A 72089-nucleotide genomic window follows, 5' to 3' on the forward strand; every position below is an offset into this window, starting at 1 on the left:
TGTTCAGAAGATCTGTTACAGTGTAGAGTTTTAACAGAAAGTGATAAGCCAGTAAGATTCTGTGATTCCGTACAGTTATCTTTTTTCATTCATTTTTGTTACCGTATATTCTCAAATAGTTGCCCCCTCGAATGAATGACCCCCCCCACCATTTTTTTTTTTTTTCAACCAAAATGTTAAAAAAATGCTGAAATGTCCATGCTATTTTGTGTTGTAAGTAAGCATACCATGGTATTCAAACGGTGGGTAATTGCTGAAAATGACATGCAAACCTGGAAGTGCAACTGAAGTCAAGTTCATTGTTCCTCACTTTGACATGATTTTGAAACTTACCTAATGATTTTTTTTGGGAATTATGGCTGTAACAAAGGCCTAATAATAATAATAAGTGCCCTCCCGTTACAAAAATTTCAAGAGAATATACGGTATCTATTTTATTTTCAAATTATTTTGTTTGTAAAACAGGTGTACCTGAGCAAAAACTTCAGATTTCTCTGAAGAAGTTTACAGTAGCAGTGTTCAACCTACAACTATTTTGTGCATGGATATTTGATTCTCAATGTAAGCTCTTCCCTGGCTCTGTAGATGACACCTGCTGGACAGCCTTCCTTGTCTTAACATTAAAGCCATAATGATTTCCATCAAATTCTAATTTTGTTATTCTTTACCAAATATATCCATTTTAAGCTGAAATAATGAGGTAAAATGAAATAAACCCCACTGGCTATTTTGGCTGTTAAACTTTGAGATTTAATGTCATTATTACAACATTAAATCAGAATTGTCCTGTTGACCTATTTAAGGGTAATTCGATTGGGACATGTGTAAACATTACTTATATGCCAGAAAATCACTACCCGGGGCAGTGTAACCTGTGTGTCTACCAGTCGGTGATCATGTTCTTGGCATGCGGGGGGTCTAAGGTTCGAATCCCGGGGGTGCCAAGTGACTTTCTCCTTTTTCGTTTGTTCTTTAACTTCCGATAGCAAAAAGCAGGGGGCAGTGTTAGGGTTGAATAACATGTATTTTCCTGCATTGAAGACTATGTTAACCCTAATACCCATAAATACCACAATGAAAACCACTGGCATGCATGAATCCCAGGGTTGCAGACAGAATTTGGAACAAGCTTGTTGCCTGCTTTGTCATATGTTTGCCATTTTATGTATGATTAATGTGTGCTTCATGTACAACAATGGGGTTATTATGGACTGTGTAATGAGGGATTGGATTTAGATGGTTAATTTTATCTAAGGCGACAAAAAAACTCTGTTCTATGGCCGGACAGACTTGCTATGTAGGATTGCTTAATCGGGATTTATTATTGGGGTTTGTTTTAGGAAGAGGCAAATTACCAACAGCAACAGAAAATACTCAACAGCTTGGAAAATTCTGAAAAATTTTTGTGAACATATTTGGAAAATTTTCTGTATTTTTTTCCAAAAATGTTTAGTCAAATTCAATCCCCTTTGGCCAAAACCCAGTTTTTAATTTCATGAAGTAAAAAAATGAGTTAAAAAAACTTAATGCAGAGTCTGGGTCAGTCGGGCCCGCATAGAACAGGATGTTTTTTATGTCGCCTAATGTAGAATATTTTGTTGTTATATTGCCAAAAGATGTATCCATCAAATTTAAGAGTGGAAAGAAGTTGGTTTATTTCTTCTTGTTTTTTGTGCCTTTCTGTCTACATATAAGTATATAGCCTATTAACTTCAGTTCATTATCATCATAATGTGCTGTTCCTGTAGAAATCCATACACCCCTTATGGAAGACATGACCTTAATCTCACTCACAGGGGGTGTGAATTTCAAATGGAGTCACCCATTCAGGTAACCCTATATGAAATCTGTGTGAGAGATTAAGGTGATTTCTTCCATAGGGGGTGTATGGATTTCAACTGGAATAGCACAATGTATACATACCTTTATGTATTTTGTTTTCTAACATTCAAGGATGGTATTTGGCTATTCCAGTTGAAATGCATACACCCCTATGGAAGGCATGACCTCAATCTTTCACACAGGGGGAGTGGATTTCAAATGGAGTTGCCCATTCAGGTAACCATTTTGAAATGTGGAAGATTAAGGTCATATATGGATTTGAACTGGAATAGCTCATTGGGGGCACCAAATCTTATTTAGTGGGTGCTGGTCGTATTGGACAATATCCAAATGAATCTTGTTAAATGGTGGCTCCATTCATAGACCTGAAATAAGAGATCAGGATCAAGTATCCAAACACGTAAAACAAAAGCAATGTCTTAAAGACAGTAAAACTAAATTGCAAAATAAAGTAGTCGATAGATGGAGAGTTTTGTTCTGCGTACTTTGATACCTTATCCGGCTCGATGTGATTTTATTCTACTAAGCTATACGCATTTGAATGACAAAAGGTCGAATTTCACAAGCGACACATTTGAGATGTTTCCACCTTCAAGGCGAGTTTGGTACCTTTTGTTACAAGTTCAATGAAGCTTGACGGATAAACGCTCACTCCACTGTGTTCAATATCTGCGTGCCTTAAGGGAAAAGTCATTGCAAATTTTTGTCACTTTAAAGCTCTTTTTCATTAAAATTGCTATAAGTGCCGTACCGAATGAGGTACCAAAATGTGCAGAAGAACATTCTCCATCTATTGCCTATTTCATTTTATAATTTAGTTTTAGTGTCATTTAGAAATAGCTGTTATTTTAAGTGTTTGGATACTTTTTGTACGCAGTATATGTCATAATCCACACTTATGGTATGGTACAGGCTATAATAAATCTGGATCAAGTCCAGAATGTGGATATAATTCTAGTCCCCTGTACTTGATACTGGTCTTGGCAATGGACTTTGTCAAATATTGGATATATGTCATAATCCACATTAAGTATGGTACAGGCTATAGATGTGGATCAAGTCTACAATGTGGACATAGTTCTAGTACTGTGTACTGCTCTCATCAATAGGACTAAGAATTGAAACACTACACTGAATGCTATGATGGTGTCCCAAGCTATGTTGCTGCTAAACCAAGAAAAAGCGAAAAAGCTTTTAAAAAGTGAAAGATACATGTAGTGGTTTTCAAGAGGACATCTGGTAACCAAATTCTTCTTTCTCTGTTAATTTAACAAAGTTTTGTAATACAGGGTGTTCCAGTCAAAGCAGGCCTTCGTCATTATGTTGGGCATGCTCTGTTGTGGGTATGTTGATTATACAAATCAATAATGTGTTATTCCAGTTGAAATCCGTACACCCCGTATGCAAGACACAACCTTAATCTTCCACACAGGGGGTGTAGATCACAAATGGGGTTACTTGAATGGGCGACTCCATTTGAAATCTTCACCCCCTGTTTGGGAAATTAAGATATCTTCGATATGGAGTGTATGGATTTTAACTGTAATACCCACCCCAATATACCAAGTGCTATGGGACCTTACATGTAACTTTTCCTAAATACTAGTATGAAATCTTAATCTACCATTGACCAATTTTATATACAAACAATTGTCATGAATTCTCCATAAAGGTATGACCAATAGAAAATACTGTTATAGATGTAAATGTTAAACAAACATTGTATGTATGTGAATTAATACATGAATAAATGTACAGTACTGTGATATCGCAAAAATGACCATGTGTGAGTTTATTTGAAATACAGGGTAAGTTGAAATGGTCTTGGTTTTTTTGTTGCTCTTTTTAAAAACTTTTTTTCATCTTTTATGACTACCTAGATTTTAGTCTGTTACTCAGTTGTCAAAAGTTTTACAAACTGCATTTTGTTTGAATATTCATGCTTAAAATTGGCAAATTTAGCATACAATGTTCTTGAGATTTGACAATTTAGACAAATTATCGAAAATCAAGCTGCATTTAACTAAAAAATGCAGTGTGTTTCTTAATATTAATACATCGATATTATAGGAAATAAGTCAAGGAAGCCAATAATCGCATTTATATTTCCATAGGTCTGTCGGTTCTTGAGTTACGGTCAATAACATGTAAAAACAAAAGCTTTGGCATTTTCCCATTCCCAAGAAATATGTACATGGGGCGGAAATGACGCCCCTTATAAAGCCTTGGTATCTCCTTTTAAAGCAAGATGACCTGATATATTTGGAAAATCAAATTCTTTAAAACTTACGTATAAGATAAACTGTTGCCCCTTTCAAGCATTCATGCAAAAAGATCATGTAAATGTTCATTATAAATGCGACTAATTGTTCATGGAATTATTGACATTTAATACAGCGTAAAACTGGTAGTCTACAGTGTTTTTATTAATGATAATCATCATGATCATGTAATAAATTGATATCAAATGAAAGCTCATATTTTTCTCATTAACATATTGAAACTAGGAGTTCCAAATCGGTATATTTCCGAAGATATCGTCAAAAAACTGCTGAATTAGTCAAAAATTTGAGACTAATTCAGCAGTTTTTTAACGATTTCTTCAGAAATATATCGATTTGGAACTAATTTCAATATGTTAATGAGAAAAATATGAGCTTTCACCTGATACCAACATCTGCATGTTGATAGGGTAAAGTTGGGGATGAGGCTGTCAATCAGGTCGCCCACCTCTAAGAAACCATACCATTCCTCTTGTGTATTTGCTACATTTGTTATATGATTTCACACCACCAAATAGAATATGGTTGAGTGTCCTTAATTGATCAGAAAAACATTTTATACCAAAAAAATACTATTCTATTTCTTATAGAAACGTTATAATATGGCTTTAATAAAAATTAGGTAAGTGCGTAAAAGGAGAAATTCTCACATAGTTTTTCTTGACCAGTTTTTCTGTTGCACATCACTCCTCCCTTACTACTTAGGTAGGTGTCACACAAAAAAGAAGAAACTAGACATAGTTGTGGTCTAAGACCACGAACACAGCCGTGTTGTGACCCCTTAATGACCTTTGACCCCAAAATCTATGAAAACCCCATAGGCATTGGCTTATGGCAATGCATGTGTGTACATAGTATCATTCTGCTATGTTATTTGTGACAGAAGGGACATTTTGAATGTTTTTCGTCTTGGACTGGAAGTGACACCTTAATGACCTTTGACCCAAAATAAAAAATATACCACGTTTACACTGGGTAACATCAATTCATGTGTGAATATACCGTCACTGTGCTATGTTGTTCTTAGCTGATAAATTTTTTTGAAGGTATTTGGCTTTATACCGGAAATAACCCCTTAATGACCTTTGACCTCAAATCTGTTTATGATTCATAGACATTGGGTAATAGCAATGCATGTGTGCAAGTTGCGTCACCATCCTACGTAATTTGTGGGAGAAGTAGCATTTTGAAGGAATTTCGTTTTATACCGGAAGTGCCCCCTTAATGACCTTTGACCCCAAATAAAAAAATACCACATACACATTAGATAAACATAATTCATGTGTGCACATACCGTCATTCTCCTATGTTTTTCTTAACTAATAATTTTTTGAAGGAATTTGGTTTTATACCGGAAGTGACCCCTTTATGACCTTTGACCTCAAATCTGTGTATGATTCATAGACACTGGGTACTAGCAATGCATGCGTGCAAGTTGCGTCACCGTCCTTCGTAATTTGTGGGAGAAGTAGCATTTTGAAGGTATTTCGTTTCATACCGGAAGTGACCCCTTAATGACCTTTGTCCCCCAAATAAAAAATACCACTTATACGTTAGGCACATACCGTCACTCTCCTATGTTTTTCTTATTTTATAAAAAATTTTGAAGGAATTTGGTTGGGGCACATCCCCCCTGTCCCCCTGTAATTGACGCCCATGATAGGAAGGTACCAGGAGATCACAGTTGGGGGCGCTTTTCAAAATGGCCACCAAAATCCAAAGAAAACCTTATAATATAGTACACCGTCAAACATTTAAGGCGTGGGGTATGGGCGAACTTGAAGTACAGGTATCTGGAGAGGGGAAGAATTCAAGCAACGAGTAACCCCAAATCACAGCTGCAGGTAGTCACTGGGCCGCCGAGTGCGAATATCTATTTGTTTTGGAAGGTTCGTGTTTGTTTTAAATTTTTGGGCGTTTTTCCAATATTTGATATTTTTGGTGATATTTCAAAAAAGCGACATGCCAAAGACAACTAACTCTTTTGTTATAGTTATTGCAGTTCTTTTCCACATACCTATGTTACCATTTGCTTTGGTGATTTACTCATATTGTATATTTTGTGACTGCAATTTGGCGTTTTCAATGCGTTTTAAGCTTATAATGAAATTAATACGAATATATAGTCACTCTGCTTTTAGAATTCTTACCTGATCGTCGGCTTTTGCAGGCAACAGAATAGAGAGTTCCCGTGTTTTCAAGCGGAACGGACTACAATAGTGTTTATAACGTGATTCGCACCGCCGTATTCCTCATTCCTTTGATTTGGTCAATGACCCTATTGGTGCTACATTCTACAAAATAACATTTGCTAATTATTGCGCGAGTGTTGGTATTCTGAAAATTGTAAACGGAGTTTAGGTTTCCCTCCAAGATGGCGGGTAACCCAAAACACGGGAACTCTCTATTGGCTCACGATAGATGTCGTATTCCTCTATGTGGGTCGCTTATTGATAAAATGAGTTTGCATTCCTTGTAACAACATACAAATTTGCATCTGGAAACCGGGTCTGGAACTGAGTTTGGGACAGCCATAGACTTCAGCGCCGTATCAAATCTCATAAAAAGGCCACGACTGGCGAGTATGTTTTTATGTTTCCCGCACGAAAGCTTGCGTCAACATCTATACTATACTTCTTTGGAAACAATGGCCTTTGACCATTCTTTGTAAATGCCCTGCTATGACCTTGATATGTAGACTTGATTGGGTACAGTAAAAGCATCCACTTCACTAAATGTTTAGCAGCTGGTCAGTAGATATTACTACAGGGATACAGTCAGCATGGTCAGTAGTTTAACATGGTGTGTCACCATGGTGAAAGACCCATTATTGATTAGGCGCGGATATTAAAGGCACAAGTCCTTTGCGTGCATAGCATTAGAATAGTTTTCTAACTAAAATACTAACTGCATTCTGCATTATGTATTTATTTATTTAGGCCTATGCCTATTTATTTATTTATTGACTTATTTATTTATTTATTTATTTATTTATTTATTTATTTATTTGGTAGATTAGTAAGAAATTAGTAATATTCCATGGCCCATCGGTTTATTGTTGATTGTTGATAACTTAAAACTTGATTGATTGGTCGATTGATAATCATTTCACATTATATTCCTAGTTTATAGGCCCTATGGATCGTACATTAGATAAATAAGCCTATCAGTATTGATTTATTCTATTCAGCAATATCAAGGATTACTATCAAACTTCTCACACCTTTTCAGTTGGCTTAGTGGTAACGCAATGGGTTTTATAAAAGTGAGGTCCCGGGTTCGATTCCCACCTCTGCCTATTTTTTTCAAGACTGAGAAAAAAATGCAATTTCTGAACTGCAAACTTATTTGGCGCGCGATCTGAGCTGGTCCTTTTTTGGTGGCTGTGTCTGTTACAGGCACACTCCCTCTGGAATCAAAACAGGGCTCACGCTCATTACACTTCCCTTAAGAAGTACAGGGTGTCCCAAAAAAAGAGGCCCCTCATTGCGCCCTCTTTTTCGCCTATTTCCGAAAAGTTGATCAAGTATATTTTGGTATGCAAAGAAACATGTTATTGTTAGCTTTAATAAACCAAAACAATTATTTTAATCGGCTCACAACTTTTGAAGATATGCCCTTTTAAAGACAAATACCCGTTTTTCACTCTGTCCACGGATAGTGGTTGGGATGGGTCATGCTGTGGAGTGGCCTGCAAGATCACTAGACCTTACACCACTTGATTTCTTCATTTGTGGCAAAATCCAAGATATTTGCAAACGTATTACTGCTATATTCGCAAGTATCTGGCGCACAAGGTTGGTACGCAACGCAATTGATGCAATGAGGACCCTGATGCAGTTGCAGTCATGTCTACAATAGAATTCACCGCGACCTTTGCAGGACTTAAACCCCATTAAAAGCTATTAAACCAAGATATCACTCATTGAAAACAGCTCAACTGATTAAATCAGATCTTATCTGGTTGTGCACATGTGTCTGTTTTATATGTACGGTATCGCAATGAGCTGGTATTATAGCTTCAGTTGGGTAACCGATTATAAAGGAAACGCAAGGAAACAATGGTATGTGGACCTTTGTTCACGAAATGAGACAATGGTCTGCTTTTTGTTAACCAGCATTCTTGAAAATGAGCAACATAATGATTGTTGACTTAACACGGTTTGGAAATAAGTTCTTCATATTTTTTGGTGTTATTTGTCGTTTACATATCCTTCCTAAAACACCAAAGTACGAATATTTCCAAACATCTAAATTAGCTAAAAATTTAGGACATGTTACAAAACTATATTTTCTAGAATTTTAGAAGAGTACTTTTAATATTGGCCGGTTATTTTTCACACAGCGACGTTAACTAGGCAAATACCCATACTTCTAACGTACGCTATTTGGGGAGGTCACGCGTCAATGGTAAGAGCACTGTGTATTGTGTATAGGAAAACAGTAACTGCAGTATGCTAGGGCTGAAACCTGTATTCGTCAAGGAGGCAACCAGGTAGAGGGCAGAGCAGCACAGTAAAGTCACTTCAAAAGAACCAAAGACAAACTAAACAGCCCTTTTCAGGGCTACCTTTTATTCTAAAAAGAGGAATGACTGATGTGGTCAATAAAAAGAAAGCAAGAAACAATAAAGTAAGAAAGTAAGAAACATAATAAAACAAAAAGGCATAAAATAACCGAGAAAAACATAAATAATTGCAAGTATAGCAAAAGAAATCCCATCCCACATCAATCGCGCCCAAATTAATGACACTTAACAAAATTCATAACCCATAACCCCACCGGTAAAGCCCATTCCCTAAAATAAAGTTGTTATTTTATAAACTTATCATCGAGGAATGTTTTATATTCATGCATGGTATATGCACTTTTCAATCTTTGAAGTAGCCAAACCTCCTCCGTGGACAGAGTGAAAAAAGGATACATCTCTTTTAAAGGGCATATTTTTAAAAGTTATGAGCCGATTGAAACAATTGTTTCGGTTTATTAAAGCTAACGGGTGAAGGCTTCATTACATACCAACATATACTTGATCAACTTTTCTGAAATAGGAGAAAAAGAGGGTGCAATGAGGGGCCTCTATTTTTTGGGACACCCTGTATAATTGATCAGACTTTGGATTAGTATTTATCAAAGCACAGTATAACTGTTAAGTCAATGTATTAATAGGAAGGTACCGGGAGGTCACAGTTAAAGCCATATTATAACATTTCTGTAAAAATAGATTAGTATTTATTTTCCATAAAATGTTAGCTTTTACTGTCAGATATGTCCCCTTTAATTTTGAGCCGAACAAGTGAGGTAAAGCATAGAAAATTGGAATTTACTACTAGCGCCCATGCATGTTGCTCCGCGGTTGTAATACGGTATGATCCTCGGGGTGTGTGGGGGTGCGTATGTGTATCCCGCACGCCGTGTACGTACTGTGCATACGTGTTCGACTAATATTTCCATCGTAATAATAAAACGCCGGTTCCAGCGTTTTATTAAAAATCTCGGATCTAAAGTCTTGATTTTTGCAGAGTATCTTTATTGACTAAAGTACATTACAATCGTGTAAAAATCAGAATTTAAAATATTTTGAGGGCGTTCTCCTCAGCAAATGTTATAATATGGCTTTAAGGGATCTAAAGTGAGCGTTTATTACGTTTCGACAGTATTTTTTGTGGGACATGAGAGCACCTCAGACCTATCGAATTGCATTCGGAATACGAAGCATGTCTTTTGATATCAAATAATTTTCATTTTTGAAAATCACAATATAATACAAATTTTATGACAAATTATAAAAATTTGATATTTTTCAAATTTTGATATATAACAGTCCTCGAAGTAAATTATATAAATCTAATGATATATTTTAAAAAGTGTATGTAGCAGGGAGGAAAAAGCCGACGGTCAATTGAAAATTTTGACCTTTCATATTGAAGATATAGATTTTTTCCCCAAAAGACCTAATTTTTTTTGGTGTTTTGGGGAAAAAATCCATATCTTCAATACGAAAGGTCAAAATTTTCAATTGATCGTCGGCATTTCATCCCACCTACATACACGTTAAGTATAAATCATCAGATTTATAAAGTTTACTTCGAGTGCTGTTAAATATCAAAAATATCAATTTTAATGATTTGCCATAAAATGTGTATTAAATTGCGAATTTCAAAAACCAAAATTATTTGATATCAGAATGACATTCTTCGTATTCAGAATGCAATTCGATATGTCTGATGTGCTCTAATGTCCTAAAATAAATACTGTCCAAACAAAATCAATGGACAGTGCTCATCCTGGGTCCCAATACAATCAGGGATCTTTACTTGGTCCTACACTCTTCTGAATATATATATATCAATGATATTGTAAATGCGATAAAGTACAACATCAGATTATTTGCCAATGATGACAGATGGTATCCTATTATAAGGGGACCAGAAAAGCTCGGGAAATCATCAGACATTACAGCAAGATCTACAAGCCTCTTCTCATGTGCTGACAAATGGGGAATGGCCTTCAATGCATCGAAGTGTCAACATATCACCGTCACCATCTGTCTTCAATTACTCTGTAGCTAAAGAAGTCGGCCAAAAAATTGCTAGTCCCAATATCCCGGATAGTAGGATTATTTTCATGGATTCCGTGACCATTTTGTTCCTACCTTTTGTTCTTGATGGACTATTTCCAGTGATAACACTTTCAAAGCGCACATCGCCAGTGAGTACCAGTGAGTACCCTTGGTATCATCCGAAGAAATCTTAGACCGTCCTCACAGAAGGTGAAATTAAAGGCTTACCAAAGTTTAGTAAGACCATGATGCAGTCATGTCTACAGTAGAATTCATCTCGACCTTTGCAGGACTTAACCCCATTAAAAGCTATTAAACCAAGATAACACTCATTGAAACAGCTCAACTGATTAAATCGGATCTTCTCTGGTTGTGCACAAGTGTCTGTTTTCATGTGCGATATCGCAATAAAGCTGGTATTCATAGCTTCAGTTGGGTAACCGATTATAAAGGAAACGAAAGGAAACAATGGTATGTGTGGCTTTGTTCACGAAATCAGACAATGGCGTGCTTTTTGTAAACCAGCATTCTTGAAAATGAGCAACATAATGATTGTTGACTTAACACGGTTTGGAAATAATTTCTTCATATTTTTGGTGTTATCTGTCGTTTACATGTCCTTCCTAAAACACAAAAGTACGACCCTCTCCAAACACCTAAATTAGCTAAAAATTTAGGACATGTTACAAAACTATATTGTCTAGAATTTTAGAAGAGTACTTTTAATATTGGCCGGTTATTTTTCACACAGCGACGTTAACTAGGCAATGTACTATTACCTATAACATTAACTAAAACACCAAAGTACGAATATTTCCAAACATCTAAATTAGCTAAAAATTTAGGACATGTTAAAAACTATATTTTCTAGAACTTTAGAAGAGTACTTTTAATATTGGCCGGTTATTTTTCACACAGCGACGTTAACTAGTCATATCCCCATACTCAGGGCCGTTCCTAGGGGTTTTGCCGCCCTAGGCAAAGCCTCTCCCTGCCGCCCCACCAAAGCATACCAAAAAAGTGTTAAAGGTGGTTACCCCTTGAAAACTTGTCAGTTTTGACCTATTTGATTTGTATACTGCCCACCAGTGGCGTAGTTAGGGCTTGTGACGCCCAGGGCTAGGGATACATAATGATGCCCCCTCACCCCGATTCTCAAAACTATTGCGCGCGAAAATTTCCACAAATAGGGTCCACCACTAATAAATGTTGGCTATAATGAATTATAAATTGATTTGAAATAGGGTCTACCACAAATAAATTGTGGCTATAATGGATTATAAAATGATCTTTAAAATGATTTAGTAGTGAAATGCGCGCGAAGCGCGCGAAAATTTTGACTTTCATCGCTTGGAGGGGCGCAGAATCGATGGTGAATTGGTCAATTCGGCGCCCCCTAATGATGGAGCCCAGGGCACGTGCCCCCACCTGCCCCCTCCCCGTCGCTATACGCCACTGCTGCCCACGACCGTTTTCCTTCTTTTCTGTAATTTTTATCCGTCCTCATTTTTCTTCCCTTTTCTTTCTCCATTCCCGTTTTTTTCTTTTTTCGCCCTCTGTTTTTGCGCCCTTCTGCGTTTGCCGCCCTAGGCGACCGCCTTACCTGGCCTAATGGTCGGAACGGCCCTGCCCATACTTTTAACGTAGGGCTATTTGTAGAGGTCACGCGTCAATGGGAAAGAGCACTGTGTATTGTGTATAGGAAAACGGACAGTAACTGCAGTATGCCTCAGTTTGAATACGCTGCATCGGCATGAAGTTCGTGCACGGGACATCAAGTCATTGGAAACAGGTCAGCGCCAAGCAGTCCGATTTATCGGGAAACTTTGATAGACGGGCTAGCGTCACACCACTACTTCACCAGTTAGATCCTGTTCGCACAGTGTTCAATGTTCCACAAAATACATCATGCCGTCATAAATATCAATTTTCCACCCATTATCAAACCTCATCCAACTAATGGGAGTTCAACCCAACATCTCCGCTATCAGCCCATTTGAGCATCTCGGGACAATATAAAAGTACTCTTTCTTCATTAGCACGACACCAATTTGTTTTCAAATGTATAAATTTACTAAGTTTTTAAATTTCATATATATTTCAGTTTTGGTATTGTGTGAGCCATCTCCCTTTTTAAAAATTTGGATCTGCCCCTGACCACCCATATTTTTCGCCAGCCCATAGGGCTGGTATCTAATTCTGAGATGGGATTTGTGTGCACTAAAGATTAGCTAAGATTATAGCCTTCTTCTATTGGTATGAATTATTTTTTTTACTTCTTGTGGTGGAAATTTTTTTTTGATGTCTGCTAATTCGATTTGCAAGGAAAAGAAAGTATGTGTTGCCGTTTCAACGAACGAAAACGATTGAGTATTGCCAAAGTTATGTTTGAATTAATTATGACTTAAAAAGTTATCATAGGTTAGGCCTACACATATAAACATAAACTTGTTCAGCTATCAGCATATCTATCTGCCACTTTCTATCATTTTTATTTGATTCATAAAATTACATTCAACAAAATGATTGAAGACTGAGAAAACACACAATGCAGACTATAGACTATGCCATAGTTGAATTTTATTAAAAATGTGTTATTATTAGTCATGATGAACCCATTTCGTTGAACTCAAAATTATACTGATGTTTATTAAAATTAAAGTATTCAATAGTAAAATGGTCATAAAGAGTTTAAAATATCAGACGATTGGTGACAATAAAAGTAATTGAATGCAACATTATCTTGCATAATTATAACGGCTCACTTTAATACTGAACAATTCTGATTTTGGAATCTACCAGTTTATTGATAGCGAACCCCGAATATTCGACTATGAACTTTGAATTGTAAGCAGAACTTTACCCCCTGAACTTTGCTCTCTAAAAACACACAGTCAAGCATACTTGTTTATCAGTCCATTAACCACAAGTACTAAGCATGGACGCGCTAGATGTTTGATGAGAGATTAACTTTCGCGTCAACACAAAAGCGCCGCAAATACCACAGACAGTTGTTTACGGTGTAGTTAATGGTAATGGCGCGGGCCCAGACGATTTAAACCATAGCGAGGTAAGGGCGACCAATCACAAGGCAGATCCATTTAAAGATGCATTACATCATGGCCAATTTTAGTTAGGCCAGAAATTGGCCTAACTCTCCATAGAGCCCCGTGTTAAAAATCTTAACCGCAAGGCAATGTCAGTAGTCCACTTGGGAAGCTAACAAACAGAGGGAGTAGGGTGACTGATCAGATGTGAAAATCTATCAATTGTGCACACATTAATTAAATCAGAGTTTTAAGCTTAAATACAATATCCAGAGTATGCACAATGGGCAAGTGGACTACAGGGTAGTCTATGCAGACTATTACAGAATGGAGTGGGTAAGATGCCATGTCCTTAGCTTTGCAGGAGTTTCGGACTAACAATCAACACATTCAAAAAATACAGTTTAAAAGTGAAGATTGTAGTGAATGATCAGTCCTTTATCATGTGCTTGCCACTATCTACTTTATAGTAAACTATACATTGCGAAATAATATAAAATCATTTTAAAATAAAATGTGCATGTAAGTTGAGTTTACATAGCGAATTAACTAACAACTGCAGTGTATTTCTTGATTTTAATAATAAGCATGGGTAAAAAGCAGTAAAGACAAAAATACAGAACAATTTGGAGTAATGAATTAAAGAGTTGACAGGAGTTATAGGAGTTAATGCTTTTTGCTGTTTCAGTGTGCATGTTCTCACCATTGATGGTTTGGTGAACTGTCATGTAACGTGGATGTAAGCGTGATCCTATAAAATGCCTTTCACGGTGAGCCAAACTGGTATTTGTAATTTCTTACAACTAGTCCAAATATTTCCACTTGCAGACGTTTCGAAAACTGACAGTTTTCTTTATCGATGCTATTGTTGCAATGACGATCTGTGTACAGCTGATGATTTCTGCTGCTTGGCAACGGAGTTGCCAGTTGATTTTTCACTTATCAGATCGTCAAAGACGTGACTCAAGTTGTATTGCCCCTCGTCTCTGTTCATGGTATTGCCCCGCTTTCTGATGGTGATCGCCTCCTTAATCCATCTCTTATATCTATTACTCTCTTTGCCGACGATCCTAGCCTCCAATCGATGACATGATTGTTTTCTACTACATGATCGGTGATAGCCGATTTGTGAACAACTGATTGGGATGCTTTTCTGGTGGCTCTGGTTTTTATATTATCACCAATTTTCTCAGCCTCAGTTTTGTGCTCCTCCAAACGTTTGCCGAATTTCCTTCCTGTCTCCCCGATGTATGCCAAATCACAGTTCTTACATGGTATTGAATAGACGACGTCCGTAGAATGATGGGGATCCCGTTTGTCCTTGGGGTGGACAAGGAGGTTGCGCAACGTACAATGGGGCTTCATCGCGGTGGAGATGTTATAAGATTTGAATACTCTCGAGACACGCTCTGAGACTCCCTCCACATAGGGAATGACAACAAGGCCTTTCGACTTAGCGGAATCGTCTTTCTTAGATCTGTCTTTCTTGAGCTTGGGCGTAGCCATCTGGTGTTTCACTTTTTCAATGGTCCAATCTGGGTATCCGCATTTTGGAGAGCCCCTTAATGTGAGTTTCCTCCTCTACCTTGTCTTGCTCTTCAGTGACAATTTTGTTCTTTCTATCGAGAAGGGTACGAACAACGCCTAGTTTCTGGTAGACTGGCCCCCAGTCTCGGTTCGGTTCCATCTCTGGATAATGTAACAATAAATAATTACGTAATGCCCTATGAAAAAAAAAATGCCACCTCCCCCCCCCCCCTTATTTTCTTCAATGCCAAAAACCCATTCCTCTTCATCCACAAATCGACGCCACTAATTACACCCACCACAGTCAACCATGCAGCAATATAGAAATATACTCGTATTATAAGTGAACGCGAAAGTCCATTGAGCGCTGATTCGAGACTGGTCCAATCTGTTAGAGATCTCACTTCCAAATATTCGTTCAACGAAGCACGGTGATTCCGATGTCAATTACGAAAGCCCCGCCCCAGTTTCAATTCAAATATGGTAGCACAAAGCTATGCCGCGGGATGTGACGCAAGATCGGATGGGACACTTGTCAACAACTGAGAGGTATTGAGCTCAAGTGGCACGCGTCTGATAGACCCATGGTACGCGCAATAATAAAAGGCAACCACTCGACTCGGACTTAGGCCTATTGTCCATATTGCGTATATTATCGCGTGCGGTTTGCAAATGTTTGCACATTATTTAGCTAGGGAAGCCTTTTCAAATATCCCCGCGCTGCCAAGCTGCGTTGATTGGTCGGATACAATATCGTTGTTTAGTCGCTTACACAAACGTTAATGTAGTGAAAACATGGACGTGGTATATAGAAAGATTGCGTGACTCCAAATCCGTAAAAGTGAACTCCCAGCATTTTGTGGGAACTGGAAGTCAAATTGCTTACAGACTGGGAGGGTCCATGTATTGGGTTGATTTTTAATGCTATGTAATCTACATTACCAGTCGTTCTCCATGGACCCGAGGGAGGGTCTAAGTTTCTGGTGAAGAGGGTGGTGTGACCTAAAGTTCAAATATTGGTCAGTATGAGTAGCCTTACGGTAAACCAACAACTTAAAGTCATAATGTACGATCTTTTTTCAGAATTTACCTTTATTTTTTTCAAAACCGATTTTTTGGCATATTTGTAATATTTACACATGTTCTAACTTAAATCTATGAGCAAACTGTCAAATTCGTCCTATTTGTAGTAAAACAGGACGATTTTCTGTTGGTCCGACATAAAGTCATAATTTTTTAGATTATGACTTTATGTCGGCCACGATCGCAAACCGTAGTCTCCTACGCGGCCAGTTTGGTTACGCTCCCTCCACATGTGGAGGGAGCGTAACCAAGCTGGCCGCGTAGGAGACTAACTCTGAGGCCGCACTCGCTGTCCTAATCCAAACAGTGCGAGATGTTTCGAGTGATAGAGGTGTAGTTTATGATGTTGTTTCTTTGCAAATTCCCAATGTTTTTCGCGTCCAAATGTATTGTGAACTTTCATAATGATTGCATATTATCATTTTAGAAGAAAAAAAGAAAAATCTAAAAATTTAAAAAGATCGTACATTAAGGCTTTAACCGATCCATCATCTCGCCGAACAATCAATGTGTCCAAAAAGGGGATCTTGCCATCCACTTCCTTTTCAAAAGTGAATTTGATAGAGTCGGTGTCGTCAGCTTGGTTCAGGTGGTCAGTGAGGTTATTCACTTCATCTTTACAAACAATTTCCAAGATATCATCCACATATCTCTTCCATAACTTAGGTTTACATTCCATAGGGGCAGTAGCGATGGCAATATTTTCCAGGTGTTCCATGAAGATATTCGCCGCCAACGGTGAAACAGGGCTACCCATGGCCGCTCCAAAGAGTTGTCTGTAAATCTTCCCCCGGAATGTAAAGTAGGTGGTGGATAGGATGAAATCTAATAATTCTACAACGTCTTCTGTTGACAAATTGAAACCGTTGGATTTGTTGTACTCTTTCAACCAGCCCTCTTTTTGAAGTCTTTCTTTCACAATGTCCAGAACTTTACTGATGGGCGTGCACGTAAACAAAGAAACCACATCGTGGGAGTTTAGTATATCCCCTTCATCAATCACAACTTCCACTAACTCCTCAGCTAATGACTTGGAGTTTAACACATGGTGAGTAGAATTTCCTACCATGGGGGCCAAGATGTCAGCGAGCCACCTAGAAGATTCATATCCTATAGTAGAGGTATAATCAACAATAGGTCTGAGTGGTGCGTTAGGTTTGTGAATCTTTGGCGTGCAATAGAGTCTGGGGACATTTTCCGCAGTCGGGTACAACTGTTTGTACTTTGCCTTACTGATCTTCTCCTCATTCGTAAATCTAGTCAATATGGCCACCAGTTTCCTCTTGTACTTTTGCGTGGGGTCAGCCGATAATTCCTCGTCGATAATTCCTCTTCAAGAATTTAGGTGAGCCAAACTATTTACAAGACCTCTTCTGCATTGAGGCTGGCCTTCCCTTTTAAAGGGAATTTTTATTATTATAATAAGCCTCAATGTGAGGTAAAATACAATATGAACAAACCTTACCACCCACCTTTAATTTAAGACGCCACCCTTCGAATTTGTATGGAAGTTATATATTACAACGTCGATCATCGTGGGTAAATACCATTGGATGAAAAAATATAAAAATCTATGAGGTGATCACATGACGTGCGCTACCACACCCTGCTACCGTTTGTAGCCGCCGCGCGATTTAGTCGTACCTTGTCGAATTTGTAAGGAAATTATATAACGTCGAGCATCGTGGGTGATTACCATTGGATGAAAAAATATAAAAATCTGAGGTGATCACATGACGTGCGCTACCACGCCCTGCTACCGTTTGTAGCTGCCGAGTTAGTCGTGCCTTGTGCTTGTCGTCTAATCACAGTATATAGTTCCTTCTATAAATCTGTGGTCTAATAAAGCATACTTACAAACGTCGCTGCTATCTCGGTAACTGAACATTAAAAAGTTAAAAATCTTGCTATTATCATGATATTAATTCTGCATTTTCAGCTCCTAATTTGTGCCTCCCATTTGGAGGATCCAAACGGGATGAGCTAAAGTTATTCAATAATTACCTCTTGTTTGAACCTGGTTCCACGAGGACCCAAGTATGTTTCCGCGAGGAGTAACGGTTTAAACAACCGAACCTCTGCAGCAAGTGTTGATTTTGTATCAATTTAGTGGTAGGAATACCAGCAACCTAACATTTTGTATAACTTTTCTGGCCAGTTCAGTTTAACGGAGGCTCTTCTTCGGTCGTTCGTTATTTTTCAAAATCGAGATCGTAGTTTCATCCGTCCGTGTCGCTGTGTTTTGGAGGAACCAAACTACATCCAAATATCTCTGGAGCATCTAACTCGGTGAGTAAAATAAACGTATTTTAATATCAAGATGTCGATTCAATGAAAACGTGTGTGTTTGTGTTTTGAGAAGATCGTGGAAAAATAGTATTGGGGAAAAAACCAATGTTCGGAATTAGTAATGAACACAATTAATGTATTATTAATAATACATACAACTGACAAACAACGGAATTAATCTGAATTGAATTTAAAACAAAATAACTATGTATATTTATTTAAGCTATATTTTTATACTTTCTGCTTTTCTATGGAGTTGACCCATAATTTCATGTCAAAAAGGGGGATTCTGAAATTTTGGAGATCTGAAAGGGGGGCCGAACATTTTTCGCGATGATTTGTTTTGCATCAGGCCCCCTAAGTGTTTGTGAACGGGCCCTAAGTAGAAAATAAATCGCTTGAAACACATATGATCATTATTTTCTCCGCTCCGCCGCAAATTCAAATGTTTGATTGACAAATAGTAAGACGCAGTCAAACAAAAACCGAGGCTTTTCGTTTTGATTTAGTAATCCAACGTATTTCTTTTATGCTCAACAAAGGAGGGCAAATAAAAAAGATGGTTTGTCCCTCAAGTATGGAAAAGCCATCCAAGCGCTAAAAAATGCGTTCCCTGGGCCTTTTTTACAGGCTTTGTTTTTTTTTTAATTGATAGCGTAGCGGCCAAAAAAAAGAAAGTGGGTCGCGTAGAGGCAAAAACAAGAAGTGCGCTCACCTTCCCCCCCACTTGTAGCAATTGTTTTCCTTAAAAAAAAAAAGAAGAAAAGAATAGCACATATTGTTTTAGCAAAATGTTTGAGAGACAAACCTTTCTTGGCCCGATGCCCTGACAGCGCTGTTTTCTTCAAACAGCTGTCAGGCATTCAATGTGATCATTTAGGTAGCGACGATAGCATTCAAGTGGGGGAGGTGATTTTAGTAGTGGTAGCTTCAGTCATAAAGTAACTTTCAAGTGCTTTTCTTTTATCACACCTGAGGTAAATGTTTAAGGGGTTCAGACATTCTACTCCGTTACCAAAACAAAAAATCCTACATTTTTATAATAATTGCTCTGTCGAGTCGTAAAATGTACTAGAGCTCTTGTGAAAGTTTAGAATTATAGCCTATTGTTTACACGGAGTCTTAAGTATATGCTGACAAGCACAGTTACTAGTACCGGGTACTGCAAATTAGCGAATCAATTGAGCCCAAGGTGATACAGGAATGGCCAAAAATTGGAAAAAATACGTTATCCATTATGTGGAATCCCATAATTTCAAGGTCAAAGTTTATAAATAAAAATAAATAAAGAAATAAAGAAATTTATAAAGCCATTATGCCAGGCCTCAATGCGCTGAACAGAGAACTAAACTTACTAATACATCATGCAAAAACTACAAAAGTACATATTCTATAAGGCATAATACAACCAATACAAATTAATTATAGTAAAAACATTTAAAAACATTATAAAGCAATTACACTTGATAAGAGAAACAGAATAGCATATCATATAATGAACAAAAGTATCATATAATGAACAAAAGCACAGGGGTCAAAAATATCATATAATGAACAAAAGCACAGGGGTCAAAAATATCATATAATGAACAAAAGCACAGGGGTCAAAATTCAAAATTCAAAATATTCCTCTGGTAATAAGGATTCAGAAGAAATAGAGTTTGACCTATCTACGACTTATCGTTCCAAAGTTATGAACAAAAACAAAAGTCATAGGTCACCATTTGAGGTCCATGGGTCTAACAGAAAATTTCCTCCAATTTTAATGATTTTGTCTCAAAATGTTCGACTTGTTATAACAGTTTCAATAAGGAATAGTTTGCAAAACCTTAGGTGTTTTATATTGGTTGTGACGTATTTTCCTGTGTTTTCTATGAAACCAAATGTCTTAGATAGTGCAAACTATTGTTTTTCTAGATTGTTGTTACAAGACGAAAATTTTTATCAAAATCGGAGGAAATTTCCTGTTTTGATCCATGTGGAGTTCAACTTTGGAACAATTTGTCATAGATAGGTTAAACCATATATTTTCTGAATCCTTATGACCAGAAATATATTTTTAAATTGATTGGTTTTAAACAAAATTTGAGCTGCTTTGAAATTTGATCTTGGAATTATGGGATTCCACAAATGTTTAACGTTGGCTAACGCATTTTTCCGAGGCGAGCATACCGTAAAACCCCGTCTACAAGGATATACCTAAGAAACGCCCTCAATAAAATTGGTTGCTTTTTGTATTTGGAGTTTGAGCAAATATATACTGGCACTGGGTGGCTATGCATTCCATCTAAGTATGTTGTAACGCCAATCAATTGTATTGACATAATAACGACTGTTTCGTATATCAGGATCGTATAGCTCAATTGATAGAGCGTCAGACTTTGGAACTGAAGAGAGCATGGTCCGGGCACCGGTTCCGTTTTTTCATTCTCGTTTAATTTTAACTTTTTGACATGTTCTTTTATCTTTCTTCAAATCTACCTTTCTACTTTTAATTATAGGTATTTTTTTGGTTTTTTTTTATTATTTAAAAAAAAAATAAATTTTTGATAGTTTTTTTAGTAATTTTGTGGTTTTATAGAAACTAGTAAAAGCATTTATTCTAAATAATAGCGAAACCCACGGTTAGACAGATGGTGTTGCAACTACTTGTCTGTCCTCGTCTTTGCAATAAAAACCTATGTTGCACCTTTGTGCCATCCCAATTCTTGAGGAATGGTAGGTAGGGTGCGTTTTTGGCTTAAGCACGATTTTGTTTCTACTTATGTGTATAAGTGTGTCATCAAAAAGACCGGCCACCACCGTGGCCGCGTCTCTTTTTAGACTAGCTTTCTTGCGGCCAGAACGGTCGACAATGGCAACTGCGTTCTCATCGTGGGGGTTGTACCTTCCCCTACGACTAGCCCGCTGTTGCCATAATGACGCATTCCGACCGCAAGAAGCCCGCACGAGAACACTTTCATCGTGCTGGAAAATATATGAAGCAAATCTAAGCATTTTAATGTTGTATACAAGAACCTGTTCCAACTTACTGCAGGGGTGTTCAATTTAGTTGATACTCTTGGTCCTTTTTACGAACTTAATATATGCATCTTTTATACCCCTCGCCAGAATGAAAGACTTGTGATGAAATCAAAATAAATATTGTTCTGTTGCCACAATTGCAGTTTTTCAATTAAAAAAAAAGATGAGGAATAATAATTATTCCATATTTGAATCTATTGTCCCATCAAGAATAGAGTGTCTTCAAAAACTTCAATCAATTCATCTGACAAAGGAAACTATTCTGGTCATTCAATTTTGTTTCGCTTGCACCTGTTATATCACAGGCGTTGGTAGAGAAGGCACACTTCTCTTGTCTTCACCGAAGTAGTGATGTAAACACTAACATGATTAATTACCATAGCTAGCAATGGACATACACTATTTTTTGTTCCACTTGAACCCATACTCATAGGCTATTCGCTGTCGATGTGACGTAATTAATCGGATTAACTACCATAGCAATTGATGAATACAATTTCGAATATATAGCCCTGCACTTCATCGTTCACGTGGCACCTATGCATTGAACCATAGTTGTCAAAGAAATGCTAATCACTCGCCATGTAAGATTAGTATTTATGAAAAGAGTGGTATTCAATCTATGTTTGGTGACATACGCGGCTGATTAGTGCAATCTGCTTGATGGTAGTTATTGCGATTATTACGTCACTTCGACAGCGAATTGTAGTATAGACGAATCCAACAAGCCAAGTGATGGTCAGAATTTATTCGGCCATTATACGCTGGTGAAGTTACGTAATTAATCGGATTAATTACCATAGCAATAGGTGAAAACAATTTTGAACATATCGCGCTGCGCTACAAGCAGGTTACACTCATCACCTGTACTGTGTATGTCTGCAATCATAGATTGAATACAATACTGGTCTTTTCAAAGATACTAATCTTACAGGTACAGCATGATATGGTTCAATGAAGAGGTACCGCCTGAACGTATCAGTGTAACGCGGTATATTCAAAAATTGTTTTCACCTATTGCTATGGTAGTTAATCCGATTATTACGTAACTTCGTCAGCGTATTGGAATAAAACAGGAGGATGTGAGTTCATAAGGGCAATGTCGGGGATTATACTATCATTATAGGTCACACAGTCAGCTACCTGCACAACAGATTCTTTTGTTCTGCAAGGCTCACTCAGTCATTTAATGAGGCAATACAAACGATCGAAATTGGTGTTGAAATGAGCAAAAATTTTTTCTGTAAAATTTTTTCTCAGCCAAATGAAAAGCAATAATTTTCATTTTTTCAGTAAATGGCTGGAAAAACTATAATGCTTGATACTGATTTTTCTTTTAATCCTGGTGTTAAACTTAGGCCTGAAATCAGTCATTTAGTGTAAGATATTCGATTTTTATAGGCTTCAGCTCGGGCCGCGAGCTTTTTCTTGGATCAACCTTTTAGCTTTTCAAAGTAATATAGTTCGCTAATGAAGGATTTTCCCCAACTTTCTAAAGCACATCACCGTGAGCTATATATCATAGTTTTGTCAGAATTTCCGTTTTGATTTCACCATCTTTCAATGTCGGCTGAAAAATTTCTAAATCAACACGTGAAATCTAAAGGCTAGTACTAGCATTGTGGATCGATATCCCTGGGTTTAATAGGAATACCGGCATGGCTATAGTGTTGCCAGAACTTCAATATAGCAAAGAAATCCCCAGACCTATAGCGCTCCTACTGATCATGTTTAACCAGAACACCCAATTGGGGATTTAATCGCTGGTCGGGCAATTTGCTTTCAATGAAAAATTGACCTGGATAACAACAAAGGAAATATCGACTATTTATGCTGGTTGCTCTCGAGATAAAAGTACTCACCATTGCCTACTTTTACTTAGTTTGACATTTTCGGATCATGAATGGAAAAAGGGTAAAACAAAAACGGAAATTCTGACAAAACTATAACATATAGACCCACACGATGTGCTTTACAGAGGTGGGAAATATCTTTCTTTAGCAAACTATGTTAGTTTGAGACGCTAAAACATGAATTCCGTAAAAAGCTCGCAGGCGAATTCAAGGCCTATAAAAATCAAAAATATCACACTAAAAGACACAATTTGATGCTTAATTTTAACACCAGGATTTAAAAAAAATGTATATCCAAGCACCAAGTTTTTAACTGACATTACTGAAGAAAAAAAAATATTGCTTTATATTTGACCGAGAAAATTAATTTCATAGCAAAAAGGTGTATCTCTGAATTGTGCTGATTTTTACATGTATCGATCGACTTTTAGCGCGACTAAGCATTTCTAAAGAATTGGTTGTCCAGGCGGCAGACTGCACAATCGATGTGGAGAGATGAGAGGTCCGACCAACAGCTATAGCGAATGGTTCATGTTCAACTAATTCCAGCGGACTTATTTATAATAGGCCTATGCCTACCAGTTCCATCGTATAACCGATCTGCTAGAGAATATTTGTTACCATGTTTAATAAATTCGCATTTATCGTATAATAAAATGTAGCCAAATGTATATTATGTGTCACACGGTTTTCTGCTGAACCACTAGCAGGCTATGTTACCACATCTATGACAATGACAAAGGTGAATTTTGATGATTTTTACGATCGTCCGGATGAGCAAATCACTGAATGGGTCTTTAGTTCCTCCTCTCCTTATCCTGCCAATATTATATGAATCAAAGAAAAATAAAGAAAAATAAAATTAAACAAGAAAAAAGACAAAGAAAAGAAACAATAAAAGAAAAACAATAGAATAAATTAAACTAAATATGAAAAAAAAATGATCACGAAAGGAGTCTTTAGAAAATGCAAGAAAATATAAATGAAAAGTTTGAACAATATTTTGTTTATAAAAGTTTGTGTGACCGTGATGAGGCTCGAACTCACCATCTTCCGATCTAAAGAACCAAAGTCTTATGCCTTGCCAAGTGAGCTATGCCCGTGAGATGCGAAATAAAGATAAAATAATACATTGTATACCTGCTTGTGTCGGTAAATGATTTGCTCAAATACCATAATGATATAATATTGTGGAGGGCGCTAGCGTGAAATTTTCTATCATCACAGTCGCTACTATTCCTTGTAGACGGGTTTCTACGGTATGTGAATTCTGTTGTTTGTGCCACCTTGGGCTCAATTGTGACTGGATGAAACAATTCAATAAAATCACAGACTTACAAATTTAGAATTGGTGGCTCTGCTATTTAAAATAAGATACGACTGTTGCGTGAAATATTTTGATAATATAATTATTGTAAAAAATGTAAATTTACCCGATAGCCAAGCTCAAAACTACATGTAGAAAGAAAAATATAAGCGCAGTACTACACACAGACAAACGGGAAAATAATGATTTTGAGATTACTCGCCTATCACTCAAAGGATCATATATATTTAGGTATTTGTGATATTTTAAGTACAAAGAGAAAGATGAAAAAGTATTGATCTGTCTGGAATCTACAGAGAAAACAAGAAATCATCTTGTCTTTGCTTGCTTTATATCGTTATAATCAACGTGCCGATAACAGATATTTTGTGAAAAACGCTGTTCAAAATAATCGCAAAATACACCCTTCCCTCCCAATTGTTCCAGTCCCCAAATCTGCCGATTTTTTTTATTGCCCATACGAAAGATAAAGCCCGGGGGGACACTCCCATATATTGACATACGTCATGTGCCCATGAAATGACCCCGTTATTTTTGGCAAATGCTAGTCCCAATGACCCCGTTTTTTCAGTAGCCTACACTGAATGACCCCTTTTTTTGAACAATTAGTCTTCAAGATAGAAAGTTCGGCGCGCTTCGCCCGCATTTTGAAACAATAAACAAGTTTGGTCTAGTTTGTACAGTAAAATTGGGTAAAAAGCTATTTTTGATTGTTAATGATGTGAAATTGTGGGCGCTCCCATACAAAATCACCCCATTTTCGACATTGCCAACACCGAATGACCCCTTTTTTCTTCTGAACATTTCTACACCGATAGACCCCTAGTTCCGTACGCTGGTGGGCACAGGTACGTCACTTTCATATTCGAGTGCCCCCCCCCCCCCCAGGATAAAGCCTTTAAAGTTTGGCTACAAATCACTGTGGCTCCATATAGTGGAAATCTAAATAAATATCGCTAACTCATAGTCATGTGAGGGTATAGGCGAACTTCTTATTTAAAAAATAATAGCTGCCGCGTAGTTGTTTATAAGTGTACAGCGTGTTAATAACAGCACCATCGCGAGATTTAGTGTACTAATGCGGATGCAAGAAAACCATAATAGCTGCATAATTTTGTTTAGGTGAGGCCTGGGAATAAGCATAGACCCTGGAATTAAAAATAGCTGCTGCGGGGGTGTTTATAAGTGTTAAGATTGGTAACTGGTATTAGTGTAAAATCATGACTGCCCTATGTAGAAGTTCTTTGCAACCGGTCTCCTGCAGTTCTGTGCCGAAATAAAAGGCGAGTAAATCAGTAGTATTGTCAATTGGTTGCTTACATTTAACCTAGTCATATAAATTAAGATTTAATTTAAATCTGGTCAACCAGACATACCTATTTTTGACGGACGAACCGACGTTGCGACTGAAACCTTCAGTCTTCAGCTGGGTTGTGATGCAAATGACCTTGAGTACCGGACACTTCCGGTATTGATGACAATCGACGAGGAATGTCCTTTATGATTCGGTCCCAGCCGTGTGACAGCTTGGCCCGGACGCCTCCTCCACGGTTGAGAGATGGTTGCTCAGCTCTCACCCAGATAGCCTCTTTCACACCCCGCTCAAACCAACCCAGCTGAAGACTGAAGGTTTCAGTCGCAACGTCGGTTCGTCCGTCAAAAATAGGTATGTCTGGTTGACCAGATTTAAATTAAATCTTAATTTCAACATACCCAGATGAATGAGAGTCTACACAGTTTGTTTCTAGTCATATAAACTTTTTGAATAAATTAGTTTAGTTAATTTGGTTAGCATCGAACATGTCGAAGGCGCGTTGGGAGATTCTCGGGTGCAGTGCAGAGAAACTATATTTTGTTGCTGCGTGTGCTTGTTTGTTTGCCTTTGTTTTGAGTAATAAATAATTGAAAACATTAAATGAATTTGTCATAATACATATCCTTATTTACAATATAGAGTGTGAGGAAAAGACAATAAGCAGGCAGACATAATACAAACACACGGAGACACAGAGCTAATTTATCAATAATAATTGATTTGAATTAATTAATCTTTAATAATTTAGTTAATTAATACCTGTCCATGTGTCGCGCCCAAGTACAAAACACTAATCCTATCAAATGAGAGAAAAGGAGTTGATGACGTGACGAAAGAGAAAGAGATGGAACAACTTTAACAAGTAGGAGATAAGAGGTTAGATTTTATATAAAATGCGTGTATTTATTCACGTATTTTCTGAAAATCACTTTCTGTTCTATTACATGAGATATATTATATGAGTGTGTGGTTGGCGTGTAGTCCCAAAAAACCTTTAAAAAGCTCTGAAATGTTTTTATTATAAAATGCAAATGTTCGTTAACCCTGGACTTACCGGGGGCATGCGAAAAACTAATCCTGTCACGCGAAAGACTAAGTGTGCGTTATGGAGACCCACGGATAATTAATTTTGCTTTACCCAAATATTGTAAGCGATATTGAGCTCAAACTTGATATTTAGAATTGCATGGTTGTACGATTTCGTTACCAAAAATCAATTGATGTCCCATGGTTTGTGGATAGCTATCGAATTTACCAATTTGGCGAAGGTGCACTCACATAATGACATCATTTGGAGCATGTTGGGACTTGTGTAAGTATCCAATAGAGGAAACCCATAGCTATCCATTGATAGAACACCAACCCCTGGTTAGTAAAGCGTGCAACCCATAGCTGTCCATTGATAGAACAGCATAGAGGGTTGGTATAGATTTCCACCAGGGGAGTTTGTACCAATACCCACCCCACCCCAACCCCGGGTTAGTAAAGCGTGCAACCCATAGCTATCCATTGATAGAACAGCATAGAGGGTTAGTATAGATTTCCACAAGGAGAGTTGGAGTTTGTACCAACCCCTACCCCACCCCAACCCCGGGTTAGTAAAGCGTGCAACCCAGAGCTATCCATTGATAGAACAGCGTAGAGAGTTGGTAAGGATTTCCACAAGGAGAGTTCGCACCAATACCCACCCCACCCCAACCCCGGATTAATAAAGCGTGCAACCCATAGCTATCCATTGATAGAACAGCATAGAGGGTTGGTATAGATTTCCACAAGGAGATTTTGTACCAATACCCACCCCACCCCAACCAACCCCGGGTTAGTAAAGCGTGCAACCCATAGCTATCCATTGATAGAACAGCATAGAGGGTTAGTATAGATTTCCACAAGGAGAGTTGGAGTTTGTACCAACCCCCATCCCACCCCAACCCCGGGTTAGTAAAGCGTGCAACCCATAGCTATCCATTGATAGAACAGCATAGAGGGTTGGTATAGATTTCCACAAGGAGATTTTGTACCAATACCCACCCCACCCCAACCCCGGATTAATAAAGCGTGCAACCCATAGCTATCCATTGACAGTACAGCATAGAGGTTTGGTATAGATTTCCACAAGGAGAGTTTGTACTAATACCCACTCCACCCCAAGCCTGGGTAAGCAAAGCGTGCAAGCCATAGCTATCCATTGATAGAACAGCATAGGGGTTGGTATAGATTTCCACAAGGAGAGTTTGTACCAATACCAACTCCACCCCAAGCCCGGGTTAGTAAAGCGTGCAACCGGTTAACCCATAGCTATCCTTTGATAGAACAACATAGAGGGTTGGTATAGATTTCCATAAGGAGAGTTTGTACCAATACCCACCCCACCCCAACCTCGGATTAATAAATACGTCAGCAAAAAATAATTCACATTTTATACTTTATTTTGTTTTTATCTTACAGGTAAAGTAGAGATCATCAATCAAAAGTTTCACGCTGGGCTTGGAAACTACTAACAGAGGAAGGTGTAGAATATTCACAGTAAGCTGGTAAGAACTAATAATTCAATATTATTTAGGAAAAACTATACATCTTTTCGTTCATGTATGGTAAGAATGTATTTTACTTTGTAATTCCATACGCATTTGAATGACAAAAGGTAGCGTTTCAAAACTGAACAATTTGGATATTTCCTTCTTCAGGGCGATTCCCACTGTCACGGGCTCATTACAGCGTGACTACGTGCCACCCTGTGTTTATAATCTGTGTACTTCGAGCGGAAAGTCAATGTAAATTTTGTCACTTTCTATAAAATGGGGGAATTAAATCGCATAGTGCCGAATGAGGTTTCAAAATGCGCAAAACAGGATTCCCCATCTATCAATAACTTTATTTGGTATTTTAGTTTAGTATCTTTAAGAAATTGCTTTTTTTTTTTTGAAGTGTAAGGATATTATTATTATTGCGTCGATAGGTATAAGGTAGCAGTGTTCGAAATAAGCCAAAATCTTCAAGATCTTCAATCTTCAATTTTCACGGGCTCGAACTTGAATTGAAAATTTAAAAAAGTGACACTGGTCACATTTGTAGCGCTTACAAGGGCATGTCTTATTCCGAACACTGTGAGGAAATACCTACACTGTGTATGTTGACATATCAGTAACTTCCCTTTTATGCACATAATGTACATAAATGCACATGACCACTATACTTTTCCCAGCACTCTCTCGTAGAAATGATGAACGGTCCTGACAGTATTATCATACTGATCGATATTTTTGTAATTGGCAGATCCAGACAGCTTTTGTGAGATTACGGAATGTCATCAGCGTCAAGTACCTGAAGTCTGCACATTTGCATTTTATGTGTATTGGCACCGCAAATCATTATAATAATAGTAAAACTTATGTAATCAGGATGGTGTAAATTGCTTGTAAATTATCTTGTATGTATGTATTTATTATCAAGAAGTTAGTACTTAATACATATTAAGGGCTCATAACGAAACCAAATGTATCATATTTGTGACGAATTCTTCACCAAATAAGAATGTACCTACGCGGTCGGCGAAATCCATTTGGGACATTGTTTACCAAATCATCTAAAACAATGTATCAATCACGACTATTTCTTGCACTTGTTTTGATGATTTGGTTTACAAGTGTCCATTGTGAAGATTCCTTTAACGATGAAACATCAACTTACACGGAAACATATCCCGTCATTGAGACAAAAATTGTCACCAGTTTAGTTCCGGTCACTACATCAGATTTTTCGGTATTCTCAGAAACTTACCAAAATGCAACCAATGCATGTGACATTCAACAATTAGTTGTACTTCCTAACCATCAGATCACATTGAGAGCATATACTGGACCTATAAAATGCAGTGTACTAGTTACTACCAATAACAGTGGTGGTATTTCTGTCAAAATGTTACATTCCGGTCTTAAAACCGTGTACACTTATTTCTATATAGAAGTGTTTGGAAATAAAACCAAAGATTGCGCTGATCGATATGTGTTGGTATCAGGTGAAAATGTCCCTTGTATGACAGTAATCAGTGGAACCCAATTCAGGTTTCACTTTCATAACACTGAGATTATACTTGATTTACGTAGTGAAGATGTTCAATTGTCATCTTGTTTTGAAAGCTTTTCTGATTCATTGGATAAAATTGATAGCTGCGGTGTGACTCTTTATAGAAATTATGTCCGGCAAATAGAGCAAATCAAGTCATACAGATCTGGTATTACGAAGCATGAGGATGAGTATATTTCAACTGATGATTATTCCCCATCAGCAATTGAAATATCTTTCTCAGAATATATATCTTTCTCAGAAAAGTATATATTGTCATATTCCTCCTCATCATCTTTTGAAATATCTTCCCCATCGTATATATCATATGATGATGATTCCTCATTATCATTTGAAATATCTTCCCCATCATATAATTTATATGATGATGATTCTTCATCATCATTTGAAATATCTTCCCCATCGTATATAGCATATGGCGATGAGGAATATTATTCATTATCATTTGAAATGTCATATGATGATGATGATGATGATGATGATGATGATGATGATGATGATGATGATGATGATGATGATGATGATGACTATATCTTATTCCAAGTAACTTCACACCTAATTAAGTGTCCTGTGCATTGCGCGTGTACATTGGGATATAGAGAATGGCGATATTCGTGCCAGACAGACAGCAAAGATAAAAAACGTGTAGATTTGATAGTATATAATGAACGAAATATTAAAGGTTTATCCTTTGGTGATACCGGGTTGCGTTACATTCAACCGAATGCGTTTGTAGATCTTGACAGACTGAAATATTTAATTTTAGAGCACAACAACATTCATGTACTCTCTGTATCTGTGTTTCAGAACTTATCGCAACTAGAAGTGCTTAATTTAGGTTATTTATAAACTATGCAGTAAAAATCAGATATTTTCAAAAAATGTTGGCAGACTTCAAAAAATGATTTTTCTTAATACTTTGTGTGTGGATGCACCTTGGGTCAGAGTCTACAGGAGTGACAGTCATATCGCCTCTAAACCCTTGGTTGCCATGGCAACAGCGAAAATGTCAATTTGCCCAATTTTCAGCATTTTCCCATGTAGCAAAATGTAGAAATATCAGGTCAGATTTCAGGATGAAGGAAATAATGTTCAGTACCCTTCTTTTATACAGTAAATAAGACATCCTTCCTCTCTATAAAAATCATGTAAACACAAACAAATCAATATCAGAAATGGGTGAAACTATTATTTAAAATAGGGGTGTTTTTCATTATTTTCGGCAATGCCAAAACTTGTGTTGGGAAAATTGATGTAACCCCCAAAGTAACACTTTTCTCACAATTATCTGTTCAGGGTAGGTAGATAAGATGTTGGTCTAGTAATATCATAAAAAAAAGTCTTGGTAAATTTCATACGTGGGAGCAGTGTTGCCAGGAAAATGGCACAATTTTCAGTTTTTTAATTTAATATATTATGAAAAATAAGGGCTTTTATCCACCTAAGGGATGATGATGCATTTTTATGATATTAGTATGAAGACATTACCAACTGTAGTGCATGAGTATCAAGTATTTCTGCCTAAGTGTTGCCAGAAACCTCACTTTTTTGACATTTGAGATTTTATTTACAATGGAAAATGCTGATTTTAACAGACAACTCTCTTGTTAATTTTATGCAACACTCTAGTATTGTTATTTGGATTAAGTGCATGGTGTGACATGATTTGCATTGGTTTCAACACCAGTGTTGCCAGTAGCGTTGCCTTTTCAGGTGCTGTTATAAAGTAATTTTCATACGTGGGAGCAGTGTTGCCAGGAAAATTGCACAATTATTTTCAGGTTTTTAATTTAATATATTATGAAAAATAAGGCTTTTATCCACCTAGGGGATGATGATGCATTTTTATGATATTAGTATGAAGACATTACCAACTGTAGTGCATGAGTATCAAGTATTTCTGCCTAAGTGTTGCCAGAAACCTCACTTTTTTGACGTTTGAGATTTTATTGATGATGGAAAATACTGATTTTAACAGACAACTCTCTTTTTAATTTTATGCAACACTCCAGTATTGTGATTTGGATTAAGTGCATGGTGTGACATGACTTGCATTGGTTTCAACACCAGTGTTGCCAGTAGCTTTGCCTTTTCAGGTGCTGTTATAAAGAAACAGCGAAACCAGTGTTGCTAGTAACATTGTCTATTCAAGTCAGTTTACAGGATAATGACACTCTTACTGACAAACTTACTGAAAAGGAGGTTAACAGCACTGGTATACATGGTATACCCAATTTTTTCAAATCGTGAAGTATAGCGGGTCCTGGTCTGCTATTATTAACATGTCAACAACCAGGGGGGGCGCCAGGGTATTTTGATGGGGGGGGGGGGGGCAAACATTTTGTGAAATTAGTTATGCGGCGCGACAGCGCTGGCCGTCGCGCTTGCGCGACGCAGGGTGTCTAAGGGGGATGTGCCCCCTCAGAATTTAGAACATTTTCAAAATGAAAGCACAAATGAAGCCATTTGATGCAAAATTTTCACCCTTTTGGGGGTTATTTATTTATTTTCCAACCGCATATTTGTATCGATTTCATTCACTGGCCCGACTTTCGGCCCGCTGGTTTTAAGCATGGCCCTACTCAATTACGTAGTAAATCCAACACCTTTTGGCAACAGAATAAGTTTATGGTACAAATGTGCACGAAGTGCGCGAAAATTTGCGATATTGAAGATTATACTGGTGAAATATGGTGGAAAAGTTAAATAAAGTCGCGCGAAAAGGTCCATTTTGCGAGCGTAGTGAGCGAAAAAAAAAAAGCAGGTTTTTATGCTTTTTCAGTCAGAAAAGGCCAAAATTTGCCCACTCGCGAGCGTAGCGAGCGAAAAAATTGGTTCTTTATGCTTTCTTGGTCAAAATTTTAGGGAAAAGTCCAAAACAGATCCACCTTTTCAAAATCAGCCCCCAATGAATCCTGGCTACTCCCCTGGCCGTATTAAGAAGCCAATTGCTTATTTATATTGGTGCATAATTTTTACACTATCTGAGAGAGGCGTTCTAGTATAGGTTTTGGATATACAATGTGATGAAAGCCCGTAAAAATGTGTGATATCGGACTGAAAGTAAACTTACAATGATTAGGCCTAATTGCTGGCACTGATGACACACGACTTGCGTGTGTCGCGTCAGGACAGTGATGTAGCCAGGATTTTTCCAAAATATTTGGGAGAAAAGGCAAGAGAGACCATGTAACTTTTATGGGGGAAAATTTGCCGAAAATGGGCCCAAAATATAAAAACCAACAACTTTAAAACCGCGTAGGTCAGCATTCCACAAGGGGCAAGATACGAAGGGGGAGTTTATGGCCAGGAAGGGGAATGGCTCCTTTTCTTCTTCATCTCCTCCTCCCTTTCTCTCCCCTCCTTTCTCTCTCCTTCTTTATATATGCCTGTGTAACAGGGCATATATTCTCTTTATATATGCCTGTGTAACAGGGCATATATATTCTCCTTATGCTCTTTATATATGCCTGTGTAGCAGGGCATATATATTCTCCTTATGCTCTTTAGTCTTCTCCTTCTTATATATGCCTGTGTAACAGGGCATATATATTCTCCTTATGCTCTTTAGTCTTCTCCTTCTTCTTCTCCTTCTTCTTCTTCTCCTTCTCACACTTCATAATGACAGGGCTATCTCCAAAACTACAAGGGCCCTGGGGCTCATACTTGGCACACTTAATGGCCCCACCCCAAAGATGTGCCTTTTAGGGGTCAAGGTCATGTCAAGGTCATCTAAGTATATATTGTTGGATTGTCATCATATTTGGTGGATGTGATCACAATCGAATGCCGAAAAGGGTCAAGGTCATGTCAAGGTCATCCGAGTATAGTTTGTTGGATTATCATCAAACTTGGTGGATGAGATCACAATCGAGTGCCGAAAATGGTCAAGGTCATATCAAGGTCATCCGAGTATAGATTATTGGATTGGCACCAAACTTGGTGCATGGGATCACCATCGAATGCCAAAATGGTCAAGGTCATGTCAAGGTCATCAGAGTAAAGATTATTGGATTCCCACCAAACTTGGTGCATGGGATCATAATCGAATGCCAAAAATTGTCAAGGTCATGTCAAGGTCATCAGAGTAAAGATTGTTAGATTGTAACCAAACTTGGTGAATGAGACCACCGTCGACCACCAATATTGGTCAAGGTCATGTCAAGGTCATCCGAGTATATATTGTTGGATTGTCACTAAACTTGGTGGATGATATCACCATCGAGTGCCAATAATGGTCAAGGTCATGTCAAGGTCATTGGGGGTTAGGGTGGGAATCACAGGCATATATATTCGTGTTTGCTCAAACACAACAGTGCCATCTAGTTCTTCTTCTTCTTCTTCTCCTTCTTCTTCTCCTTCTCACGCTTCATATTAACAGGGCTAGCTCCAAAACTACAAGGGCCCCAGGGCTCATGCTTAGCACATAATTTTAATGGCCCCACCCCAAAGATGTGCCTTTTAGGGGTCAAGGTCATGTCAAGGTCATCTAAGTATATATTGTTGGATTGTCATCATATTTGGCGGATGTGATCACAATCGAATGCCGAAAAGGGTCAAGGTCATGTCAAGGTCATCCGAGTATAGTTTGTTGGATTATCATCAAACTTGGTGCATGAGATCACCATCGAGTGCCAATTATGGTCAAGGTCATGTCAAGGTCATCAGAGTAAAAAAATGGTTGGATTGTCATCAAACTTGGTTGATGAGATCACCATCGAGTGCCGAAAATGGTCAAGGTCTTATCAAGGTCATCCGAGTATAGATTATTGGATTGCCACCAAACTTGGTGCATGGGATCACCATCGAATGCCAAAATGGTCAAGGTCATGTCAAGGTCATCAGAGTGAAGATTATTGGATTGCCACCAAACTTGGTGCATGGGATCGTCATCGAATGCCAAAAATGGTCAAGGTCATGTCAAGGTCATCAGAGTAAAATTGTTGGATTGTCATCAAACTTGGTTGATGAGATCACCATCGAGTGCCAAAAATGGTCAAGGTCATATCAAGGTCATACGAGTATAGATTATTGGATTGCCACCAAACTTGGTGCATGGGATCACCATCGAATGCCCAAAATGGTCAAGGTCATGTCAAGGTCATCAGAGTGAAGATTATTGGATTGCCACCAAACTTGGTGCATGGGATCGTCATCGAATGCCAAAAATGGTCAAGGTCAAGTCAAGGTCATCAGAGTAAAGATTATTAGATTGTAACCAAACTTGGTGAATGAGATCACCATCGAGCACCAATATTGGTTAAGGTCATATCAAGGTCATCCGAGTATAGATAGTTGGATTGTCACCAAGTTTGGTCCATGGGATCACTATCGAGTGCCAATAATGGTCAAGGTCATGTCAAGGTCATTGGTGGTTAGGGTGGGAATCACAGGCATATATATTCGTGTTTGCTCAAACACAACAGTGCCATCTAGTTAGTCTTCTCCTTCTTCTTCTCCTTCTCCTCCTCACGCTTCATATTAACAGGGCTAGCTCCAAAACTACAAGGGCCCCAGGGCTCATACTTGGCACACTTAATGCCCCCACCCCAAAGCTGGCCCTTTAAGGGTCAAGGTCATGTCAAGGTCATCTAAGTATATATTGTTGGATTGTCATTATATTTGGTGGATGTGATCACAATCGAATGCCGAAAAGGGTCAAGGTCATGTCAAGGTCATCCGAGTATAGTTTGTTGGATTATCATCAAACTTGGTGGATGAGATCACCATCGAGTGCCAATTATTGTCAAGGTCATGTCAAGGTCATCAGAGCAAAAATTGTTGGATTGTCATCAAACTTGGTTGATGAGATCACCATCGAGTGCCGAAAATGGTCAAGGTCATATCAAGGTCATACGAGTATAGATTATTGGATTGCCACCAAACTTGGTGCATGGGATCATCATCGAATGCTGAAAATGGTCAAGGTCATGTCAAGGTCATCAGAGTAAAGATTATTAGATTGTAACCAAACTTGGTGAATGAGATCACCATCGAGCGCAAATATTGTCAAGGTCATATCAAGGTCATCCTAGTATAGATTGTTGGATTGTCACCAAGTTTGGTGCATGGGATCACCATCGAATGCCAAAAATGGATAAGGTCATGTCAAGGTCATCAGAGTAAAGATTGTTGGATTGTAACTAAACTTGGTAGATGATATCACCATCGAGTGCCAATAATGGTCAAGGTCATGTCAAGGTCATTGGTGGTTAGGGTGGGAATCACAGGCATATATATTCGTGTTTGCTCAAACACAACAGTGCCATCTAGTTCTCCTTCTCCTCCTCACGCTTCATATTAACAGGGCTAGCTCCAAAACTACAAGGGCCCCAGGGCTCATACTTGGCACACTTAATGCCCCCACCCCAAAGATGTGCCTTTTAGGGGTCAAGGTCATGTCAAGGTCATCTAAGTAAATATTGTTGGATTGTCATTATATTTGGTGGATGTGATCACAATCGAATGCCGAAAAGGGTCAAGGTCATGTCAAGGTCATCCGAGTATAGTTTGTTGGATTATCATCAAACTTGGTGGATGAGATCACCATCGAGTGCCAATTATTGTCAAGGTCATGTCAAGGTCATCAGAGCAAAAATTGTTGGATTGTCATCAAACTTGGTTGATGAGATCACCATCGAGTGCCGAAAATGGTCAAGGTCATATCAAGGTCATACGAGTATAGATTATTGGATTGCCACCAAACTTGGTGCATGGGATCATCATCGAATGCTGAAAATGGTCAAGGTCATGTCAAGGTCATCAGAGTAAAGATTATTAGATTGTAACCAAACTTGGTGAATGAGATCACCATCGAGCGCCAATATTGTCAAGGTCATATCAAGGTCATCCTAGTATAGATTGTTGGATTGTCACCAAGTTTGGTGCCTGGGATCACCATCGAATGCCAAAATGGATAAGGTCATGTCAAGGTCATCAGAGTAAAGATGGTTGGATTGTAACTAAACTTGGTGGATGATATCACCATCGAGTGCCAATAATGGTCAAGGTCATGTCAAGGTCATAGGTGGTTAGGGTGGGAATCACAGGCATATATATTCGTGTTTGCTCAAACACAACAGTGCCATCTAGTTAGTCTTCTCCTTCTTCTTCTCCTTCTCCTCCTCACGCTTCATATTAACAGGGTTAGCTCCAAAACTACAAGGGCCCCAGGGCTCATACTTGGCACACTTAATGCCCCCACCCCAAAGATGTGCCTTTTAGGGGTCAAGGTCATGTCAAGGTCGTCTAAGTATATATTGTTGGATTGTCATCATATTTGGTGGATGTGATCACAATCGAATGCCGAAAAAGGTCAAGGTCATGTCAAGGTCATCCGAGTATAGTTTGTTGGATTATCATCAAACTTGGTTGATGAGATCACCATCGAATGCCAAAAATGGTCAAGGTCATGTCAAGGTCATCAGAGTAAAGATTGTTGGATTGCCATCAAACTTGGTGCATGGGATCATAATGGAATGCCAAAAATGGTCAAGGTCATGTCAAGGTCATCTGAGCATAGATTGTTGAATTGCCACCAAACTTGATGGATGATATCACCATCGAGTGCCAATAATGGTCAAGGTCATGTCAAGGTCATTGGAGGTTAGGGTGAGAATCACAGGCATATATATTCGTGTTTGCTCAAACACAACAGTGCCATCTAGTTTCTTTCTCTTTTCCTTCCTTTTACCTCTTTTTTGGAAATCATAGGGGGGGCAACCCCCCCCCCTGCCCCCCCTGTGGCGCCGCCCCTGTCAACAACAGTATTGCCAGAAAACTCACTTTTGTATTATTGAGGTTACATTTACTGTTTAAATTAAGTGTAGTATACCTTTACTTTGCTCACTGTGATTTCAACACCTGTGTTGCTAGTAACATTTTCAGCTATTTTGAAACAATTGAGAAAGCTACAGAAGAATCTAAAGAGGTGACATGGTTAGCTATGTCTGTTGCAGTTCATACACTAGATATGATGCAGCAGAGTACCCTTTTTCATCTCATTTGATGACTCACATTACGGAAGATACAAGATTGCCAACCGACATTTACAGACATAGTGCTTAAAACATTACATGTTTTGAAATTGTTCAAAACATTGTTTGTAACTAAACAGGAACAACCTTCCACAAAGCTTTCAATTTTCTTGATATACGGACGTTTAGGTGTCGATGTTGAGGTATATGTATATGTAATTTTGAAACAGTTTGCTTGATCAGATTCTTTGTTTTTACAAGTTTACAAATATTACACGGAAAAACAGTTACAGGATCGACAGGAATTATATAAATAAACATTGTTATTCATCAGGTTCGCCTTCGCAAATAATAAAGGAGACAAGAAGAAAAAATGATCCCGCCTGGGAATTGAATCCAGGACCTCGGGGTTACGAGACCTACGCCTTAACCGCTTGGCCACGGGAGCTTCATGATTAGGCTGGTTGAAATTCGAACTCATCAGGTTCGCCGTCGCAAATAAACTGAAAAGGTTACTAGCAACACTGGTGTTGAAATCACAGCGAGCAAAGTAAAGTATACTACAATTAATTTAAACAGTAAATTTAACCTCAATAACACAAAAGTGGGTTTTCTAGCAACATGTGAATTATAGCAGTCCAGGACCCGCTATACTTCACGCTATACTTCATTGAATAGACAATGTTACTAGCAAAACTGGTTTCGCTGTTTCTTTATAACAGCACCTGAAAAGACAAAGCTACTGGCAACACTGGTGTTGAAACCAATGCAAATCATGTCACACCATGCACTTTTAAATCCAAATCACAATACTAGAGTGTTGCATAAAATTAACAAGAGAGTTAGTTGTCTGTTAAAATCAGAATTTTCCATCATCAATAAAATCTCAAACTTCAAAAAAGTGAGGTTTCTGGCAACATTTAGGCAGAAATACTTGATACTCATGCACTACAGTTGGTAATGTCTTCATACTAATATCATACAAATGCATCATCATCTCTAGGTGGATAAAAGCCCTTTTTTTCATAATATATTAAATTAAAAAACTGACAATTATTCAATTTTCCTGCCAACACTGCTCCCACGTATGAAAATTACTTTATAACAGCACCTGAAAAGGCAAAGCTACTGGCAACACTGGTGTTGAAACCAATGCAAATCATGTCACACCATGCACTTAATCCAAATCACAATACTAGAGTGTTGCATAAAATTAACAAGAGAGTTGTCTGTTAAAATCAGCATTTTCCATTGTAAATAAAATCTCAAACATCAAAAAAGTGAGGTTTCTGGCAACACTTAGGCAGAAATACTTGATACTCATGCACTACAGTTGGTAATGTCTTCATACTAATATCATAAAATGCATCATCATCCCCTAGGTGGATAAAAGCCTTATTTTTCATAATATATTAAATTAAAAACCTGAAAATTGTGCAATTTTCCTGGCAACACTGCTCCCACGTATGAAAATTACTTTATAACAGCACCTGCAAAGACAACGCTACTGGCAACACTGGTGTTGAAACCAATGCAAATCATGTCACACCATGCACTTAATCCAAATAACAATACTAGAGTGTTGCATAAAATTAACAAGAGAGTTGTCTGTTAAAATCAGCACTTTCCATTGTAAATAAAATCTCAAATGTCAAACAAGTGAGGTTTCTGGCAACACTTAGGCAGAAATACTTGATACTCATGCACTACAGTTGGTAATGTCTTCATACTAATATCATAAAAATGCATCATCATCCCTTAGGTGGATAAAAGGCCTTATTTTTCATAATATATTAAATTAAAAAACTGAAAATTGTGCAACTTTCCTGGCAACACTGCTCCCACGTATGAAAATTACCAAAACTTTTTTTTCATGATATTACTAGACCAACATCTTATCTACTTACCCTGAGCAGATAATTGTGAGAAAAGTGTTACTTTGGGGGTTACATCAATTTTCCCAACACAAGTTTTGCCATGGCCGAAAATAATGAAAAACACCCCTATTTTACATAATGGTTTCACCCACTTCTGAAAGTGATTTGTTTGTGTTTACATGATTTTATTAGAGAGGAAGGATATCTTATTCACTGTATAAAAGAAGGGTACTGAACATGATTTCCTTCATCCTGAAATCTGACCTGATATTTCTACATTTTGTTACATGTGAAAATGCTGAAAATGCTGAAAATTGAGCAAATTTACATTTTGGCGGTTGCCATGGCAACCAAAGGTGCAGAGGCGACATGAATGTCATTGCTGTTGACTTTGACCCAAGGTGCATCCATGCACAAAGTTTGAAGAAAAATCATTTTTTGAAGTCTGCCAACACTTATTTGATTTATACAGCAGACCAGTCATAACTCTTTGACTAATTTGGCATCTGACATATTTGATTCATTGGATAACCTTCGTTATCTTGACCTGAGCCAAAACGAGATTTCCAGACTGCACGTGGACCTGTTCGAAATATTTATTGTACAAGATACATTTCATTTACTTGATTTGAGTAATAGTAACATTACAACCTTGACAGATGGAATATTAAACCCACTAGTAGAAATATGGGGAACGCTAGACCTGAGTCATAATGAAATAACCACGTGGCCAGATCGATTGTTTACTTCTCTAAGAGAAATATGGGGTACACTTGACCTGAGTTATAACAATTTGACTACACTGCCAAATAGAGCATTCTCTTCACTAGAAGATATACGGGGGACCCTGGACCTAAGTCATAATACTCTGATCGACTTGTCATACGGTGTATTCGATTCACTAAGGGAATTACGGGGAACCCTTGACTTAAGTCATAATGATCTAATTGAGTTGTCATTCGATTCATTACGAGAAATACGAGGAATCATTGGCCTAAGTCATAATGAACTGGTAAAGTTGCCTGATGGAATATTTACCTCATTATTGATATTGGATGGAACCATTGACCTTAATCATAATAACTTGACCGCATTGCCAAATGGAATATTTCCCTCAATAAGGATGATAGAAGGAACCCTTGACCTGAGTTATAATGACCTGATCTCAATACCGTATGGAATATTTGCCTCGGTAGAGACAATACATTTGAGCTTGGACCTGAGTCATAACGACCAGGTTAAATCAGCAGGTGGAGTATTCAACTCAGTGAGCAAATTATGGAAAGCCCTTGACATTAGTTTTGATAACTTGACCACATTGCCCGATGGAATATTTGCCTCTCTACGGATAATAAGCGTCACCCTTGACCTGAGCGACAAGAGCCTGCATTCATTACCACGAGGGATGTTTGCAGCACTAGAGTATGTACGTGGCATCCTTAACCTGAGTCATAATGACTTGATCACATTGCCAGACGGAATATTCTCCTCACTAAGAAAAAATAGAACATGATGGACTCCTTGACCTGAGTCATAATAACTTGCTCACACTGCCAAATAGAACATTCTCTTCACTGGAAGGAATACGGGGGACCCTTGACATAAGTCATAATAATCTGATCGACTTGTCATACGGTGTATTCAATTCACTAAGGGAATTACGGGGAACCCTTGACTTAAGTCATAATGATCTAATTGAGTTGTCATTCGATTCATTACGAGAAATACGAGGAATCATTGGCCTAAGTCATAATGAACTGGTAAAGTTGCCTGATGGAATATTTACCTCATTATCGATATTGGATGGAACCATTGACCTTAATCATAATAACTTGACCGCATTGCCAAATGGAATATTTCCCTCAATAAGGATGATAGAAGGAACCCTTGACCTCAGTTATAACGAACTGATCTCAATACCGTATGGGATATTTGCCTCGGTAGAGACAATACATTTGAGCTTGGACCTGAGTCATAACGACCAGGTTAAATCAGCAGGTGGAGTATTCAACTCAGTGAGCAAATTATGGAAAGCCCTTGACATTAGTTTTGATAACTTGACCACATTGCCCGATGGAATATTTGCCTCTCTACGGATAATAAGCGTCACCCTTGACCTGAGCGACAAGAACCTGCATTCATTACCACGAGGGATGTTTGCAGCACTAGAGTATGTACGTGGCATCCTTAACCTGAGTCATAATGACTTGATCACATTGCCAGACGGAATATTCTCCTCACTAAGAGAAATAGAATATGGTGGACTCCTTGACCTGAGTCATAATAACTTGCTCACACTGCCAAATATAATATTCTCTTCACTACGTGAGATATGGGGAACACTTGACCTGAGTCATAATGACTTGATCACGTTGCCAGACAGCATATTCACCTCAGTTGGGCATATAAAGGGAACCCTTGATCTGAGTTATAATGACTTAATCACGTTGCCAGATGAAATATTTGCCTCAGGTACGTCTATAGATTCAACCATTGACATGAGTCATAATGACCTGATCAAATTGCCGGATGGAATATTCTCCTCACTAAGATATATAAATAGGGATGCCCTCCTTGACCTGAGTTATAATGACTTGATCAAATTGCCGGATGGAATATTCGCCTTACTAAGCCAAATATATTGGGATGCACTCCTTGACCTGAGTCATAATGACTTGATCAAATTGCCGGATGGAATATTCGCCTCAGTTTTATATTTACCCGAAGGAGCCCTAGATCTGAGCTATAATGACTTGATCACGTTGCCAGATGAAATGTTTGCCTTAGTTAATCATAAAATGGGAACCCTTGACCTGAGTCATAATGACATGATCACATTGCCGGATGGAATATTCACTTCATTTTGGGTATTACATGGAACCCTTGACCTGAGTCACAATGAATTGATCACATTGCCAGATAGAATATTCACCTCAGTTATACATATAGTAGGAGCACTTGACCTGAGTTATAATGACTTGATCACATTGCCGGATGGAATATTCATTTCAGTTCGGTATTTACGGGGAACCCTTGACCTAAGTCATAATGACTTGACCACATTTCCGAATAGAATATTCGGCACACTAGTTTCAGATTCAGCTTTAGTTAGGTTTGAGGGGGTCCTTGACCTTAGTTATAATACCTTGGTGACATTATCAGTTGAAGTACTCAGTGTAATGCAAGACCTAATATCACTAGACCTTAGTCAGAATGAATTGACCACAATGCCAGGTGACATTTTTCCAAGATTTGACAAATTAGAGTTTCTAAATCTAAGTAGTAATGATTTGAAGATAAATTCAACCTTAAACTTCAGTTCTCTCTCTGCATTAAAAATACTTGATTTAAGCAGGAATTCCATAGAGCAATGTCCACAGGATTTATGTCAATTTACTTCAATTTTGTTAATTTTAGATATATCTGAAAACAGTTTGCAAACTATTCCTAACAGTATATTTCAAAAGCTTGGAGTATTGATTTATTTAAACATAAGCGGAAACTTACTGATGACTCTGCCTTCATTTGGAAACCTATCCAAATTGCTAGTATTGGATATTAGTGAAAATAGACTTACAACCTTAACATCAGCAATGTTTCGTGGATTGGGAATTTACAAGATCTGTTTATTTCCAATAATCAAATTCTAGAACTACCTAATAATGTTTTTCTTTATTTATATAACCTTCAAATTCTAAACATATCTGAAAATGGTATCCAAAGAATCGAGTATAAAGCCTTCAATGCGACAGTCGAAATCATTGACCTCAGAGGTAATGGCATGTACAAAATAACGCACGAGTCATTCAACAATTTACGAAATTCAACTGTTTTGGTAGACAGACATTCAACCTGTTGTTTTATTGCTAATTCAGAATGTATTTCACAAGAACCTCGCCCTGAATATCTAACTTGCAATAGAATGTTGCCCGATTATTTTATCAGGATTCCAATGTGGATTGTTGGTCTATTTGCATTCGTATCAAATGTAATTTCTTATTACTTGCGGACACGTAAAAGAAAAACAAAGAACAACAAGAAAAACAAAGTACAAACCTTATTAATATCACACCTGTCATTGTCGGACCTCCTGATGGGTATCAACATGCTCATTTTAGTTGTTACTGATTTGTACTATGGGCAGTTCTTTCCGTCATATGCCCATATCTGGCGACAAGGGTTTGCTTGTAGAATTGCTGGGTTTTTGTCAATACTATCTAGTGAGGGTTCTGTATTTTTTATTACCTTAATAAGTATTGATCGATTTCTAGCAATCAAATACCCATTTGGTGGGCACCAATTAACAACAAAACTAGCTCGAATTTGTATTGCATCCGCTTGGTTAGTAGCCATTTTGGTTAGTGTCATTTCCATCGCTTTTGCAAGTGATAACGGTGAAATATTTGGTATTTCTGAAGTATGCATTGGTATCCCAATAGTTCGTCGACATGTAACCCAGATAATAAATGACACCACAAAGCTTAATTTCACTATTTTTCTCACAGAAAATCGCAGAGAAGTCCAACTTCAAAGTTCGGACTATTCGGAATATTCTGGTTTTGTTTCTTCAGTAAAAGTTTTAGCCCCCGCTTTACTTAGTGAAACAATTCATAAAAATGTCACTCATATCTTTGCTGAAATAACAGGCAGCCGCGTGTCCCCATTTTTGTCCATTGTGATATTTATCGGGGTTAACCTTTTCTGTTTTATTGTCGTAGCAGTTTGTTATGTTAAAATATTTCTAATTTCAAGAAATTCATCAAAACAGGCAGGACAAACGCTAACGATAAAGGATGAACTTCGCATGGCTAGGAAAATGTTCGTGGTTGTGTTCACAGACTTCTGTTGTTGGGTGCCTTTGTGTATTGCGTGCATCCTTGCACAGGGTAATGTTATTAAGATATCACCAGAAACGTACGCATGGATAATAGGCTTCATACTACCTATAAATTCATGTATAAATCCATTTTTGTACGTGATTATTGATGAAATATCAGATTATTTGAAGGAGAAAGAGAAAGCTAGAAATGCAAGAGAACAATTAGAGTTAGAAATAGAGCAACGCCGTGCTAAGCGAATGATGACTAGTCAATAATATTCACGAGTCCATGATAAGAGCCCATAAGTGTTAAATGAACGCGCGTTATCATTAGGACTGTGAAAAATTTGAGCATTTGTTTTTGCTTATAGTTATCTACCAAAAACGTTTCAAAGCGTAATAACGGGCCAAAGTTTAAAAAATCGTTCATGCGTGGCTTTTTAACCTTTTTAAAACTTGGTCCCATTTACATTGACACATACAATATATTTGCTAATCGAAAGTGAAGTTTGAACATATGTTTAGGGTTTGTTGAGAACAAGGTAAGCCTAGCATTTTGTTATTAATAATAGATAAAAACTGTCATTTGCTATAAGTTGTTAATTTCACCCGGAAATAAGCCATTTTGGATCTGCAAATTATAGGCCTCGTCATGTATTTAATTATCAGTAGAAACTTTGCATAATCACATAAATATATAAATAATATCCTCTTTCTAAATATCCATAATTTTGTGAGTTTTTAAAATGTGCAAAGTGTGTAAGGGTCATTCAAAAAGTTTTACCTCCATCGTTACATCTCTGTTGTCTTACGTGCCAGGAAATTGAAATTACTCATATAATACTCTTAAAGGCCGCTCCAAATATCTGGAGAACACATTAAGTTATGAGCTGTGCAAAGTTTGGTGGTATATAGGTGAACATGGACTTGATTATATTTTAAGCCTACTTAATTGGGTTGCCCTTGAAAGTTTGCCTGGTCAACTGGATGGGCCTTTAAATCTTGGCTACAAAATAAAAGTTATTTAATAAAAATGTGATTTTTGGTTGTGAAGATGTGTTGGTTAAAACGAATACAGATTTGGTACATAGGAAACGGTCTAAAAAGAACGATTAAAAGGTTGCCCACATCTATGTAGAAATTATTTCAGATTTATTTCTGAATCATTACAGATTTATAACTGAAAAAGATTAAATTGCTTTATTTTTGTTCAAATAATTTAATCAATATCTAATGCTTGCAGATAGTACAGTTTTACTGGGTATCGTGTTTTTTGCAGTATATCAGTTTCCCAAATGCATAAACTGTTTAATACACAGTCAAAGCATCAAATTGGTATAATAAAGGGCCGTTTATGTTGTTACGACTTTGTTAAATGGGAACAAGTTTAAATAAAAATTTCCTTTAAAAGGGAAAGCCAGTCTCAATGTATTTTTGCTCAATGTAGAAGAGATCTTGTAATTAGTTTGAGTCACCGTGAAAGGCATTTTTAGGATCACGCTTACATCCATGTTACATGACAGTCCACCAAACCATCACTGATGAGAACATGCACACTGAAACAGCAAAAAACATTAACTCCTATAATAATAATAATATAATAATAAAGGAGGGATTTATAAACAATAAAATACATTACAGAGAACACATAATTGCAGTAATTACTAAAAATTGTCAAATTGTTATGTCTTTTTGTCTTTTCTGCTTTTTACCCATGCTTATTATGAATATTAAGAAATACACTGCAGTTTTTAGTTAATTCGCTATATAAACCCACCTTATATGCACATTTTATTTTAAACCAATTTTATATTAATTCGCGATGTATAGTGTACTAATACATGGTGTCTCAATAAAAATAGGCCCTTTGGATTTTAGGACTTACCTTAAAATGTTGGCACTAATATTAAACATTAAAGCATTAAATATTAATATTAAGATTCAAGAACCATGACGTTTCTTCTTTAAAATGGTGTACAAATCATCAAAATCCGTTCACGCGTCACTGGGATAATTGGGATTGTACAAATAGACTAATTTTTGGGCCGATCCAATGGGGAAATACACATTAAACATTAATGTGCTGCTTTGTAGTTTAGAATGAAAAGAAGAAATGATAAACTCTCAATTTTGCTGGGTACGAGTTAAAAAAAATCAACCAATCAATAATCATCAAAATCCGTTCACGCGTCACTGAGATAATTGGGATTGTACAAATAGACTAATTTTTGTACCGATCCAATGGGGCAATATACATTAAACATTAATGTGCTGCTTTGTAGTTTAGAATGAAAAGAAGAAATGATAAACTCTCAATTTTGCTGGGTACGAGTTTAAAAAAATCAACCAATCAATAATCATCAAAATCCGTTCACGCGTCACTGAGATAATTTGGATTGTACAAATAGACTAATTTTAGTACCGATCCAATGGGGCAATACACATTAAACATTAATGTATGTTTTTTACACCCTTCTCTTTGGGTTAACAATATGTGAAAGTATATCTTCTAAAATATTTGTCAAACATTTTCTCAAGCAACAACAGGGCCATGGGGGTTAGTTAAGTGTCATACAGGCTGAGTCAAAAAGAAGTAAACGCATGTTTGAGGGGCTGTAACTCAAGATCTGCAAGGAATCTGCTAAAAATAAAAGTACCACTGGAAAGAGCAAATTCTACACGTCTAAATAATAAAAAGAATTGTTGCAATTGCTCACATTTGAATACAAACACCCATTTTTGTAGCTGCACACGGTTGATTGATTTCCATCCATTTCAATTTCGACGAATCAGGAAAGTGTTAACAGGATTTATTGTTGAAATGACAACTTTTGTTTTTAATTAATATTCAACAAAGTCCATGACGGTACTATAGGTTGTAGGGATACCAATTCAAGTCTTTACGAACGATCCGGCACAAGCTTGGTTGGGAAATGTTGGGTAAAGGATTGAGCTGATCTTTGGTCTTGCTGTAACGCATGTCTAACTCTAGCAATGTTCACTTGTGATCTTGCAGTTCGTGGTCTGCCTGAAGCTTCCTGTTGTCTGTTCCTTAGTGTCCCATGCACATTGAGCTTGTTCATATTCTTATATAGTGCTCCCTTACATGAAACCCGGTTAGGTGTAGGAAATTGGAGACGAAAAAGACGCTGAACTTCAGTTTCATGATACTTCGTGCTTCTGTGCGGTAAATTGTGGTGTCATGTTGTCATTTGGCCCGTTTAATTATAATGTAGTGCAATGAGGTAAAATTCATATTGAAAAGAGCCCTTTAACATGTAGGAATTATTGATCGAAACCACACCTGCCACAGAACTTTATTTGCATTTGAATATCGCGCCTTACCAATCAATATAATAGGTAGGCCCCTGCTTAGGAAGTGAAACCGTGTGCAGCTACAAAAATGGGTGGTTGTATTCAAATGAGTATAACTTGAGTTTGCTGTGAGCAATTGCAACAATTCTTTTTTATTTAGACGTGTAGAATTTGCTCTTTCCAGTGGTATTTTCATTTTTAGCAGATTCCTTACAGATCTCGAGTTACAGCCCCTCAAACATGAGTTTACTTCTTTTTGACTCAGCCTGTACTCATGCGCGACTAGAAAAACACGAAGGGGTTCTTTTCCTAGAAAGAATCTCACGAATGACGTTTAGGGGGTCTAAACATTGATTAAAAACATTGATTGGTTGGTTGATCTTTTTAACTCCTACCCAGCAAGACTGAGAGTTTACTTAATTTCTTTCTTCCATTCTAAAGTACAATGCAGCACATTATGTGTATTGCCCCATTGGAACGGTCCAAAATGTGTCTTTTTGTACAATCCCAATTATCTCAGTGACGCGTGAACAGATTCTGATGATTTGTATACCATTTTAAAGAAGAAACGTCATGGTTCTTGAATCTACCAAAAAGTTTTGACTTTACTGCCGACATTTTAAGTTAAATCCCCAATCCACAGGGCCTATTTTATTGAGACCCTGTATAGTAGATAGTGGCAAGCAGATTATAAATGACTGAATACTCACTACAATCTTCACCTTTAAGCTGTATTTTTCTGAATATGTTGATTGTTAGTCCGAAACTCCTGCGAAGCTATGGACATGGCATCTTACCTACTCCATCCTAAAATAGTCTGCATTGTATGTTTTCTCAGTCTTCAATCATTTTGTTAAATGTAATTTTATGAATCAAATAAAAAATGATATAAAGTGGCTTCACTTTAGTTATGTGTCATTTTATTTATAATTAATAAAGAAGTTATTAAATTAATAAAGCAAGACAATAATTCATTTATTTATCTCTAAGTGCATGTAAAATGGGGTACATTGTTCAATGCTATAGGCCTACAGAAAACTTGACAAAAAGGACAAAAACTGTGTGCTGAGAAATGAAAAGCACCATTATGTATATTGTATGTCTCGCAATGTATGTTGTATCAGGTTGTATTCGATTTAGTAAATTGTATGTAACGCAATGCATATTGTGTAAAGTATTAATCTGACCGCGTGGTATTTTAAAGCAGTAATCCCGAGGAAATAGTAAAAATGTTTAAAATTTGTAGAACTAGCTTAAAAGCATGGATGTATAGAAATCTAAACCTGACAAAAAGAACGAAAACAGTGGTGCCGAGAAATGAAAATCACCACTATGCATATTGTGTAATATGTATCATGTTATATTAGATTTAGTAAAATGTATGTAAACAATGCATGTTGTATAAAGTATTAATCTTAGCGCATCGTATTTTAAAGGAGTGATCCCGAGAAAATAGTTAAAATATATGAAATTTGAAATCAGCTTAAGGTTACACGAAGAAACGTATAAAAAACGTATAAAAGACGTATAAAGTTGTTCTCTAAAACCGCGTTTTCTCAGCAATCAAATATCGCAGTGAGTCAAATGTTGGTGCATGGATGTATCTTTACATTATTTTTGTGTGTTTATAAAAATTTTAGAATCCGTTTGAAAATCCTTCGTTTAAATCATTTTTACGCACCATGTTCACAAGATCAAAAACACGTTCCATGCAGTTTTTTTCAAATGTTCGCTCCGTATAAAACCACGCCGAGTGATTGTTTTCTCCTTTTTTGTATTGTACTACAAATCGATTAAAGAAATAATGTTGCCATGGGGAAGAACCAAATACAGTACCGATCAAATTTAAAAAGCCCGTTTTTGGGGAACATTTTCGAGAATCTTGTCTGAGAAAAAACTGTTCTGTGAAATTATCGATATCTTGATAACGGGGCGTTAATTTAGACATCTGAATACCTACATTATTTCTCAACATTCTGCCAATTGCTATCCCATTTGATTTTCACTCCAAATTGAAGCTAGTATTGCAAAAACGAGGTTTTTCCTCCATCAGTTCGTTCAAAATTTCAGCGCCGACATGCGTGTTTATTCTAAGAGCCATTGTGCGGACGCGATTGTAATCAAGTAATTACATCAAATTATAGTTACATATCCGCTTCGAGAATAAGAAATTGCGTAAGCTGATGTATGGTCCAGTGGATAGAGCGTTGGACTGGGAATCTGTTATGAACAATTTTTGTGGGTTCGAGTCCCCATGTGGCTGAATTTTCTTTCCTTTTTCTCTCTTTTCTCATTTTTACTTCCTTTCTTTCCTCTTTTCTTTCTCTTTTTCTTTTTTTTTTTTTTTTAATTTCTTTCTTTCTTCTTTCTTTCTTTCTTTTTTCTTTTTCGTTCTTTTTTCTTTCTCTCTCTCTCTCTCTCTCTCTCTCTCTCTCTCTCTCTCTCTCTCTCTCTTCTTTCTCACTATTTCTTTATTCTTTCTTGCTCCTTTCTTTTTAGTTTTATTTGATTGATTCGCTGACTGCAGTGAATCGTGATTGATTGTTTTCACTTTATATAATTCAGAAATTTGTAGGCCTGCTAAGTCTGTCTTTTTGAATATTCTTCCCAAATTCGATTTGCAAATAATTGCTTTATGATATTGTTGTTGATGTTATTGTTGTACCCTATTACATTGTAATCAGGGGAATAGCAGCATTGATTTATTTCATCAAAGATATCAAGGCTATAAATTCAAAATCAACACATTTTCCAGGGCGAAGCTTGACGAAGTGCCCCAATCAATTTTAAAATTTATAAAATCCTTATGAAAATTGCCCAAAATGGCTTGTACCCATCCCCCGGCATCCGACCCGGCATGTCTCCCCTCATGTAACCCCCCGCCCGCCCCCGACTCACGAGCTCCGGGCACGAGCTAAGCCAAGTTTCATGTCTTGACCGTGGATCAATATTCTATTGTAAGTAGGCCTACGTCCCAGTACGCTTGTTCATTTTCTGCATGGCTGTTTCTGTTATGAACATAATGAACTTACGCCCCTCTGAAATCAAGCGCATGAAAAACTCTCGGCTAACCTTAAGGGAACTGGAATGAGCGTTTTGAGCGTTTCGACAGCATTTTTTGTGGGACATGAGAGCACATCAGACCTATCGAATTGCATTTTGAATACGAAGAATATCTTTCTGATATCAAATAATTTTCATTTGATGAAATTCGCGATATAATACAAATTTTATGACAAATTATTAAAATTTGATATTTTTCACATTTTGGAGATATAACAGTCCTCGAAGTAAATTTTATAAATTTAATGATATAGTCTTTAGTGTATGTAGCTGGGAGGAAAAGCCGACGATCAATTGAAAATTTTGACCTTTCATATTGAAGATATGGATTTTTTTCCCAAAAGACCTAATTTTTTTTTGTGTTTTGGACAAAAAATCCATATCTTCAATACGAAAGGTCAAAATTTTCAATTGATCGTCGGCTTTTCATCCCACCTACATACACTTTAGGTAGAAATCATCAGATTTATAAAGTTTAATTCGAGTACTGTTAAACATCAAAAATATCAATTTTTAATGATTTACCATAAAATGTGTATTACATTGCGAATTTCAAAAAATCAAAATTATTTGATATCAGAAGGCCATTCTTCGTATTCAGAATGCAATTCGATATGTCTGATGTGCTCTAATATCCCACAATAAATACTGTCCAAACGTTCATACCCCTTCCCTTAAAGGTAAAGGATGAAACTATAGAAATCTCATTACGTATAATTTTCAAATGAAAACTTAACAAAAAGGACAAAAGTTGTGGGGTTGAGAAATGAATTGCTAAACACCATTTAAATCACCTTTTCGGTTAACCCCATAAGCGCGATTGGACCACTGATATCGTCATACCAATGCGAACATCGACTGTGCACTTCACGCCGGTGAAATGCGCAATAACATCTGTTTGCTAACGGTGTGCGCACCGGTGGCGGGTCCAAACGCAAAGGATTATGGGATTTACCGACTAGGTGAATTACGTGTTGAATTGAGAGCAGACAGAAACTACAACATTTATTAAAATGTTAAAGTTTATTCTTCCCAGCAAACACAAAACGTTTTCGACATCATTCGCAAAAGGTTATAAAAGGTTGTCAGAAAGCGTTTAAATGTCGGGTTATATAAAGGGTATATTAAGAGTATAAAACGTTTTCATAACCTTAAAAAACATTTTTTGATAATCTACTGCTCATCAAACAAAAATGTTTTACAGAAAACATTTAAATGTCGGGTTATATAAAGGGTATAAAAACGTTTTAATAACATTCCAAAAACATTTTTGAAAACTTGATACAAAACATTCTAAACAGAATGTTATTTTGTGGTTGAAAAAATATTTTTGCGAAAAATGTTTGCCCACAATATTTTCAATAACGTTTTAAAAACGTTTTCATGACCTTTATATAACCCGACATTTAAATGTTATTAAAAGGTTTTGAAAAAAACATTTTAAGAACATTTATTTGTTTGCTGGTTTCAAATATTTTAACATAATGTTATTTAAGTATTGACACAATATTTGGGAAAAAATGTTTGCAAAAATAGTTTATAATAACATTTTTTGAAAACATTTAAAAATGTTGTTGTACTGTGTTTTCATACAAAACGTTTTAAAACGTTATCATGACCTTTATATAACCCGACATTTTAATGTTATTAAAACGTTTTAACCTAAACCAAAAGCCAAAATATAACTTATTTAAAACGTTTTTAAAACGTTTTTGTGTTTGCTGGGAGGCTATCAGTTTTACACATAGCACACATACGATTTTCTAGATACTGATTTACCATGATCACTGGTAGTGCCTTCTTCTCGGGGGAGGGGCAGTGATGTATTAAATCCACCTGAGATACCCGGGCTGTGATAACGAAGATGATTTCTGACGACTACGCAAGACTTAGCACTACTTTCGGGCTCTGTTGCTTTTATATATTATCCAGAGAGGTTGCGTCAGCTCGGTTGAACGCCTCGCGCTACGCGCTCGCTAAGTCCGTGAGGGCCACAAAATGCGGATACGCAATGTTAAGCTCATCAAGTTACGCATGTAGGGTTTACGATCACTGAATTTGAAACAAAAACAAACAAAAACCGGTATTCTCTGCTACAAATTGGAGAAAATAAATTATTTGGTGTCCTTTTGCGTAAACTTGTAATGTAATGTTATTATGTAATGTGATGAAATGTAATGTAATGAAGTGTAATGTAATGTGAAACAAACAAACAAATCGATACTCTCTGCAAAAAATGGAGAAAATATATTAAGTGTCCTTTTGCTGAAACTATGTATTGTATTGTATTGTAATGTTATAATGTAATATAATGTGATAAAATGTAATGTAATGTAATGTTATTTAATGTAATGTAATGTAATGTAATGTAATGTAATGTAATGTAATGTAATGTAATGTAAACCTAAAGCGCACAACTCCGCCTAAAAGACTCTCTAAATTGGTTTAGGATGTTATGATAAACACAAAATGTAAGTTACCACATAAGATTTACTTATGGAACAAGGCAGACATGGATGTAATTCATCATGAAGGTAACAAGATGATGGAGGAGTTTGTTGAAAAATATGACACTTCATCCTCTGTAAGCGACATGTGGGACACCATAGAAACCAAGTTGTCTCAAATACTGGATCTTGTTCCTTCAAAATTCACTTCTAATCGCTTCAACCAACCCTGGGTCACTCGCAAAATCAAACAGCTCAGCAGGCGTAAACAACGTGCCTATAACAAAGCCCGCTCCTGTCGCCGTAAACACAAACATCGCCTTTGGGCCAGATACAGTGACATAAAGAAGAAAATGCAAAAAGCTTGCAAGGCGGCGTACAATAGCTATATACATAAACAACATCATCTGTCCAGACCTCAATGCAAACCCAAAGCGTTTTTGGAGTCATGTCTCGAGCAAGCGATGCGACAACAATGGTGTTGCTCCTCTCCGTGGTCCGTTGGGTGCAACATATACAGGTAGCAAAGACAAGGCCAACATCCTTAACGACCAGTTTTGCTCTGTCTTTACCAAGAATGAAGATACTTCAGGCATTCCAGACCTTGGACCTAGCCCATTTCCACCAATCCAACACATTGAGGTGTCAACTAATGGTGTCATCAAGTTGTTGAAAAGATCAACCCTCATAAAGCCACCGGTCCAGACAACATCCCAGCCCGTCTCTTAAAAGAACTCGCTGATAGCCTCGGACCCATGCTTACCATTCTGTACCAGGCCTCTTTGGATAGTGGTATTCTCCCTGATGTGTGGAAGTCGGCCATCGTCGCACCAGTCTTCAAAAAGGGTGACCGGAACAAACCAGCCAATTATAGACCTATTTCCCTCACCTCCATCTGCTGTAAGCTCCTCGAGCATGTCGTACATAGCTCAGTGATGCGCCACTTCGAGTCACACAACATCTTGACTGACCACCAGCATGGTTTCAGGAAGTCCCGCTCATGCGAGTCTCAACTCATCATCACGGTTGACGACCTTGCTCACAACATGGATAAAGGCCTCCAAACCGATCTCATTCTTCTTGATTTCTCCAAGGCCTTTGACAAAGTGCCACACCATCGCCTCCTCCATAAACTCAAGTTCTATGGGAGCCTGCTCATCTGGATCAGCAACTTTCTCCAGGGCAGAGTCCAGAAGGTGGTTTTGGATGGAGAATCTTCAGACCAAACACCTGTGTCATCGGGAGTGCCCCAAGGAACAGTCCTGGGCCCACTACTCTTCTTGGCGTATATTAACGACCTCCCAGACTGTATCTCTGTTGACTCCCATGTGAGACTGTTTGCTGACGACAGCGTTATTTACCGTGTTATTAACAACACCGACGATGCAACCCAGCTCCAAAACGATCTTGACGCCTTGCAAGAATGGGAAAGGAAATGGCTGATGGAGTTCCACCCCGAGAAATGCCAACTTCTTCGCATCACCAAACGCCGCAAGCCAGTGAATTCCACGTATTTTATCCATGACCATCCTCTGGAGGCAGTCCCATCCGCCAATCTGGGTGTTGAATTCACTGACAACTTATCCTGGAACAGACAAGCAGACTGCACCAGCAAGAAAGGCATGAAATCCCTTGGTTTCCTACGACGCAACTTGAGCTGCTGTCCCCGTGACGTCAAGACCCGTTGCTACAATACATTTGTCAGACCAGTTGTTGAGTATGCCAGCTGCGTATGGAATCCTACCACCAAGAGAAATATCACCAAGGTTGAGTCTGTGCAACGCAGCGCTGCCAGGTACATCATGAACGACTACTCCCGAGAAAGCAGTGTTACATCCATGCTGAATGACCTCGGATGGGAATCTCTACAACAACGAAGAGCAATCTCCAAAGCCACCATGATGTACCGAATCGTCAACCATCTCATTGACATTCCTGACAGCCAGCTGATACCCTCAAACACCACCACCAGGGGCAACTCTCAGAGATTCCATGTTCCATTCTCCCGCACAGCTTTACTGCAAGGCTCTTTCTTCCCCGACACTATCCGTCAGTGGAATGCCTTGCCCCAGGAAGTTGTTGAGTCGCCAACCCTAGACGTCTTCAAGTCCAGAGTGTGTGGCGTCTCCTTCACCTAACCAGTCCACTTTCCAGTCACCTTTTTAAGCTGCACATTCACCTTGTATATAGGATCAGCACTCTTTGTCTGCACTTACTTGAATGCACCACAACTAATGTGCGAGTATACTCCAGCGGAGGTTTCTGCACAGTATCGGAAGATGATGATGATGAAGAAACATTGGCATAATCCAAAAACTACTTGTTTTAAAGTTTGAAACACAGACTGATTGGTATGCACCAGGTGAGCGGGTTTTTTGGCTACCTTTTGCACTTTTCTACATAGGCTTTTTATGCTTTTGATGCATCAATTTGTGTTTAACAGCTTTTTCACTTGAAGTAAATTAATTAAAGAGAAACATTAATAACTTAACTTATAATGCTTAAACCTCCTGATTTAGGTTTTACACATTCAAAAACATGTTGTATGTTTCTTTTAGATTAATTTACTTGAGGTGCAAAAAGTGTCCAACAAAAGCAATGCAAAAAACAAAAATCATGTAGAAAATTACAATTGTTTTTGACAGGAAATTCAAAACGTCATTATGCGACTTCTAAGTTCAGTGTTTCAAACTATAGCAATGTCTTGAAGCATGTGAAGTTCAAAGTCAGATTGAGTCATCTAGTGTGAATTTAAAAATTCTTCAGTCTAACTGCATGAGGAAAACCAGCGCATTGAATAAACCTGTTATAAAGTGTATTTGTAACAAATATAAATATAGAAAACTCCTCAATCTGCGGGTTAATATGAGAAAGTCTATGTAAAACTATAACAGCAAAAGCAGTTTAAAATGCATGTATCATTATGTATGTACGATATTTCTATTATGGTTGGTATAGATGTGATATATTTATATTTTATTGAACTATTAAAATATTATAGAAAAAATTGTGATGAAAGATAGATAAATGTAATAAAGTCCACGAAAGACAAATGTATGTCATTGGTGTTGTTTTCCCCCTTCAGAATATGTTTTAAATACCACACACATGTAGCGCTAGGTTTAAGTCACAGTTAAGATGAAGCTTAACTTGAGGAAAAGTTTAAAATATACAATGATTCGAAGCAGTTTGGTCTTCGCGGGGAGAAGGGTTTTTTGATACAGTCAGAGACTGAATTTAAAAAGAAACTATACTTGGGGAGCCAAATCCCATATTTTGGAAGCAAGTGACGCGTGAGTTAGAAAAAGTTGGCCATTATATACTTCATTAATATATTCTTGTTCATTGATTGGTTAAAAGTGGATCACATGACCAAAAATAGTTCTACCATCAGTACTCCTATCCGTAAATAGTACCTCTAAGCCGTAAATAGTATTTTCAATGTCCCGGATGAGCCGTAAATAGTACCTCCAAGCCGTAAATAGTACCTTTGACCATGCCTCCCGCGTGCGCGCATTCGATGCGACGGGACAGTTCACGCGAAACTGCCATAGCGTGATTGCGCGCTGCTGTAATTGGTTAGCCCGATTTTAGCCTATTCGATTTTTTTGAAGGGCAAAATATAGGTTGTGCTTAAATTGGTCGTGCTGTTCACGCAGGATAGAAGCTGGAGAGTCAAAACGTCAAATAATTTTCTTTTAATCAATCAATGAACAAAGAACATATTAATGAAGTATATAAAACAAATATATACTGCCTTTATTCGAAGTTCTGGTTAAAACTATGGGCCCTCGTTGAGATCAATTAATACTATTTTCCTTCGGGGCTGCGCCCCTCAAGAATTAGTACTATTGATCTCACCTCGGGCCCATAGTTTTAACCAGAATCTCTTTTGCCAGTATATATTTTTATAATATATGTGTTTCTATGGGTCATGGGCAATAATTTCTGGGTAGCCAACTAAATCAATCCTCTACGGATTGCTCGAATCTTGTTTTAAGGATTACCCCGCCAAAGTATTCCTCTGGTCATAAGGATTTAGAAAAAGTATGATTTGACCTACCTGTGACGTATGGTTCTTGAGTTATAAGCCAAAAGATCAAAGGTCAAATTTTGACCGCCACAAGGATCAACATCCTAAAAATGCTCCGATTTAGACCAAAGATGTCGCAAATTATTCCTCTTTAAAAACCATTTCAAAATAAAGACAAGTTTGCCATCTTAAATGTTTTGTTACCTAGGTAACGGGGTGAGAGTTCAATCCCCTGATGAGCTCTACGTAACCGGTATAACAAAAACTTCTTTAAATCTAAATGGTTTTTGCAAATTGCAAAGTCTAATGTCACAATTTATACTAGCACCCAAATTTCACTTCCTCATTTATTTTACTCATGTGGTAATTGTTATTATAGGACTATTACACATAACAAATCATTTCTGAGTTTGGTTCACATGTGACGTCAGACGCAAACTAATTATATTCATCTCTGGCTCCGATTATAGCATTTTGGGATAAATCGATAGAATTGATATTTAATCTAAATCTTGACGACATTTATTTTACGTTGCTCATTGTTATCATACAAAATACGTTATACTTAATTTACCCGGAAATTGATAAAATCAATAAAAACAACGTGAAACTTGTACATCTGTCCAGTTTTAATGTTATAATGGTAAAGCGTAAATGCAAACTAAAACCAGAAAATAGAAATGCTAACGACTTCGTATAATACTACAAAGCAATATAAAGTAATTGTTCAATTGTTCAATTTATTGTATAAACTTTGAAGTTTAAAGGAAGTCTCCGGCAATCACAACATTATTCCTTATATGTTAGAAAAATAATTATCAAGCACGAATCACATGGTTTTATTTAAAACAAACTCATAGTGACCATAAAAACGAATAAAAACATCTGTTTCTCAACATGCGATATTCACAATTTCCGGGCGCTGAGTGCAATGACGTCCCAGTAATACAATGAAGGCTGACGACAATTGAACACAAATAACCATTACGTCATTGCACTTAGACAGTTTCGGCGCGGGAATTTTGAATATCGCGTGTTGAGAGCCGACTGTTTTTATTCGTTTTTACGGTCAATATGAGTTTGTTGTAAATAAAACAATGTGATTCGTGCTTGATAATTATTTTTCCAACATATAAGTGTTACGAGTCGTACTTGACTCAAGGCCAAAATCACCTTTTACCCGAACTCACACGAATGCACAACACAAATACACTGTTTGTTTAAACTAACAAAATCTAAGTCTTTAATTGAAAGCAAGTTTTGTTTGGTACAATATAATGACAACAAATGCACATATATATACTAATCAAATATAATCACTCTTTATCTATTTGTCATCACTCATGTAACTTTGTAAACAAAGATAAATCATCAAATTAAATTACTCAGGGCACATCACATAAGGCATAATGTTATGATTGCCGGAGTCCCCCTTTAAGCACCGTATACGTAACTTTATTTTTAGAAGCGTCCGAAAGTACATAGCTCAAGTGAAATATAGTGTTGTGCAACACCCTGGCTGCGTGGTAGAATTCTATTTAAATAATAGCTAATAATATTGGATTGTAACGGATAGATGTAAATTTTCAATAAAATAAATGTTTGCTTTCTGAAAACGACTGAAATTTTAGTTACCAATATTACTGGTAAAAAAGCTTGGAAATGCAATGAAATATATAAAAAAATCACGGAATTGTCCCAAATGAGCCTCAAATTTAGGATTTTTTAATTGTAAATCTTAATACAGGGTGATATAAAATGATCTGTAATCAATTTCACAAAAAATCTTTAAAATACTTAATATTAATTTGAAATCATTCAATATTATACAAATATTTACTGCTCATGAGGGATCTGGTGGAATCTATTGTCCCCGAGGTGAACTGGAGACCGTGAGCCTACTATTTTCCCGAGATCCCGAATTTAGAGCAGTAAATATTTGTTTTATATCCTTCATTAATATATTCTTTGTTCATTGATTGGTTAAAATAAATGTAGGCTAGGCCTAGTCAAAGCTAGGCTGGCCTTGCTTTGTTTGGATTGAATGCACGCATACAGTTGAATGGCTAAAGCTTACCGTGAAAGTTGTAAATCTCTACAATACCGCAGTGAAACGAGTAACCATGTTCTCTGTTATTTTACCATCAAAATTAAGATACTGATCCTGATGTAACTCAGATTTATGCCATGAAACCGCCGTATTTTAGCTGCATTTCTGTGCTGCTTGTGTGCTTCGCAGGACAACATGACTTGCTACACATTAATACCCCGGAACCGGTACTGATATCCCGCGTATGTGGCGAGTGGCACTGACCACTAGGAACTTCGACGCGGCTATGCGGTCATACGCGCTCAGAGGGAGATAGTAAAACTATTTCCCGGGGAGATAGTACTTTGAATAGTACCCCGTTCCCTCATCGATCGGCTTTTTGATTGCTTTGCAAAATAGCAAAACTATTTTGGTCACATGATACTCGTTTAACCAATTAATGAACGAGAATATATTAATGAAGGATATAATGTAGGATAAGAGAGATTAATATCTTGTTTATGCGATGTGAACCGTCTAATAATGTGCATTTTTTAGTTTACAAAACACAATCATTAGAAAAAACAACAAGAAAGCTAAGTTGCACACGTATGCATGATAAAATCACAACTTCTTTTCATGTAATATCTGCATATTGAAGTTCATAAATCATTCCATGTGATACATGGAAGTGATTTCAATGTTCAATTCAATGAAGACAGCTTATTTACCATCGTATAATTTATCATTAAATTTAACCAACATATTTTGATTATAACTGGCGATTGGTACTCCATGCCATATACAAATGCAGCCTCTGTCTGTCTGTCTATCATTTGTCCCAACAGAACGATGATCCTGAGATGGATCTGGTCAGTGATACTCTTCGGGTTTAGTCCCCACAAAGTTGCGACCCTGTGCACTTGTTCCACTTCAAGTAATGTACGTGGTCTTCGATCCTTCATTGGTGCATTTAAAGTACTGTGATTCCCAATTTTGATTATAACTGGCGATTTGTACTCCATGCCCTGTATAAATGCAGCCTCTGTCTGTCTGTCTGTCTGTCTGTCTGTCTGTCTGGGTGTCTGTCTGTCTGTCTGTCTATCATTTGTCCCAACAGTAGGCCTACGATGATCCAGGGATGGATCTGGTCATTGATACTCTTCGGGCTAGTCCCCACAAAGTTGCGACATTGTTCCACTCCAAGTAATGTACATGGTCTTCGATCATCTTTCGATGCTTCATTGGTGCGGACTCGCGTGATGCCCGACAGTAGTCAGCTATCTCCTCAGCCCACTTGATAATGCTATCGCTCGTCTCCAGTCACAGGACAAGATACCATGGGCAGATGAATTCACACATTTTTCACAACTGCCCAGACAGCGCTCACTGCATCCCACACATCGCAATTCCACGCCCAGATGATCGGCTGTGGTTTGTTACAGATGGTTCGGTCAAGAAACACAGCATTGGATCAACTTTGCATATTACTCGCACACCTTGCTGGCTTCTTCAGTGCCAAGCTTCGTGGTCGTCAACCTACATGGCTACCCTGCTGTGAAGTTGAAGCCCTTTGAATAGCAGCCTCCACCAAGCACTTCAGTCTTTTCTCATCCAGTGTTATCATCATGCATGTATTCTCATAAGCAGCAAACCGTGTGTTCAAGCCTACGGGAAGTTTGGCCGTTGAAAATTCTCAACAAGCTCGCGGGTTTTAACCTTTCTGCCTACCATCAGACACTTTCAAGCATCTGTACGCTACCTTGCTGGGTCTGCCAACAACCTTTAGAATATGCCTCGACTATGGAACACTATTCTTTGGAAAACAACTGATTGTTTTCCTTGGTCGTACAGTTATAATTTATAGGAGAACAACACTTCCTTCTATTCAATAATGACCACCACGTCGTTGCTTGTCCACTGCGAATTCTTGAGAGTTGTGTCCTGGTGAGGAGTCTTGTGACAGAGCAGAGAATTGAAGAATGAAATATTACAAATTCAAATGATAGCTTTGTGCATATTGCCGACTTCCCTGCATAAAATGAAAATGAAATCAAAAGGGATGAAATCAAAACTCGACCGCCGGTTGACAGGCGGTTGAAGCGCGTTCCATTTTTTGGATCATTAGAAACCGGATCCAACCTGACGGAACCGGCGGTCGACCGCCGATCGAGTTTTGATTTCATCCTAAGTACTAATATCATTTCTTTGGTAGTATTTTATTATAATATTAGAACTGTTTAATAATTGATTTGCATGGAGAATTGGTCTAGATGTTGAGAGAAGGTAGTGGCTACATGGGATCTGGAGATTATATTGTAAAATTATTGTATAGTTTTGTGTGTATTTTTAATGCCCCGAATACGACCAATTGTTTCAACGTAGTCGTAGTTAATTTATTATTTCTGTTGCTTCATTTGTCTCCTTTGGTGCCAAAATAAATATACAAATTTTCTCTATTCAAATAAACCTTCTTGTTTGCGGTCGGTTGCCAAATATGTGTAAATAAGTTATAAATTCTCAAAATGGTAACGGGAGTTTTGGGACAACCTGTGTAATCTTATGACGTGATTATACGTACGCTACCACATCATGCATACCACTTAAAGCCGCCGTGTGATTTCGCCGTACCTTGTTTAATATAAAGCGTACTTACAAACGACGTTGTTATCTCGTTAACTGATCACTAAAACGTTATAAATCTTGCTGCTATTAGTGTTCAGCACCTTCAGCTCTCAATTCATGCCTGCCATTTGAAAGATCCAAACGGGATTACCTCTGAAGCAATTGTTCATTTTGTATCAACCAGCAACCTAACATTTTGAAAAAAAAAATTCCTGGCCAGTTTACATGGTTTAGTTTAACAGTTGGGTCGTGATTTTAAAAATCGAGATCGTAGTTTCATGGTTTGCTTTTCAGTCCGTATCGTTGTGTTTTAGGGGACCAAATATATCTGAACCGTCAAACTCGGTAAGTAAAAAAATCTTATTTTAATATCAAGATATTGATTCAATGAAAACGTGTGTGTGTATGTTTTGAGAAGATCGTGGAAAAATAGTATGAGGAAAAAGAAATGTTCCGAATTTGTAATGAACATGATTGGGTGTACACCCACCCACTTAGATTTTGCTCTCCTTTGGCTCAGGGGTATCTTTCAATTCCATTTCGTTTGCTAATGGCGGGCCATCAAAGTTTGGTGACCTTGAACAAAATTGGGTATTTAAGGGGTCCAAATGACAAAGTGCTCCCTTTGATGGGTATTTTCTTCTTAATTTAATCAGTTGTGACCATCTTGGTGAATGTTGTCACTCACTGGCTGTGTCTGAAATGCCTAATGCCAAAAAAGATAGATTTCTGAATTTCGTTGGGATTTCGGAGTGGGGGGTCAAAATCGACACTTCGTACTGTTCAATCAAATTATTTTGATTTTGAAGGACACATGATAACGTCACAGTGCACTTATAGGTCCTAATTATATTCAGAATGGATTAACCAAGTGCCAATGTCTATGTAGACTATGCCATAGTCGAATTTTATTAAAAATATGTTATTATTAGTCATGATGAACCCATTTCGTTGAACTCAAAATTATACTGATGTTTATTAAAATTAAAGTATTCAATAGTAAAATGGTCAAAAAGAGTTAAAAATATCAGATGATTAGTGACAATAAAAGTAATTGAATGCAACATTATCTTGCATAATTATAATGGCTCACTTTAATACTGAACAATTCTGATTTTGGAATCTACCAGTTTATTGATAGCGAACCCACTTGGGAAGCTAACAAACAGAGGGAGTGCGGTGGCTGAAAAGATCAGATACAGATGTGCAAATCTATCAGTTGCACACAAATCAATATAAATCAGAGTTTTATGCTTTATGTAATAGCCAGAGTATACAAAATGGGCAAGTGGACTACGGAGAAGTCTAATGTCTATGAGCAATACAAAAGAAGAGAAATTTCTAGACCCCCTACAGAATTTTAGCCCCCCCTAAAGTGGTTCGGCCGCAAATGGCGCTTAAAATGGAGAAATTTTGACCCATAATAACTTTAGGTGTATATCAGATATGAATTTCTAGTCTTTTGTATCTAAAAGAATGTAGTCTAATGTTACTAGTAACATAAGATTTGTTTTGTATTTTTTGTGTTTTAGCATTAAGTTGACGCTTTCAAAAATAGTCATTTTTGCCTACAGGATACGGGTACAAAATGCCTATTTTAGTATGACTTTTTTTTTTTTTTTTTGATCATTTTATAGCAAAGTGTCTTATTTATCTTGATATTTCAAGTTGCTATTGAGTCAAATAATAAGAAAAAACTACTTTCTAATCCTCTGTATGGATTTTAAGGGGGTCGCACTTCCTGGCATGAATGCACATGCAAAGTATAGGTTATGGTACGAAGTACCCATATCAGTTTGCTCTTGTTTCTCAGTTTTACAATTTTATTGCAATTTCCTTATTTATTCTGACATTTTAAATCGCTCTTGAGTCAAATAATGAGAAAAAAACTAATTTGGAATCATCTGTATGGCTTTTCAAGGGGGTCAAAATGATGACACATCCAGCCACAATGAATATGCATGCAAACCGTTGGTCTTACAGGCCATTTTGACCAAAACAATGCTCTCTTAAATTGATTTAAGAGTAACTTGGCGATAATTTCAAATAGTTTTTGCAATAAATAAAAAAAACCATTTGTGGCTGAACTACGCTAGGGGGCCTACAATTCTGTAGGGGGTCTAGAAATTTTTCTTTTTTTGAATTGCTCATAGCCCGGCTCATAGACATTGGCACATGGTTAATCCATTCTGAACGTAATTAGGACCTATAAGTGCACTGTGACATTATCACGGGTCCTTCAAAATCAAAAATAATTTGATTGAACAGTACAAAGTGCCGATTTTGATCCGCCCGGCCCGCCATTAGCAAACAAAATGGAATTAGATTTTTTTTCTTGTGACCCCACCTAGGGGTCCGTGAAAGCCAAAGGAGAGCAAAATCCAAGAGGGTGGGTGTACACTCAGTCTGTTTTGGCATGGACTGACCCTAATAATACTTGAATTATTATTATTATTATTATTATTATTATTATTATTATTATTATTATTATTATCATTATTATTATTATTATTATTATTATTATTATTATTATTATTATTATTATTATTATTATTATTATTATTACTAGTTCACCCGTAGATGTGAGAGGTAGCTGTGAGAGCAACCTATAGAGCCCTGGCAGCATGATAGCTATGGTGTTTGACCCCCAATGACCTATATATGACTTTTGACCCTAAATGACCTCTGTTTGATGACCTTTGACCTTGGAAGATCTCAGTTTTACTTTATACATGGGTTTGAAATTTAGAAATCATTTTCAGCTATGAATGCTGGGAAGACATTGTTGTGTTCACTGTTTTGAAATGTATGACAGCTGGGAAAGGTGGCCAAAATTTTCTACTTTTCTTTTTATGCACTGACTTGGCTGCTTCATTGCTATTGTTATTATTATTATTATTATTATTATTATTACAGCTGCGACGCTGTTTTCATCCAACAGCTGTCCGGCATTCAATGTGATCGTTAAGGTAGCGACGATAGCTTTCAAGAGGGGGGTTAGCTCCAGTCATGAAAGTTAATTTCAAGTGCTTTTATCATACCTGATGAAAATGTTCAGGGATGATAGAATTATAGCCTAGTTCTTGCTTGTTCTATGGGTGGATTGAGTTGCCAAGTAGGGTCGTCGCCGTCGGTCTGGATATATTAGAGAGATTGCGATGCTCCATACGTGCTGCGTGGAGCATGCGTTTATACGGCATCAAAATGTGTGTACATATTGCTAGTCTCGGTTCCAAGCTGGATTGTGCTCCTTCGTCACGGCTGGAACAAAGACCAAAATCTGATCTGGTCTCAAGAGGGCGAAACGCTTGCAATTTAGTGGTATCCGGGTCTTATGTCTACTTCAATACAGCGTGCTTTTGATTTTGACTTAGTCAAATAAACGTTTCAAATAAACTAGGTTAAGGAAAACACGCGAGAAACTGTTGATTCGTGGATACGAATCCACGAGGCGTTAGGTTGTAATTGTTAAGTGTCTGCTTTGTAATTCCATACGCATTTGAATGAGAATTGGTAGCGTTTCAAAAATGAAAAATTTTCCTCTTCATAGCGGATGTGCTCCTTTGTCAAGAAGGAGCACAAGGTGGCTGGAACAAAGACCAACATCTGATCTAGTCACAAGAGGGTGAAACGCTTGAAATTTAATGGTATCCGGGTCTTATATCTACTTCAACTGCAATGAAACTACGATCTCGATTAATAAAATCATGACCCAACCGTTAAACTAAACCATGTAAACTGGCCAGGATTTTTTCCCCAAAATGTTGGGTTGCTGGTATGCCTACCGCTGGGTTGATACAAAATCAACAATTGCGTCAGAGGTAATTGAATAACTTTAACTCGTCCCGTTTGGATCGTTCAAATAGCAGGCACGAATTGGGAGCTGAACATGCTGAACACTAATAGCAGATTTTTAACGTTTTAGTGATCAGTTAGCGAGATAAGGTAAAGGGTAAAGGAGACGATCCTGCATAAACAGTGATCGGAGTGCCCATCTCTCTTTCATTGGCGATTGGGCCAGACTCCTCCATGTAATGTTGCTATATGATCGCTACACCTCCTCTACAGGAGTCTGTTACCTTCCCAGCATTTAAGAATGCCGGTACCCATTTAAACACCTGGGTGGAGAGGAGTAATCGAAATAAAGTGCCTTACTCAAGGGCACAACACGATGGCGTCGCCGGGGCTCGAACCCGCAACCTTACGATTATGAGTCAGTGCCCGTTCCGCTAGGCCACCGTGCTCGGTTGCTAATTACTAGAGTTATAAACTCTCAAAATGGTAACGGGAGTTTTGGGACACCCTGTATAATTAGCGAGATCGTTTGTAAGTAAGCTTTATTAAACAAGGTTCGACGAAATCACACGGCGGCTTTAAGTGGTATGCATGATGTGGTAGCGTACGTATAATCATGTCATAAGATTATACAGGGTGTCCCAAAACTCCCGTTACCATTTTGAGAGTTTATAACTCTAGTAATTAGCAACCGACCGCAAACATGAAGGTTTATTTGAATAGACATGATAGAGAAAATTTGTACAATTATTTTGGCACCAAAGGAGACAAATAAAGCAACAGAAATAATAAAATAAACTACGTTGAAACAATTGGTCGTATTCGGGGCATAAAAAATACACACAAAACCATACAATAATTTTACAATATCTCCGTATCCCATGTAGCCACTACCTTCTCTCAAGTACATGTAGACCAATTCCCCCATGCAAATCAATTGCAATATTAAACAGTTCTAATATCATAATAATATACGATCAAAGAAATGAAGTTAGTACTTAGGGATGAACTCAAAACTCGATCGGCGGTCGACCGCCGGTTCCGTCAGGTTGGATCCGGTTTCTATTGATCCAAACAATGGAACGCGCTTCAACCGCCTGTCAACCGGCGGTCGAGTTTTGATTTCATCCCTTTTGATTTCATTTTCATTTTATGCAGGGAAGTCAGCAATATACACAAAGCTGTCATTTGAAATTGTGTAATATTCCATAATTCGTCAATTCTCTGCTCTGTCACAAGACTCCTCACCGGGACACAACTCTCAAGAATTCGCAGTGAACAAGAAACGACGTGGTGGTCATTATTGAATATCATAAGTGTTGTTCTCCTTGTTATAACTACAAGGCCTAGGAAAACAATCAGTTGTTTTCCAAAAAGTAGTGTTCCATAGTCGAGGCATATTCTAAAGGTTGTTGGCAGACCGAGCAAAGGTGGCGTACAGATGCTTGATAGTGGCTGACGGTAGGCAGAAAGGTTAAAACCCACGAGCTTGTGGAGAATTTTCCACGGCAAAGCTTCCCGTAGGCTTGAACACATGATAATGAGACTGGATGAGAAAAGGGCTGAAGTTCTTGGTGGAGGCTGCTGTCCAAATGGCTTCAACTTGACAGGCTAATCATGTAGGTTGACGACTACGAAGCTTGGCACTGAAGAATCCACCCAGCAAGGTGTACGAGTAATATACAAAGTGTGGACAGGCGATGTGTGGGATGAAGTGAGCGCTGACTGGGCAGTTCTGAAAGCTGTGTAAGTTCTGGAGACCAGCGATGGCATTATCAAGTGGGCTGAGGAGCTGACTACAGTCGAGCATCACGCGAGTCAGCACCAATGAAGCATCGAATACCATGCAGATCATTTTATATCACCCTGTATTAAGGTTCACAATTGAAAAATCCTAAATTTGAGGCTCATTTGGGACAATTTCGTGATTTTCTATACATTTTATTGCATTTTCAAGCTTTTTATCAGTAACATTGGTAACTGAAATTCCAGTCGTTTTCAGAAAGCAAACATTTTTCGTTTATTGAAAATTTACATATATCCGTTACAATTCAATATTATAGCTATTATTTTTAAATTCTATTTAAAAATAGAATTCTACCACGCAGCCAGGGTGTTGCACAGCACTATATTTCACTTGAGCTATGTACTTTCGGAGTAACAATTAGACACTTGTTAATGAGCTATTGTCACTTCCAGAATTAATGATTATTTGACTCCCCTATAACTTCCTGAAATAAAATTGCTGTGAAAAGGGACAGGCAGCGACAAAGATGTTCCAATAATACTAGGCCTGTCTATTTAAAAAAATCGTAATCGTGTTTCACTACCCGTTGCAAATAGGCCTCTCACTGGCTGTAGGGTGGTGAAACACTATTTATCATTATATAGTGTCTTGGATACCATCACCATCTGCTGAGGGGTTGAACCAAGGGTTGAACTATACACAAGGTATGAGAGCTGGTAAAATAAATTGTTTACCCTCGGATTGGTGAATTATAAGGGGTGGGCAAAGGATTTTGGTATAATAGAAAGGGGAAGCAGCAGGCCAAAAAGGGGGACAAGCACTTTTGGTACAGACATTTGGGCCGTACCGGTTCGATATTAAGGCCCTAAAAAGGTGTAGGCTAGAAACATGTTAGGAAACGTTTACATTATGCAACATTTTCGCATAACATGACAATTTCAGGTTTTAAATTGGGGTTCTCCCAAAATCTGGCATGTGCCGGGGTGGGAAGATTTTTGGCATGTGGAAAGGGGCAAAGATTTATTGCCATGTCAAAAGAGGGATTTTTGGCAGACCATTATGAGTATTCATCACCCGGGGGTACATATTTAATCATTACACAGCCCCTAATAAGTCCCGATTGACTTGAAGGCATCCGTTAATATATGTCATCTCGGGTCAAGCCACATCTTCGTCGGAATTCCTGGCCATACTCGAATATCCAAAGGTTAGAAGCTGTACAGATAAAATGAATGCAAAAAGGTATGAGAATAATTATAATAATCAGTCGGCAGCTATAACCGGTAAGTTTTGAAAGTAAATAATCGACTGATGAAGATACTACAGGCCTCCACGAGGTTATACACGGTGTCCAATAAAAGGCGGGTTCCAATGAATGTGCTCATCATTTAAATGTGTTTTCAATCATCATTTAGTATTTTACATATGTGAAAGTCACATCTTTACCTTACAACCCAGTCATTTCCTGCTGCAGTGATTTGGGGTAACTCGTCGCTTCCCCTCTCCAGTTACTCGTACCTTACGTTTGCCCATATCAGATCCCTTAAGTGCACACCACAGTATATTTTGTAAAATATTTATGTTTTCAGATTAATGAGGCTAGATGTGAGAAAACGGCCCCACTGTTTGAATTTTTCTTTACTCACCCCATTTTTCTCCGAGTAGCACAGGACATCCTGCATGTAACATGTCAAAATTAGGATCGCCGTTTTTCAAGTAGTTATACCAAACTGCAGCACTACCCTGTAGAGGAATCAGCACGGAACACGGAATTGAAATCATGTCCCTTCACTATTCATAAGCGCTGCACGCAATATAGCCGGACTGAAAATCGTTGCGGACTACGGGAAACGCGAAGTCTGATACAGCACTGTTGTTTGATGTCATGTAGAACTGTATTCATTTTTAAGCAAAGTTAAATACTGATGGCGCTATTCATTTTAAATCTTGTCTGCATATTAACAAGGGGTAGACAAAAATAACATCTAAGTTGAAAATATCGAAACAATATATGTGTATATTAGTGTGATAGCTGTTGGTATTGAAAAGGTCTAGAATTGAAAATTATGTAATGTTTTGTTAGAATCATTAATAAATGATCACATCAAATAACCGTGGCAGCGGGAAAACGTACGCAAAAAAGTCTACATTTTGGTCTTTAAAGTTTTACAGACTGTAATAAAAGAATGTTTTTAAAACGCTTTGAAAACATTGTTTGAAATGTGTCATACCTTTATGGGTGGGATAGAAATTCCAAGCTTTGGGAACACTGTACGGCCACCTGCTTCAACTTCTGATAGCTGTAACGTAAATATAACAGGATTTAAAGTACAAATAATTATTCATTTGAATACAACACTATCAACCGCGATGAAAGAACATCTTCACTAAGTCATGTATCAGCTACTACACTCTGAACACTGAACTCTGGAGATGAGAGTGGTAGTGTTGCTAGATCGGCGCATTACTGATGAAGCTCAAAACAAACCAGCTACTGTAACACCGTAGACAGTATATCTAGCGACATCCATAGTTGAAGGGTTCCTGATCGGTGCAGTGCCGATTATTGCATCAAGAGTATCGGTATAACAGAAGCCATAACTAACTCACCTCCGATACCAAAGCTTACATCTGTATATTAATCGAGGACTTCAACTGTCATCACCGTGAATGGCTGGCCAGCATATCTCCCACTGATGAAATAAGGCAGAACATCTTTTGACTTCTGCTGCACATAATACAACTGCTTGGACCGTATGATATCAAACCTATTCTCTTCCGTTGCCATCGACCACAATGATGGAACATCTACCTGGAAGCTATGCCGCTATCTGAGCCACCTCCACCAAGTCATGTATGGCTGTACAACAATTTGACAAAGATTTGATGCCATGTACTAATTCATTCCAGGATGTGACAAGGATCTGAAGAAAAAAATAATAGGGACTCGATACAGAGGAAATCTCTCCAGACTCCTGAAGTTCGTCTCAATTCCAATTACCAAAAATGCGTACACATCCCAGTACAAAACCAGAGTAAGAGAAAAGATGACAATCGAACTTCAGACATGCTGCAACTCCTGGTGGCGGACAGCTCGTCGTCTGATGGGTAAGGGCGACAAGTAAAATAGTCCAGTCCTAAAATCGGACAGCTCAACATTCATCTCATTCACGAATAAGGAGGACTACTTCACAAGTTTCATCAGTGAAAAATCGAACATCCCACATGCAGGAAACTACAAGCCTATCCCAAATACTCCTCTGAGAAGAACTTCAAAATATGCAAATGGTGTGTTCTGACAAAAAAGGTGAAGAAACAGTTGTTGAACCTTGATATCAAAAAAGCATTGGTCCAGATGGTGTCCAAGCCATGATACTCAATAAAAGATTAGATTACCATAGCAATCTATGGTAGCAATCTTTGGCCCGGTCTAATGTAATTTTTCCATAGGTTTTTCACCATTTTTTCAGTCTTCATTTTCCCAAATATTTAAAATATATATTTTGGCGTATATACATACCACGATTGGTTATCACGAATCGTTATTATGCGATGTTCAGTTAATATTCTTTCATACATGTGGTATTCAATAAAAGATTACCATAAAAACGAAACAGTAATCTTTATTATTATGATGTACAGTTAATATTCATATATTCTTTCATACGTATGATGTTTCATTTTTTACACACAATATATTTCATTGAAAATCCTCTCGGCTATTTCAAAATGGTAACCAGGCTTCCTTAGCATATGCAATGAATTAGCATTACAATTAATCTTATTCTGAAGGCATTTTAGAAACACTTGAATGTTGGCGTACACTGCTGTGACAGGAAAGCAATTGAACTGGCTACAGGGTTACAATCGAAAGCCCGACCCTACTTCTGTATAGTCCGCCTGCCCGTAAAACATTTTTGGTCGCATAACCCATGACTTTGCACTTCTACATCCAGCACTTTGGGATCAACAGTTGCCGGCAGTATACCACATGTTGGTGTAAATCATTGTATTTGGCAGTATTTCTATTTAATCTTACATGGTTCAGTAAATTCAGGGATATATTTTTATTTACTTACATAAAATAAGACAGTTGCAAGTCGCTTATCCGGTTCTATTCCTGTCTGTT

At 37.6% G+C, this 72089-nt stretch overlaps 2 protein-coding genes across 2 annotated transcripts in view; both read right to left on the minus strand.

Moving 5' to 3' along the window:
• Positions 1-2182: 2182 nt before the first annotated feature.
• On the minus strand, positions 2183-17412 carry LOC140167442 (uncharacterized). The gene is made up of 2 exons (XM_072190749.1): positions 16811-17412; positions 2183-2207 (listed from the first exon to the last, which is right to left on the minus strand). The coding sequence occupies exons 1-2, from the start codon at positions 17410-17412 to the stop codon at positions 2183-2185; spliced, it is 627 nt and encodes a 208-aa protein (XP_072046850.1).
• Positions 17413-68083: 50671 nt separating this feature from the next.
• LOC140168049 (prolyl 4-hydroxylase subunit alpha-1-like) overlaps positions 68084-72089 on the minus strand; it is a 24953-nt gene continuing 20947 nt past the window's right edge. The window contains exons 11-14 of the mRNA XM_072191355.1: positions 72040-72084; positions 70192-70260; positions 69607-69703; positions 68084-69175 (exon numbers count right to left, since the gene is read on the minus strand). Coding sequence (XP_072047456.1) covers positions 69099-69175; positions 69607-69703; positions 70192-70260; positions 72040-72084 — 288 coding nt within the window. The 3' untranslated portion in view covers positions 68084-69098. The remainder of the gene's footprint in view (positions 69176-69606; positions 69704-70191; positions 70261-72039; positions 72085-72089) is intronic.

Source organism: Amphiura filiformis, chromosome 13 (genome assembly GCF_039555335.1).
Source record: "Amphiura filiformis chromosome 13, Afil_fr2py, whole genome shotgun sequence".
NCBI lineage: Eukaryota > Metazoa > Echinodermata > Ophiuroidea > Amphilepidida > Amphiuridae > Amphiura > Amphiura filiformis.

What these genes read in the sequence shown, in the direction of transcription:
- LOC140167442 (XM_072190749.1), bottom strand. Translation starts at nt 17,412, where the DNA reads ATGGTAGGAAATTCTACTCACCATGTGTTAAACTCCAAGTCATTAGCT. An exon ending in GGATCGGTTAAAGCCTTAAT is followed by an intron (nt 2,208 to 16,810) that starts GTACGATCTTTT and finishes CTCTTATTTCAG; the next exon opens with GTCTATGAATGGAGCCACCA.